At 40.2% G+C, this 67,945-nt stretch overlaps 1 protein-coding gene across 4 annotated transcripts; it reads right to left on the reverse strand.

Annotated features, from left to right (window-relative positions):
• Positions 1-17,599: 17,599 nt before the first annotated feature.
• Positions 17,600-59,969, reverse strand: gabrg2 (gamma-aminobutyric acid type A receptor subunit gamma2). Of its 4 annotated transcripts, none has more exons than XM_086097836.1 (10): positions 59,504-59,969; positions 53,069-53,208; positions 47,077-47,144; positions 42,541-42,761; positions 41,917-41,999; positions 39,560-39,697; positions 28,931-29,083; positions 26,541-26,746; positions 25,443-25,466; positions 17,600-21,168 (listed from the first exon to the last, which is right to left on the reverse strand). In XM_086097836.1, the coding sequence occupies exons 1-10, from the start codon at positions 59,605-59,607 to the stop codon at positions 20,890-20,892; spliced, it is 1,416 nt and encodes a 471-aa protein (XP_085953962.1). In that variant the 5' UTR covers positions 59,608-59,969; the 3' UTR covers positions 17,600-20,889. The 4 variants fall into 4 exon arrangements, with proteins under 4 accessions (XP_085953962.1, XP_085953961.1, XP_085953965.1 ...); XM_086097835.1 differs by having other exon boundaries at positions 17,600-21,171; XM_086097839.1 differs by lacking the exon at positions 25,443-25,466.
• Between the last annotated feature and the right edge of the window lie 7,976 nt (positions 59,970-67,945).

The following is a 67,945-nucleotide window of genomic DNA, read 5'->3' on the forward strand; positions in this document are numbered from 1 at the left end:
CATGTGTCACTGTGATATAATAGCTTTGGACATTACAAGGGAGGATCTGACGCTTTAAAAAAATGTCCACATTTCACCTTCGCTACGTGCAGTTTGGGCCTTGGAAGTGAAGATAATAAGGCTGCAGAGGACAGAGAAACATTTTCAATTGAAACCAGTTCATAAAAAGCCTCAAAACTTAGGAAACTTCAAAATATTCTTGTCTATCTTACCTGTGGCTTTCTAGTGCAACAATTACCACACAAAGCCTTTCATGATGCTAAAGCGCTTTCAATAATGAACCCAATTGGGCAAAAGCAAAGCGTGTGCACCTGGGAGACTTCATTTCAAGGAAATACATTACGTCCTGACACTTGGCTACCAGGATATGAGGCGGCTTCTAACGACCGCTGAATGCCTGCGAGATGATGCTGCGAACCGTGCGGCATCATCAGCACGATGAGCCAATTACAAGAAGGCAATGAACAAACTGCTAGCGTACAGATATTTCCCCAACATAAGCACCATGCCACTTATTCTTTTATAGTACCTTTTATGAGGGAATAAACACAATTTACTCACACAATGACACAAAGCTCAATCGTCTCATTACTTTTCAAAGGAGATGTATTAAAGGAGACATGCATTTTTGTATATTTTTTCTGCTTTTAGTCGTGGGTAGTCACGAGCTACATTGTCACTCTGAAGGTACTCTCCGCCGCTACTCGTGTTTTTACCTTATTTATTCTTACTCTCACAATCTATTTTGGTTTCTTGTTCCACATGATTAATGCCAATTAATTGTGAGTGAATCCATTTCACCAATCAAATGGAGCCAGGCAGTCACATGACCGCAACACAATTTCCACAGCAAAGTTTTCAAAGTGAAACATGATTATTACATGAAGTTACAACATTTAAATGGTGGAAAGGTTTCACTCCGTATATATGACAGTTGGGTAAAAAATAGTGCTGTCAAAATTAAAGCGTTACCTAATTAATTACTCACAAAAAATGATCGCATTAATCATGTATTAACACAAATTGTTTCCGCTATTAATTTTTACTGCACATGATCCTTTAGCTGACAGCGGATGGTTACGTTAAAGGTAGCACAGGTTGCGTTTAAGCAATTAACATTACTACATGCATTAAAGTAAAGCATTTAATAAATGTTTGCATATGACATTCAGAATATTTGTTCATGTCAAAATATTGGGGTCATTTATTTTTCATTTTAAATTATGCAAATAGTTAACTGATTAGAAAAAGAGGAGCATGAGCGTGTGCAGTGGATCAAAAATGTTGAAGACGTCCTCATAACATTAAATGTCGAAAAAAATAACACATAACAGGTGCTCTTTAAATTTGGCGGGCAAAAAAATGTTGATTAAAAATGCCTTTTTTAATTAAGCGATTAATCGAGATTAATCAAAATTCTAAAATGTGATTAATCTGATTAAATTTTCATTTGACAGCTCTAGTAAAAATAAACCAAATTGGGTCAAAAAGGGGTGAAACAACTTTTTGGGTTATTCAAATAACCCACAAAACAGCCCAAAAATGTGGCTGCTTTGTGGGTTATTCAATAAACTTGACACAACTTTATGGGTTCAACAACTCAAAAGGAAAAACTCAATTAAATTGGGTATAAAGCAAATAAAATGAAGCGACACAACTTTTTTTAAATTGCTTAACCCAAAAAGTAGAGTTGGTTCATTTTTTCCAAATTCAATTGTTGATATTCCATTAACCCAAAATGTTGGGTCAACTGAATAACCCGCAAAACAACCCCAGAATTGGGTTGCATTGTGGGTTATTCATTTAATCTGACCCAATTTTTTGGGTCGGTCCATCTTTGGCCCAATTTGGGTTATTTTTGGAGTGCGCCTTCGTTCAAAGCAGGTATTCACACAGTGTAGTGCAGAAAATCAAAATAAGCAGTAAGCGACTATTCCCAGATGTGTAATGCAGGTGAGCCAGTAGGTGAAGAGGTAGCTAACTCGGGCCAAGTTCTCATTCCGCTAAACAATCATTAAGCTGACACGCAGTGACGGAGACAAACATGTTGCTTTGCTGCAGCTTTGGCCTTCATTATTTAGACTTTCCATGTTGCCGTGCTCATTGAAGCTCGGGGATCTCTGCGAAGATTGATTGTGCTGGACCGCAGATCGGGGACGAGACCTCCCCCACACGCTGCCTCTGCTCCAAACCCAATACTGCTTTGCTCGAGAGGAGCTTAGGGATCCACAGTCTACACAGAGGCAATATCACCTGATAAATTGCCTTCTCTGGCAGGATTACACACCGGGCGGTTCCCAGTGGTCTTCCCCATGAGCTTTAGGGTTTCAGCAGAGCGAGAAGATATCACAAGTGGGGCAATTTGTTATTGAAATGGACAAGCAATGATGGGCTTCAATCATGTAGTATAAAGCGCATTCCATCACATTGAGCTATTAAAACAATCATTCTAGTTTTAACACCCAAAAGCAACGGAATCCATGGAGAGTTGTCGTCTTCTCAGGCCGGGCAAGTGATTTGCAGTGGAAGATAATCTCATCCAGTGAATACTTCGCCTTTAGGACATTCCTTATGACGCCGACTTGTCATTGCCTCTAAACACCTTTTTTCATCATGTTAAATTGTTTACTTTCTCATTATTACCCGAAGCCTCATCCCAAATCCAAATGAGTACTTTGTCCTGAGACATCTGGTGACAAAATGTTGTAACTAGTGCTGTCAGGCGATTAAAATATTTAATCTAATTAATTACAGGATTTTTTATCAATTAATCAAATTCATCTATTTTAATCTCATATCTGATAAATCTCCCCAAGTAAATAATTTTGAATTCTAGGACTATTACAAAATTGTGGCGCATGACTAATCTATTAATACACAGAGAAGAGATTATTTGAAATCTACATTTTTATTGTTTAAGTGTGCTTCATAAATACAATTAAAATAATAAGTATGAGCAAATCAACAAACCAATTAGGCCAGGCATTATTTAAAAAAATAATATAAACTTAAATTTTGTAAAATAAATAAATACATTTTTACAAAATTGAATCTAACCATCCACAAACTGAGGTTCAGTGTATGGATGGCAGGAGATGAACTGATAATGGCTGTGGTGGTTTTTGAGCTAAACTAACAAACTGGTAATCGGTCAAATTTAAGGTTAGAAGGAGAGGTTAACAAAAATCTAAAGGCACAATACCTGAGTCATAACAACTCAAACCCAAAAACTGGGGCTACAGTACCGATTTCTCAAATTAAAAACCCACCCCAAGCGAGGTTACAGGATCTGACAACAGACAACGTTGTTCTTTTTATATATAAACTTGCCATTTAACGACTAGCACTACCAGAATTTTAAAACAACTAGATCGCTCAGAGCCGTCATTTTGAGCCTAATATGGTTATTATTACTGTAATTTGCACGTAATTAATTCATCTAGATTAACGCGTTAAACCGACAGCCAACATTTAATTGAAAATCCCAAGAAGCTAATGTTGCTGATTAGAATGATAACGCCTTTCTTAATATCATTTGTGAAATCACCCCAGATAGGTACAAACAAACCATGGTTGTTTTTTTGTGCTATTATTACATGAGTTAATTCAAGAACGATTGGTAAGCATTTTTTTCCCTTTAGTTTAATTAACTGCACCCCTTGCCACCATTTGTGTAACGACGGAATTATCTTATCTGCTTACCGCAATGAGTTTCTTGTCTTTTGGAAGTAGAACGTACATTCTTTGTAGGATTAAAATTTGGAACTATTGCTCCCTCTTCAATCAATCATTGTATTTGACAAGTTAGCGCCTCACTTCCTTTCTGTTCCTCGCATTGGGCTATCTTCAAATAAACGCACTGTTGCATGTCTCTTCCTTCATGGCTCAAAAGTCGCGGGCATCAGCCCGACCATCGGTAAGAGGTGACATTGCTCGACACAAACGATTCTGACAGATACCCGACACAAAAAGTAAGGGGAAAGTCCAAGGACCATGAAAAATGATAGGGGCAAATGGGGACGATGTGGCGGGAGGTTAATGTGAGAACAAGTTGAACACAAACTTGATGAAACATCCATCATCACTGGTGACTGTTTTTTTTGAAGCAATTATCAGGTGCACATCGAAAACCGTCAACACGCAAATCATTTTTCTGCAAGTTACTTTCATTGCCACAAGAACAAAACTGAAAGTACTCAAATTGAATAATGAAGTTGTCCCTCCTGGCTATAGCAAACAAGCGCCTAGAGTACAAACATCTCCCATACTTCATCCTAACAAAGGGATCCAAGGGAATTATTACAATTATTATTATTATTATTACTACAATCAGTCAAAATAAATGGGCCTGTACAAAGGTAGCAACTGGGAAGGCATACTGTAGCTAGTAGCCTCATTGCCTTAAGTGGCTAAACTTGCTAATGTTACAGACGCCTAAGAGTGTAAACAAAAGCTTGCCGTACCATTATTTTAAGGTTTAATTTTGGGAGCTCAGAAATTTCCAGTTGATTGAAGGTCGGCGTGTGAACATCCAGTTTTTTTTGTTTAATGAATAGTACAAGTGCATTGATTACCTTGCAGCAGATAACGGACAGACCACTACATAGCTTTATCTGAAGCATGCATGTGTTAAGTTTTGTGGGTTTTACAATTCAGGAAAATGTCTTCAAGTTGACTGTAACTCGGTTCCAAATATGTTTTCATTCCTCACTCCTCCATTCCAAATTGGAATGAATCAAAAAGCATTTCTTACATTTACAACAGCTTAGCATTCCTTTATGTATAGCTTTTATCCAGCCTTTAATTGGGTTAGTGTTGGGTTTTGGAAAGATAATAATAATAATTAACTGTATCATTGAATTGCAGCATCAGGACGCTACCGTTGGACTTCATCTTGTTCATGTTTCAATCATTCTCTTCTTTGTCCATAACCGGCCAATCCCGTCTTTCTGTCAGGACTGGTTTCTTCTCAAGGGCTTGGCACGAAAGCCTACAGTCGATCCCCTCGGATTTCCCAAGGTGTCAAAGCCGACGCTCCGTCTGAAATAATTTGAACTTTCATTAGCATTGAAGAGCACGACCCTATTCGTTACCTGCTTAGGGCCTCTGTAATTGGCGGCAGCGCTGTCACAGGCTCGTGTCCCCTGACACCAGTCACAGTGATGTCCGGGATATCAGGCGGCTTTGTCGATCCAGCGTTTCAACGTTTCGTCTCCTCCTCTCACTGCAGTCACTGAGAATTAAAGCCTAGTGATACAGTACATCGGTCACGGGTTCCATCCGTCATACTCTCAAGACATTGACAAATCAAAGAAGAACTCTGCCAGAGAACAACTTTTTGGAAACTTTTCGCAGGTGTCGAAAATAGCACCTGCTCCATAAAACCGTGTTTTTTGGGGGTTTTTTTTGCAAGTAGCTCATTGTTGAGCTCAATTAACACTTGGGTTTGCTGAAAATAGTGACGTTTTGGGTGTTTTCATGTTGACGGTATTTTTAGATTAATTGGGAGAATATTTACACTGCAGCTAGCCAGATGCACTTTGGGTATGATCAAATTAAATGCAAGAGACAATGTTTGGGAAAATTCAAAGTCACTTCCACATGTTTAATAGTGCAAACTAATTAGTTAAAGAAAGCTGTTGGCCGACGAGACTGAAAATATATGCGCACTGCCTGGCCACAGCTCAGTCACTCATTATTCAATAGAATAGAAGTCATTTGATATGTGTCGGTAAGAATGTCTGTTATTTCTTTTATTTTTTTTGTAAACGGGATGAGTCTGCTTGGCCAAGATAAGAGGAGGTCACGCCTGCCAATCCTTAGCAGCAAAGGATCAATAGGGATGTAGGATGCTTTGAGTTGTTCCGCTCTCTAATAAAGGAGCTTTTAATTGGGATTTGTTCCCTGCGGCACTTCGAGCCACTAAAAAGACTTTTTGACAGACAATGTAATCACTTACCTTCTGGAAATGGATCAAAGAAGCCACAACCCCATACGTCAATTAACCTTTATGGCGTTTTTAGTTTTTTTTGTGCATTTACATTTGTTCCTTTTCATGCGCTATCAATATCAAATTGTATTTCTTCTTGCATTGACAATGGCCCTTGAAGGACTTTAGAAAAACTGAAACTGCCCCAGACCAGGAAACGGTTCCCCACCTCACATCTATGAGGAGCCCCAACCTTGTAGATTCTGTTTTGAAGAAATAAAGAACTGAATAAAATGCTTCATTACCCCAAGACATTCTCGTGTCTTAGGGGAGTTCTTATGTTCCTCTGGACTCTGTCAACCGTAACTTGCCCTGCATACTCGCCCATTCCTTTCCATGTAAGCTAGCATGTTTCTAGTTGAAAGCGGTGAGTCTGAAGACGAGCGCAGATTTGCTTGAAAAATGAAAAAAAATCTCTGGGGCAATGGCTTTTGGTCTTGTCAATAATTCAGTATTAGGTTTTGACAAGAAGTACAATCAATGAGCATTTATGGTGTGTTACATTGAAAAGCCTTCTGCAGTCTGCCCGCCTTGTGATATGGCTTTGGGGAACAGTGCAACGCAAACTTGCATGTAGCTTCTCCAAGTGATGTGGAGGGAACAAAATGTCTCCAGTGGTAAGACAAGGCTCAACATAACATACGACTTAGCTAACACCCGTAATGGCACTCCATTTACTTCGACTTAAAATTGAAAATTCAGCCACACTGTTTGAACTATGATTCGGTTGACTTTTAAAACATTTCTAACAACATTGACTATTATTTGTTACAAATTTTAATGTACCGGTACTACAGCTACATCATCGCCGCAAATAGCTTTTGATGTATCTTACAGTAGAGGCAGTGGCTACTTGCTCCACTGTGGTAAAAGCTAGCCATAGATTGAGTTGCTGTTGGTTAACGTACGACTATCGGATCCTTTTCTGCGCTTTGATAAGAACGAAAAGGACGAAAGAGAGAAAATGTCGCATGGGGAAAATAGGAGTTCGATAAGAAAGTGCAGTTGATGAGGTGAAGGTGTCAGATGGACGGATAAAACGTGGCAAACACACCATGTGCCAAGACAGACCTTGTTGTCTGACTGTTGACTTGACACAATCAGCATCGAGTCGTCAAGTTAGTTTTTTCTTTGGCTCTTACTTTCCTGCTGCAAATTACAAATGAAACCCACGCACGCACACACACACACACTTTTTCCACATCTGCTGGATGGAGCGAAGTGAATGACAGCTCAGTGAACAGCAGCACTCCATGCTCGTTGCTTGAGGCTATGGCAGGTGTTGTGCAATTGTGTGTGTTTATACGCAAGTTAACGAGGTTCGCACACTTATTCCTCTGTGCAAACTTTGAAGGCTATGACATAATGATGAATAATTCCTGTTAGGTTGGGGCCGTAAAGTCAATAATAGTATCGCACCTGTCAGCGCCAAATTAATCTTTGTCCACTTTGAAGGTTTCAGTGTGAGGAAATGTTGAGAAGTGCCGTAAAATACGTCCACGCAAAACTTTTGCCTTATTGTCCTGCAAATGACTTTGCCAGCAGGGATAACTCGGCTTATAATAGGAGCAAAGAACTGCAATCTCAAGGCTCATTTATGCTCCCTGGACGCAAAAAAAAACAAATAAAGCATAAGTTGGTTCTCATCAAAACAACATTTCCCATTGAGATCAATTACATTTGGAATAACTATTGTAGTTAGTTAGTTAGTTCGTTAGTAGTCATCTGGTGGTTTGTGTATGTCAAGCAAGTGATGGGCAACCAATCCAGACAGTACACTGCCTCGCACACAAAGTCAACCAGGGTAGGCTCGCTGTGTAGAACAGATGGTTCCGGAGTCCACACTGTCAAACTAGCTAGCCGCTAGCATGAGATGCTAACATAGGAGCAACTCTTCCACTCGTTGCTCCTTTTGTCTCTGCGTATAGTGTAAGCATTATCTGCTTACAAATTGTAATTAGGTCTGTTACATTTGAACCTGATTGGTTGGTTTGCAAGTTGGGGCGGGGCAAGATCTGACTGCTTTAGCACCACATTGCAATAGAGCGCAATTGGAACTGCACAGACTGATTGACTTCTTGTCAGCCTTGCATTTTGGCCCCATCGAAAACCGAGAAACCCTGGTAGTTTATTATTTTTGTTTAAATGTTCAAATTTAGTGGTTCAGTGAAACTCGTAGTGAAATTTAATCGGGGTAAGACTCACAGAGAGAGAAGTTAGGCACATATGAGAATACATTATTCTGCCGAACATTAAAATGTAGCAATGTCAGGCTATACCTGAGGGTCCAACGACGCCCTCACCCCCCAAACATTAAAATGTAGCAAGTGTGAGGCTATACCGGAGGGTCCAACCCCCTCCCATTGATGAAACATCCCTGGGGAGGGGAAAAAAAAGCCACAGGGATGAAAGGCATGTAAGTTGTGCAGTTACTGATACATGATTGTATGCAAAATTAGAAATTGTCATGAAAAGCAAGCAAGCACACGCGCTCGGCCAACATCCTCCGTCTATCAGCGGGATTATGCCACATCCCCTCTTACATAATGTTGGATGTAATATTCATTTGGCTGGTTTCAAGCAGTGCAAATAGGAGCTGAAGTCTAATGCTTTTTCACTTTGTGCATGACAAAACATGCTTTAACAGCTGGCTCCTTCCATTTTCATCAAACTTATTTTTGGCTTAGTTGTCAAACCAACACCCCCCCCCCCCCCATCCCCTATTTTTTTCCCCCTCTCTTGCATTGTCATGCTCATGTTCTGGCATTGTTGACTAATCACCCTTGTTTATGGAAAGGATAGTATTTTATTTAAAATTGTTTTCTCTCTACTCACATCAGTTTACGCTTGAGCGCTCTAGATAATAATAATAATAATAATAATAATGCATCCGTTTTATATAGCGCACAAGAAATTGATGCCTCCGTTTTCTTCAAATCAATGACTGCGTTTAAATAGGCGTACTTTGGTTTGTGTGGTTGAGGTGAAGATCATGCTCTTTGACATTTTATGGAGGAAGCGAGGGAGAATAATCAAGGAACGGAGACAAGTCTGATTAAAGTCACATTAGCTTTCAAAGAAATGTCATCAATCAATGCCACATCCCTGCGTTTCTCTCAAAGGCCAGCCAAAACTGTGCAGATGTATTTTAGAGCACATGTGATGATACAAAAAACAAACTAACTCAGAGCTTTTGTCAATACCTACGATTCATCGTTTGACTTGTCATTTGAAGGCAATGACCGCAGCCTCGACAATTGATTTTTATCAATGACTTTTATCAGACAGCCGTCAACTGCTTTTCAGTCATGACCGTCATGGTTTAAAACATTATTTTAACCTTGGCTTTTCTGCAGTTAACTTACTTTTGGGCCAATTTCATTGTTCATTCTCCTTGGAAAAGGTACAAAGGGTTGCCAGGGAAAAAGCGAGGCTCAAGCAAGCATGAAGCTGATTAGAGATGCTGCTCTGTTGCACTGAATGGGAGCGACCGGGTGTTGAGAGATGTGAGCCGGCTGCATCGTGAACGTTTTGCCTTAGGAGCTGCTTTAAGATCATACAACTGAGAAGGAACCTCACGGCAGAGTTTACTCTAAGTCACCTCGCAGGAAACAAATGGATGCATTAATGAAGTCCTTAGAGGAAGTCGATCCCCATCATGACTACAAACGGTGGACAAGGTTGGAGTATCTACTTGGATTACACCATATCATTCAGTCCACCATAATGCCACCATATTTTTTTGATATGTTACTGAAATAGAAATAGAAGCAGCTTTTCAAATTACAGAACACTTTGAAAGACGCCCACATTTGAGGGTTGCACAAATCTGGCATGTAGGTACGTAAATGAGACATACGTCGACGGGAGAATCATCAAAGCACGCAGCTGTTTGCCTTTTCCCTCGGCCTATATGTGCTATATATTCTGTCTCTGCGAGTTATTCAGCTGTGTGTCTGGGTGAGTCATTCCGACCTGAGGGTAGCGGACATTCAAGGCAACAACTCATGCAAGCGTTGGCCCTTCAGCCCCCGGTGGGAAGCCAGGATCCACTTTTCCAACGAGACATGTCTGCTGCTGCTGGAGTCACCTCAGGGAGACCGGGCAGAGGCGCTCATGTGGAAAGAGTGAGAGAGCAAGTGTCAAGGGAAATGTGCTGAAGTGTGAGCTAAAAGTAGCCCCCCACACTAACACCCCTCTAGTGTTAACACGTAGATGGATACACCACGGGTGAGACAAAATATCAATACAAATCATGTCTTGTGACAAATGATCAATAACAGAAAAAAAAGATCGGTTTCGAGTTTTACTCCATCAGAACATTTGTCTCTTTGGTTATTAGTTGCATAGCGGCCCAGCAGGAAGCAGCGTGGCGTTTTTTCCCGCTCAAAGGTTTATTGCTGTTAGCACTCTGAAATCACTCCGCCGGCACTTCTCTGATTACAACTTCACTTCAAATCCACTCTCGGGTAGGACATTTTTCTATTTCAGAGTTACTTATCCCTGCTCCATCCACCGAGTTTTTGTTGAAGATTTCAAACATTGCGAAAATAAACCTAAATGCCAGAAATTATTATAATAATAAAAAATACCAATAATATGCCCAAACTAATGTTTTTAGACATGAAAGGGTTGGATTTGTCAGCGTATCGATAAAAGGAAAATGCACATTTTGGCAATGGGAACCTGTTTTACGGATAAACAATGACAGGACTGGATACCTCGCTGGATATCAGACACCAGACGTAGCCTACATATTGTAGTCAGCACGACTCTGAAACGGAGAAGATGAAGGAGAGGTCAGATGACGACTACAACAAGCTGCTCGTCTCCAACTCGGACTACGAAAATATCACGAGTCTGTTGACAAAAACGCAAAAGCGGATGTAGGCGGTGGACGGTGGCGGCAATTTGGCCCTCATCAGCTCGGGGGGGAAATCACCCGGCATAGTGCTCTAGTTAAACGATACAAAATAAAAATAAAAATTGTATAGTTTGGATGGAAACCACATTACAAACAACAAATACATTTGTCCAAGGCCTTAACATTATTTAAAAACATTTTTTTTTTGCTTTTCAAAATGTCTTAAGTCTTGAGAGACTTATTAGGTGAAGTGTTTGAATGAGCGGCTAAAGTGTTGAAAGATCTCTGGAGGAACGTCAAGTCCCAGCTATTAGATTGATGAGTGTCTCCATTGTGCCGGAAGCAATGAGGCGAGTGACTCACGTTCAAGTTTATGTCCATCAAATATCATCATCATAAATGTAGCACTTAGCACACCCATGATGCTTCACGGTCTCAATGGTGGATAAACATAGCCTCAATAACTCAGAGCCTCCATTATCACAAACGATGGCTCTTAAATGCCTTTTTTAAACATCAGATGCAAAGTAGCTTGGAAATAAGTAATGCTGCGACAGTTTTCAAGCTTGGCTTATCAACATCTGTGACTTTTATCTGTGGAATTAGCCAAAGCATGCTCTAATTTCACCGTGAAGAAGCAAATCTGTGACAGATTAAAATCTTTTTTCTTCTTCTTTTAAATACACCTACAGCCGTCTCTCGCATGCTAATAGTCATTGCAGCCGATGCACAGTCGCCATCCGCGCTTCCCTGAAGGGTCGTAACAAACTTTTTTCCTACCCCCCCCCCCCCCCCCCCATGTCCTGCCTCACGGCTACCAATCTTTCCAAAGTGATCATTGTAGCAAAACGCAAATGACATCTGACAGGTCCGCTATCGGCCATAAAGACCACTATATTTTATTTGAATATCTTTTTTTTACTGAGTTTTAACGATGTCGATTCTTCAGCAATGTCAGGCGTTATCTCCTATGAAAAACTGCAGCAGATGATTTAGTGCCCTTTTGTAAAAACATGTTTATAAAATGTTGATGATACCAGAATGAATGCCTGGTTGTTCTTGCATATTGGTCATATTAAGTAGGTTAGAAAAATTGTTGTGATTTAGTCAACTGTGTGTTCAAAGCAACCTGCACCTGTGACACGCATGCATAAATACCCGAAAGCCTTTTTGAAATGAGTCCAAGCCAGCCAGCAAGCCAACCATTCATCTGTGATATACTATATACACGTATAACGTTGACATATTTTGAAGAAGAAAAAAAAGGCATATTTTTGTTCCCTAGAGTTTTTATTTTCCTGTGTAACACCGCAGGCTCCTTTGAAAGCAACGGAACATAAAGGTACCTTTTTTTCTGTAGACGGCAGATGATAAATAATTGATTTAAAAGTCGGGTAACAAGCACAACATTTGACCATGTGGTGCTGGAAACAAGGTCAACTGTATCAGCAAAAAAGTAACAGAAATGTATTTGAATATTGATGCGCTATGGCAAGTTCTGGGTTCTTTACTTTAGAATATGAACATTTCGGAGCTTGTGTTTATGCGATCCATGACAAGTTTGACAAAACAGGATCTGTTCTTGACAAAACACGAAGTGGAAGTATTTATTTTCCTTGAGGAGCAAGGCCGTCGCTGCTGAGCAATTTCTGGCTTGATGATGAAAAGACGCAGCCATGTTGTTTGGAAAAAGATTTGATTCTGGACAAGGGCTAATGCCAAAGTACTGCAGTCTCCCAAAACCGTGCCCTTCCCTTCTTATTAGGGACAGGCCACATACGCTAAGTTAACCATGACCAAGCGCTTTGTTCTGGACCAGGGTACCGAAGTAGTGCACAGACAGCCTTAGTTAACGTTGGTTCATGACAAGCGATCCATTGGTAACCAACAATTTTCCTCAAAGACTTGCTAGCCTGCTTTTCACCTAAGATCACTGGTAAGTGGCCGTAAAGCATAACTACAAACAGAATTCCTCTGAGGTGATTGCGTTTTCTTTTTTTTGTCACCTTTTCATTATCGCGACTGTTGCCACCACACATGCATCGGTTTCATGATGAAAGCCAGGAAAGGATGAAGCCATCCACAGGCTTTATATATAATACATGCTAGGCCTACTGGGGATAATTTCCAATTGCTAATGAAAGGATGTGCTTTGAAGGCACACATATTGTGTACCAATCACACGACTTTGTTGGCAGCTGCCCTGCTACCCACTTGGGGGAGGAGCTCATCAGCCAGAAGGGTCACCATTGTATTGTTTACACTTGCCATCCTTTTACATAAACAGTGGTACATTAACAATAATTTCCGGGTTATGAGTCTTTGCTTTGTGTTGTGAGCTTCAAATACGTTGCGCTAGATGGCGGCAGATGACGCCATAATATCCGCCCAGCGTTAGACGTCTCACTCACAATTTCGGAGACAAGTAAATTGAGTTGCAAGGTCAGAAAGATACTGACATGCCAGCTGTAACTTGTAATTGGATTCAATCAATTCAATTTGCCGCCATATCTCAGTTCAACTACAACTTTGGAACGAAAAGATTGAGGACCCAATGAGCACATTTACACAGCAAGCACACGGAAGTCCTGAAATTGAGAGAGCCAGATTGCAACAACTCAGTATAAACAGAATGTAAAGGTGGAGCCAATGTATCCTTGATTTTCTTATTTCAAAAATCAACGGAAAACACAGCGGAACCTGGGGCCTATTGCTTTGCATATTATTGATGACTACTATCATTTCTGATATGGCCAATGATGAATTAAGAGTGACAGCATCCTCAAATGCAATAACCGAGTTGGTCATTTTGAAAACTAATCAAAGCCCAAGAGAGAGCACAGAGCTGAACTCCTGAATCTTAGAGCCAAGGTTTTTTTCTTTGTGTATATAAAGACAGTTGACTATTTTGTCCTGGTATTGGCACTGATATGGCATTCATTTGTTTTCACTGTGTTGAACGACAACAGAGTTCCGGATGATACAAATTGGCAAATAATGTGAAACTGAAAATGACTCACCTGCTCATTGAGCTGAGCTACGGATGGTACAGCTACAATGTTCATGCAGTGTGTTTAAAGTGTGTGGGAGGAGTAAACATGGGTTAAGATTGAATTTCTTTGATAAATTAGCCCGCTTTAAATTTGAGCGCTTCGTTGTATCATGCAAAATTCTACGGAACTCTCAGGTGAACATTTGACGAGGATAAATATAGGCCCTCGTCAATGTTCCTCATTGATTCTTAAAGCGAGGACATGTTGAGGATTATGATGATGCGAGTAGTGCTTAAGGTTTGTGCGAGTCTCCAGGGATGGCCGCTAATGTAACGCGCTTTGCAGTGTGTTTATGTACAAGCCCAGCGGTCCCAGTGCAATAAGCAACCTATTCATCATCTGCCTGCGGCCATTGCGGATTGGTGCGTGTTGACGGTTAAGCCGCGATAATTAATCCGTGTTTATGTCGTGTCTTTGGCAAAGGGAAGTGAAACTTGGGCAACCTAGACCTTCTCAGTGCTACGGAGCCACAGCGGATTACCTTGGAATAAGATAGAGAGCAAAAAAAAATGTCATTCGTTATAAACATCACATGCACCGGCCTTCATGACCCGCGAGGAAGGTCAAATTATCATACGCTTGACATTTGAACACGTGCATTATAAAGTCAGCAGTTCAACAGTTAATAAATGTCAACTCTAATGAAACGTGTTATATATCGATGGAAGTGTGTGCTATCTTCTGTACGTTTATTAAAAAAATCATCGTATGAGTTATGGTTGATATTAAGAAAAAAATATCCCCTTGCTGCCAAGAAAAACACGTCATGACGCTTGCACGTGGCCAACACTAGCTAGTTTAAGTCTCACTTGTGTAAAGGAAAAGTCCATTCTGAATGTACGTATGTCTTCAGAGTTGTTAGCTACGCCAATAACGAAAAGGCATATTGAGTCAATCCATGTTACTCACGTTATCATGACATTCATTTCAACCATTTCACCTGCGTTCATCTAAGGGACAGCTTGCGTAACATGAGATGTTACGCGCTACACCAAAATTCAGCCGACTCATATTGAGATATGTGTTGATGAAAGCGTGAGAACAAAGCCCAACGAGATGATTAATGCGCATTATTAGGGCGCATTATTAATAATACGCTCGCAATGTCTGGACTCGGCTGCTCGCTGAACTTGAGTCCACGAAAGAGAGCTGCGATGCCATGCGGCCGCTCCGGTGGCCGTCCTGTGCAGCTGCCACCCTGCCTAGCCGAGCCACAAGTGGCTGCTCCAGTTTGCGTTTGCTTTCCTGGATAGAACTGACTGAAACAGGACGGAATGACAAAGAGTGTTTTTTTTTTTTTTTTTTTTTTTGCCAGATCCACCACACCAGCATCTATCGAAATTCAAACACAATCTGCTTCTTCCTCTGGTCGTTGAATCGGTGGAGGCTGATGTCTGTGGATCACACTCTGCTTCATCTATCCTTCCTTCCTTTCCTCAGTCTCTCCTTTGGTCTCTTGAGGTCTCCCTAATTTGTTGGAATTTAGATGTTTCTGGGTTTGGTGAAGGACTCTGGTTGGTAACCCGGTGGGTAGTAGGCAATGTCTGGTCGGTGCTGGATTTCACTTTCCTTTCTTTTCTTTGATCCTTCCTCGGGTCTCCCGACAACCTCACAACTCTAGCTGGATTCTGAAGTATTCGGTTTAGGTGAACGGTATGGGATTTTTAATAGGTTTTAGGTGAACTAATGAGTACACACTCACACACATGCACACACACACACATACACACGCAGATGCACATACTCACCCACATACAAAATAAAATACATTTAAAAAAAGAGAGAGAGCAATGATGATGAAATGTCAAATCGGTAAAATTACCAAATGAACAATACTGAGCTCTTAAGAAAAAAAAAAAGGAAATAACTGGCAATACCAAGATTCAAACATCAAACCTTAGAACTGAAAGGCAGTTGTGCTAACCACTAGGCCAATGTACAGCTTTGGTTACAATGAGCATAAGTTAGTATGTCATGTCATGAGAACAGCCAAATCTGATTGTATTGATTGTCAAGGGTTATCAGTGACTTCCCAATCATTATTTGCCTTTTCCTTGTTTTGCATTTTGTCACCCTTTTAAAATCTTTTAAAAAGTCTTTTTTTTTTGTGCAAAAAATATTTTTGTGCCTAAATCATCTCCTCATGAGGCAAATGGTTCAATTTTTTGTGCTTCCTGAAAAATCTGAAAAAATGACTTAGGCAATTATTTTGAAGATTTCATAGTGTGAAAATGCATTTTAGTGGGGTTTCTAGCAATAATATGCATCCCCAGCCTGTCTACAATCCAACCAGGTATGAAAAAAGTCAGTTTTTCTTTAGTGTTCTCCTCCTTTCTAGAATGTGTGCTTCAAACGGGCAGATTATACTTATGTGACTTGGTGACATCAACAAGACACGAAAGTGCACTTAACCCCGCCCCCTCAGGTTGTGGCAACGCCTCTGGTAAAGGTTTGTCACACCCACAGATATTCGATTTTCCTGCTCGCATACTTCGTGGACACGAATGGGGAAACAACGATCGTGAAGAAAGGGTTGCTCTGTCTTTGAGAAGACAGTGGATTCATTTTATTTTTTAAGGATGTACACCCAACAGCATTTCTTGAAGGACTGTTTTGTTAATGAAAGTTTTTTCAGAGCTAAATTTGCAATGACTGCAAACATGAAAGATGTAATTTTACCATTTTATTTTGATTTAGCCTTATCATACCTTCTACCATATTACCGGTGTATTTTCAGTACCTAAAGTGGGAGCTATATTTGTCATGTGGAGGTTGTTTGGTTACAAGAGGTCAGATATGATAAAGTAGACGGTGGTTAGATAATACTGAAGCGGTCGCGTATTGTTTTGCCAAAATACAATCCGCGGTGGTTATTTTGCTGTGACTGGCAACTCGCCACCAAGTTGACGTGACTTTGTGATAGTAACCGGCCGCTAAGTGGTCTTGATGAGACGGCTTGCATGTTGCGACAGCACAGTGGCTTAAACGTCTACAAGAATTCACGGCAAATCAGAGACATTCACGGCAAAATAACACTCGCAGGAGATTTGCCGGTTGCGGCAAAATCACCACTGCCTAAACAATCGCAAACTAACGCTGCAACATAGTCTCTGTTGTAACGTTTTGCTACTTTTTCTTACGCTAAAACGTTCTGCCACTTATCCACATATTAAAATAGTCAAATGTGTAAAAGACATCTGTCTGGCTCAAATTGGTACGGTTGTACCACACTGCTTCTGCTCCAATGGCAAGTCGTTTTCGATTAATTACATTAGCACATAGCTACCTAGCCGAAATCACAGCCCTTCGAGAGAGAAGGGCGTGGGCTGGTGCAGACATTTACATAAAAGTGACACGCCCCTAAAACTTGCTGTTTTGAACGGAGCGTTTTTGTTGTTGCTGATTTAGGGATGGCTTTTTCAGTCTTGTGGCGCCACTTTTTTCATTTTCTTGACAAGCGCCTGAGAATTCGTATTCATCTGAATAAGGAAAACTTTATTTATTTTTCTCTCTCTCTTTCCCCCCATTGATGCTGATACGTAGTTCTTAATTTTACACCAGAGTGGGTAAGAAAATGCAATTATTTTACTTATTCACTGCATAATCGCCCACTTTCATTATTTGAAGCACTATTTCTACACAGCATGCAGCTAAATATATCCCCATTAGAATAACTTCAAACACACACAAATATATAAATGCACCAATTTTATTGTAAAATTTCACAGCTATGTGCAGTTCCCTTATGAAAAGTAAGTTTGGATACTATGCAGATGCTGTGCCCCCTTTTTGTACACACAACTCAAGAATTCCAAATAGCAAGTAACTGATGTAAGCAGGAGAATTTGATCCATTTTGTTCTGTCACTCCTAATTTTATTTGATATATCTAATTTTTTCAACATAGGCAGCAGTAGAAAACGTTTTGTCTGTGCTCCTGAAATAACAATCACAAAATAAGTACAGTGGAGATAGAAAACCAAATTGATTTAGTTGGATTTCATGAATTTAGTGAAACTAAACATTCAACATGCACACACTTGATTGCAATCCCCACTACTTCAGTTTACTTTGGACACATGATGAATAAGCTGCAACTAATGTTTTGAACATTTTACCAATGTATTTTTTTTGTTATCCGTAACATTGTACGTTTTCAGATTCCGGATATAAGAATAATGATACGTTTGTGGCCTGAATACACAAATAGACAAGTTGCAGTGCAAGGTCACATCATCGTCTTCATTGACATTTGAGCCAACTCCACAAATAAAAATGATATGTAGTTCATTTTCCTCTGTTGCAATGTCTCAGTTTGGCATTTAAGTCTGTCAGGATGAAACACAAGATGACGAGCAGTTGTGTAAAGATGACACTCAAGAGGTTTAGAGTTGACAACTACGAAGCGTGGCAGTTTAGGAATATAAGAGGACCAACGTTCAATTCAAAAGAGGAAAACATGAAGGATGGCCTACAAGCTAACATTTTCTTCTGAAGAAGTTTCTAGAACAGGCAAGGAAAGAGTTTTTGATCCATAAAGAAATAACAAATAGTCATGATATATAATCATAAATAAACATGATGTGTTTTTTCCTCAGAAATTCAGTTGTGGCCTTTAAAAAAAATGGAAGTGGCTGCTGCGAGAAAAACGGTTTCCCGGCCCTCGTTCCTGATGTTGACAAATGCTTGAAATAAATAAATCTAATTAAAAAAATAATAATAATTCAATGAAACAATGTCCCTGGAAACTTGGATTTTTTTTCTTCCAGTGAAGCTGAAGAAGTCACATTTGAACAAACAGGAACAGACCTTGTGAGAACATCCAGCACAACATTGAAAGAACACAACAGAAGTTCCATTGACATATTGACCCCCCCAAAAAATAAAGCACCCTTGATATGAATGCGATTTTTTTTAAGAACATACGGACATAAAGTATTTCCATGAAATCAATAAATACCATAAATAAATAACAAACACCCCCACCCTTGGATTATTCTATGCCATTAAATAAGTCTAATATAGTGTAATTTCATAGAATGCGACAAAATGAGATTACAAAATATATATATTTATATAGACCCTTTTCTTTCTTTCTTTCTTTTTTTTTTTTTTAGAAAATCCAAAGGGTTTTCTTCTTTTTATAATTTATATACTGTACATCAAAATGTGATTTACACACACTCTTTAGTGAGATTATTGATGTCATCTATCAAAAATGCTCGTTTTATTTTTTTTCCTACACTGCGTTATATATATTACACGACATTGTACACGACATTTACACCGCTTTCATTGTGTCTTCGAAGCACAACACCATTCAAAGCAGAAGGATCAGAAGAAATTAGCATTCTGGACTTTTGCCGCAAACAAACATGAAGTGAGACGCTTGGTAATAAGGCTTGTTTAAAACAAAAACAAACAAAAATATGCGTAAGCTTTGTGTTTTGTGAGCTGCACAAATGATCTTTCGGTATCTGCACTGACATCCGCTTTGGAATGTTGACGACGAGGTCTTCTTTGTGATAGCTTCAGTGAAGGGCAAGCATACGTACTGTCGATGCAGTTTCCTTTGTTTGGGTGTCAGATAACGCATTATGGACATTTTAACAATAAACGTTTGTTTTGTTGAAAGCTGTGAGGAACATAAAAATTCAAGACAACCCGAATGTAAAGATATTTCAAGATTGTTTTCACTGTCTGGAATTAACCTTGAATGAAACCCAGCAGTAGCCGACAAAAGAAATGCATGTAGTGTATTTTTTCTGGCCTTGAAAGGTGCATGCAATAAATATATAAACACACTATGCCGTAGTCAAATATTTACAGTATTTGTACAATAGTCCGTAAACGGCGTTGACGTCTACACACGTAAAAATGGCGGACGATTCGTTGTGCTGTCACATCAGCCACATTAAAAGTCATTTCAATTAGAGATGGGCATCGTAATCGATCAATTGCTCGTTGTTTTTGAAAGTGATGGTGACGAATCAGTGAAGCAATCACATCTTGATTGATTTTCCCTCCAGCAATTTCTAAAAGGATCACGTTAACTATGGAAAGTTGATCAGAACCAACCACGCCTCAGGGACCGCCGTGCAACTCTACGCAGTGCACCACTGGCAATGAAACTGGAGTTCAGAACATTCCAAGAGACATTCTTCATTGAAAATGTTTACATGCAGTCAAAAACCCTTTGAAACTTTTTGTCCGTTATGCTCTTATTTGAGATTTGATCTGGGTTCGCCCTTTTTCTAACCCAAATAGTTGGCCATATAAACGCCATTGGGGTATTTCCTTAGAAGTAAACTTTGGTTTGTGTTCTGGGCATGCTCTATTCACAAGAAACTTGGTCTTCAAGAAACTACTTGTAAGTGCGCCGGCACTTATGATGCCACTCACTAAGCGAGCCTCACTTGAATACATTGATATATCTGCTGCGTTATCTTGTCTCTATGGTGGGGACGCCACCGTGTGTATACAGTATATCCCCGCATACAATATATAAGCGCCTGGTGCAAAACCTACCGCAACCACACAAGCAGAGGTAAACAAAAATGGCGAACATAGAGCAGAATGCGAGATAAAAAACGACGACTTTATTAGTGTGCTGAGTGACACTAAATGCCCATCCCCAATTGTCGCTCTTTTAAAGTGCATGACACTTTGCAGCACAGTGGTACCTTGATATAATTCTTTCCATTTCAGCACTTCATTTCCATTTGTCCACGAAAAAAGTAAAAACAAACCAAATGAGGCGTTGGCACAGTGAACAGAAGATTATCACACACAGGAATAATTCTAATCAGCGTTTATCGATCTTTTCATGCCGCTTGAAGTAATGCTACAGGATTTGCCATGTCTAAACTGAAGAATCCGATCCAATGAAGAGGTTAGGTACGGGAAGTGCGCAAATCGAAAACGGCGGCGTCTCCCCTCCTGAAAAAATGTCCAGAGCGCGGTGATAAGGCTGGACATGCGCTCTTAAAGATAGAGATAGGAGACCCAGTAGACCAGGTTGAAGAGACCAAACGCGGTGGGGAAGAAGATGCGCGCATACGAGTCAATCTTGGCGATGCGGATGTGCAAGCGGCCGTGCCGCCACGCCCCTGAGCGGCAGTCCTCGAAGCAGCAGAAGAAGCTGGTGCAGTCCTTCCCGTCCAGGCACTCGTAGCCGTACTCCTCGTCGCGCTCCTGCATGTGAGTGGCGTTGTTCATCTGGATGGCCGTGGCCGAGCGTGGGCGGATGTCCACCGTGGGCGTCTGCTTTTGAACAGGAAGCCAACAGTTAGCACGTACCACGCCGTGCCGCTTCACATTCCACGTACCTTCTGATCCAAATTCTAAATCCTTCAACCCTACTCGTGAGAACGGATAAGGTGGCGGAGTCTCATTTGCGCCGCCACTTTGTTTTGGTGCTGTTAGCCAGCAACATTGAATTAAATATATATATATTTATATTCATAATCAAGCCTTTTAAAGTCAAGAAAACACAAATAGAATCATAACTACCCCCCGTGGTAATAATAAGCTGGCTCTATAGTGACAGTGGGTCAGTCTGTGGAGGACCCAATGCAAATGACTTTTTATGGGCCGCTCAATGAGGCAGTGATAATATTTTTCATCACAAGATTAGCTTCAATTAACGTCTATGTAAAACCAAGTTGATGAATTATCAATTGGCGATGTGTAGGACCAGGACACATTTTAGAAAATGTGCTCACCACTAGAGGGCTCATGCCTTGAATTTATGAAGGTTCTGAAATAATTCCGTATTTCCTCAAAAAGTGACCTTGAATCACAAATGGCACAGTGACTGTTCTAAAAAATAATTACTCAGTGGCTCCTTTCCTCAAAACAAAAGAAAAAAAAATTTGTGGCTGAAATTATTTTAGTTTAGATGTTTAGTAATTTGAGCTCCCTTGCAAAAAAAAAAACCCTCAATTGCACCTAGTGAGGTACGCACTCTTAACAAAACACAGGATGACAAATGAGGTTTACGAAAAATGTGCATTGATTGCTCAATGGCTGAAGAATGCATCATCAATCGCGTCAATGAATTTTGAGCGTCCGTAATAATTATTAGTCGGGACACCCTTCCGTCATCGTCAATCCGTCAATATTTCAAGCCAAACTGCCAATCTGAAATTCAATCTGTCCAGCAAAATGGGACGGATTGCCAAATTCATTGACGGATGGACGATTACATTGACAGAGAAAAAAATCAATGCTTAGTTTGTCGATTTTGCAAAGTTTCCCGTCAAATGTCAACAAAATGGGTGTCCGTCATTGATGAACTGACTGATGCCCACCTCTCAAGAATTTCATTTGTTTTTGTGTATTATTAAACATGTTTTCAGAACGATATTTGCTGCAATTATTAGCTATAACTACACCAATTTGTGTTTAACTCCAGGTACATCACAGCCATAGAAAGCGACCCGCCTTGTAAAGCAAGAAACCCCTGTGACAGTGTTTCAAGCTTTTCATGCCTAACCCCCTCTACTCGATCGGTGGTCCTCTCAAAGTAAAATCAACAAACCTTTGCCACTATGTGAGGAAATACGGTAGGACAAAAATGTCACTCTGTCATTCTAAAGGAAGACAATGAGTATTCAAATATACCATTTTCATACACTTTTTATCTTAAAAGTCACGCCACTTTCTGTTGCATAAATTGGGATTCCAGCCGTTGGGCAGATTAAATGCTTGGGCAGCATTGCGAGGATCGTCGACCTTGCTGATAAACGGATGTGTCAAACCCGTCTCCTAGAAAGACTCTGCGTGTCGAGCATCCCAAAGAGCTTAACAAGAATTTCACCTCACGACTTCCTATCAAAAAAGTGCCACTTTTTTTCTTTGTTCTCTTGTGATAAAACTAGTAAAACATGAAGAAAATAGTCCCTGCATAAGATTCCAGGATCATTTTAAAAATGATTATTGGGCCATGGTGACAGCAACATGGGAAAAATATCATAATGCTGCTAGCATGCGTCCTTAAATAAGCTTCGGACACTCAAGTTGACTTCACATATCATTCCCTACAGTCTCATTTAGTCTAGCACTTGTGCACAAACTCGTTGTCCCTTTTGAAAACGACACATAATCCCACATGAAAATCAACATATGGGTTGCTTTGAGCACTTAGTAATTTTTTGGGGGGTCCAAATGAACGGACTGCATGTTGAGTTAATGAAGGGATTAAAGCGAGCAGGTTATGACTCAGTTCTCAAAGGGGATCGGTTCTTAACTGGAGGCGGCGCAATGAGTGGCAGCTCAAGCAGAAGGAGCATTAGCATTAGCGACGTACCGCTCACGTCGGGCTGTGCTGGGTTGTGTCAGCAAACAAACAAAAACAACCCAAAACAAAGGAACAACACAGTTGGCAACTTTAACTGACTGAACAGTAGACAACCTCTCAGAAAACAAATTCTTTGTTATGTATGTCACCCTTTTGATAACAAATCACTCAAGCTAGATTTAAGTTGTTCCATGCCAAACCACCCCCCAAAAATCTGTAAAAGTTAACCAAGCAGATTTTGATTCGAAGGAAACTTGTGTACTTGTCAATAGCCATGGGACAACACTAAATTTCAAATTTTACGTCAATCGGAACAGGGGTTTGGGAGCTGCGACCCGCCCAATTTGGACATGTTTGGATAAAGGGGTATATGGTGAACCCTTTCATCTCTGGAACTACTTACTGGGTTAATCTTTACAAATCAGCGTTTGTTCCAAAGGGAATTCAACAAAGATTACAAACCTGTAATCACTTAGGAGGATTGGGGCAGATTTTAGTAATTTTTTGACCTTTTGTTTTATTGACCCTGAAATTGACCTTGTGGATCATGTGAACTTTTCATGTATCGTCATCTCTCACATGTTCACAGAAAAGTTTCAGAGATGTCATTTTTGTTGTGTCCATACACTCATGCTTTTAATATGCAAGATTGAGTCAGTAGTTCCTGAGATATAAGAGTTCAAAGGAGGGCGGCCACTCCAACTTTTTGCCAAAAATGTCCAAATGTGGTGGGCTGTAGATCGGAATGCCCTTCTCCGATTGGCCTAAAATTTGAGATTTTATGTTGTTCACTATCAGAAAGTACACCAAGTTTCATTCAAATCCAAATCTGCTTGGTTACAATTTTCAGATTTTTTGATGGCTGTTTGGCATCGTACAACTCATTTCCACTTGTCTTGACTGAAATGAAGGTCTGAAACAAATGAATGGTGCAAACCTCCACTAAAAATAGCAGCTTTGTACACTATATGGACACAGGTGTTGGCACACGGGGAAACGGCTTTTTATGACATTCAACAAGATTTTTGGAGTGTCTGTGGTCATTTTCAAATCATCCAGCAAGAACAGAATGTGAGGTCATCTTGGGGAAAAAAAAGACCTGTTCCTCAGTTTTCCCACAAAGTGCACAGCATGGAATTCTCCCTAATGACTTGTTAAAATCAAAAAATAATTCAAGATCAAGGGGAACTTGAAAGCTTCACAACTGAGCAAAGCTTTAGGATTCAGAACATGCGCTTCTGAATCTGAGGTGGGAAAAGGGTGAATTGTGCCATTCGGGTTGGGAGCGAAGTCTTGCCTCAGGCGTAGGAGTTGGAGTTCAAGTATCACGGGCGGGGGGAGATTGTTGAGGGAAACATGGATCTGTGCCATGCCTGCAGCCTTGCACTGTCCAAGTGATGAGAGCCAAAAGGAAAAGCTCTCAATTAAGTGGTCGATCTACATTCTTACCCCAACAAGCTTCTGGTTGTGAAAGGACTATCTGGACTCACCCTTAAAGACACAGTAGGGTGTTGAAATCAGTCATGACATGACCAGAAGCCAGTTAAGCAGCTAAGTACTTGGTATGGCCACCGCCAAACGCCTCCCCTGGTGAAGTGTTGCGGACGTGTCCAACCTGAGCTAACTGGAAACTGAAGAGACCACTGTCCATATAGTGCAAGTGTAAATTTGGATTGTTGCTTGCTCACTTCCACCTTTCTTCGGTCTTACCTGACAGCTAAAAGCACCTCGAATTAGACTCAACACATTGTGGGGGTTGTCTGTTTCAGTCTGTTAAGGCTCTGCTGACTCTGTAGGAAGTGTCAGGTTGAGAAGCCCAACAAACACAGAGGTAAAAGTTTCACTGGCAGGACGAGAGGTGAGTGGGGGTGGGGAGAGGTAGCTTTTGCAGCCGCGCGCCGTGGTTAAGACGACAAGAGTGAAACAGGACAGAGGGAGCCAGAAGCGGTCCAAGCTGAGCCTGGACTTAATGTTCCATTGGGATCAGTGGGATGCTCATTTGAATTGTTAAAAAAAAGTGCTTGAGTCTGGCTGGCTGGCTGCCTCCGCACTGTGCACAGCGGAGAGCACCAATAATGTCATTTTTCTGAAAGCTGTTCATCAAATGAGGAGGTGTATCATAAAAATGCAGGTAAGATCAAGTGGGAAGTGATTTTGCTGTAGAACAGACAGAAAAGCCGTGTGGTGCTAGCTTGAAAATGCAGCAGAGGCATGCAGTTAGACACAGGCAATATACCTTGGAGGAAAAGAGCCGCAGGAGCTTTTGTCCAGACAGGAAACAAAGAATGTGAGGAATTGAATAAGAGAATCAACAACAACAACAGACAGAAAAGCAGACATCAATAACCACTATTCAAAAGAAAACACAAGATAATGCATGGAAAGAAAAAATTGAGAGGCGAGAGGAGATATTGTATCGAGACATACGTAGCATGACGGCACATGGGGGAATGCATGGTAGAATATACCTTTCAAGTACTCTCTTGTATTACGCTTTTCCATTGCACAGTAGTGGCTCTTCAAAATAGTACATTTGGGGGAGTTAATCCGCGCAGTATAGTAATGCTAACGAACAAAAACAACGGAGAAGAACGAGGCTCTCGTTTATTGAAGGCTTGGATGTTGGCCATGGTAAGGCGGCAAATCGAGTGGCGAGTCTTGAGGAAGGACAAACGAGAGATCAGTGGCCGTATCAGCTTGGCATTCCTAGGAACCAACCCAGCAACTGAGCAGGTACTGTGCAATGGCAAAGGGCCATTGGCATTCAGGGCAATATCCAAATCATCAATTGCAAGATCTGTAGAACGCGTGCGACGTCACCTTGATGGGAGGAAAAACGCTGACTCAGATTTCCTGTGTTGAGAATGGACAACTATTTGGTGTGAGAGGTCGGCCGAGCCACATGATCTGTTGATGGATTGAAGCCAGCGCCCTGACATGTGACATGGGTCGAAATTACAACGGTAACAGATGTGCGGTGGATTAGGCGACCAAACGTTTGAGCTTAAGGCCTCGCTCGCTCGGTAAGTCGAGGTGACAGTGATCGCCAAGATGCTCCCTTAGGGATACTAAGCTTCCCTCGCCTTCCCTGAGGATTAACATGAGTGTAATACTTTGGGGGAGGGACAATGAACTTTAATCTACAGAGGTTATAAAACGTCTATACGAGTCTGTTGCAATGTCAGCTTCTTGTGATGTCAAGACCAATTTTCAATATGAACACAATTGGGAAAATGTTTCTTACTGAAGGGGGACGTAAACATAAACAAGTGAAAATAAATAGCCTGTTTGGATCCAGACCAATCGGAAATTGGAAATGAAAGCTGACACTCACCGGGTTTCTCTTCTTCCTGTCCTTTTTGGCGCTGGGCTTCCTGTTGCTGACAAAGTAGTGCAACGTGCCGTACTCTATTAGTGCAGCAAAGACGAAGATGAAGCAGACGGACACAAACAGGTCCATGGCCGTCACGTAGGAGACTTTTGGAAGAGACTTCCTGGCTATGGTACTCAAGGTGGTCATGGTCAGCACGGTGGTGATGCCTGGCAAGGATAGAATAGACCATGATTGGATACCAACTTTGCAACTCATGCAATCATGATGATAATGATGGCAAGGATCCGAATCTAAAAAAGATGCCACCCTTTTCCAATCAGAAAAAAAGATGGGAGTTAACTGTCATTACATGAACTCATACGTGCTATTGTTTACACTGTGGTGCCCATTTCAAGTCGGTTGCTAATCAAATAAGCAACATCTAGCCAAGCATGTCAATTAATTTAATTAGATATATTTAGTGTGTGTTGGAAATTGCACAGTATTATGTTGAGATTCGCTACACATTATGTTTATTTATATGGTATTTTGAGGAGCATTCGTCATTTGTTCTTTTTTGCTTTGGTTCAGCTGCATTTCTACAGTGTTATATTTGTGTAGTTTTGTACACCAGTTTCACTTCATAAATTTTTTATTTGAGATTGTTCAATGTTAATCACAAAATAAATAGACTTTGATTGGTTAGAGGTGGAAAATTCCAAATTCCTGTCACACAGCATTAGTGCAATGAGTTTTGAGGACATGACTAGTGATGTTTGATAGCAGTTTTTTCTGTATGAGTCTGGGCTCTTTGCACAACTACACTACTTCCTGAATTTAATACCACTCCTCTGTCTTTCATGAGTGGACAAACTGGTTAATCCAGGTGTGCCTGACCTCATTAACTATGACGACAATGGCCAGACACACCTGGATTAACCAGTTTGTCCACTCATGAAAGACAGAGGAGTGGTATTAAATTCAGGAAGTAGTCGAGCTGTGCAAAGAGCCAATTCACTCTGAGTATTCACCGAAAACAAGTATTTATACCTCTAGTACATTTAAATAGCGAGAACTTTTAATTGAACACAATGACAAAATATTGTATATCATGTTTTAGTCCTTGCACATATCCTTCAAAATGGGATCTGTGAGAGCAAAAACTTGAACCATGACTAATAATACGCATTCTTTTCAAATCTGTGAGAGTACAAATGAAAACAAGTTTTGTAGCAGGCTCGAAGTCAAGCAAAATGTTGTGTAAATAATAAATTGATGGAAAAAGAGGCTTAACGGTGGCTGTTAAGAGTCGGATCTGACGGAGAGATGCCTAAGCATCTGTTTTGCATTCCCTGTGATCCATATGCTCGATGGTTCATCTGCCATTGACCACCAACACTCACACTACATTGCCACAAACACCATCTGGTGATGCTTCTCCCTGTATGGTTGCTTGTCTTGCCCCGGCTCTAACGATGATGTGGAACAAGGCGGGGTTATGGCACATGGGAAAGGTTTGTTGATGTGATTGCTGAGATGACAGATTAGCACTAGCATGAGCATCAGAATGCCTCCACGATACAAATGAAACCTTCCCTTTCACTGCTTTGCGTTGGCCTGCTGTGGGAGTCTACCAAAAGACACGTGTCTGTCTCGAGATGAATATTTGGCCATTGTGAGGGAATTGGTTTATTTCTGGGTGGCATTGAAGGATTACGAATGATGTCATCTGCATTAATCCACTCCCCAACCACCTGGCTGCTTCTACTGCATGCCCGAACCGAATAGTCTTTCAAAGAGAAAATGTGGATCTTCCTTTCTTGGTATAATTTTAGCCAGGATTTGACGGTGTTAGCATTTCCGTGGCAAAACATGTTGGAATCCGCCAACGCTCAAGTACACATTCTATTTTTAGAGATTGACAAAGTCATGACGACAGCGAGGTCGGAGGAAGCTTTCTTCCCTGGCGGATTCTTCTCTTATGCCAGATAATGATAACATCACATGGATTCCAGGTCAAGCTTTTCAGATGACGAGGAGAACGAAAAACGCGTTCACACCCCTGCAGGTGAAGGAAGTTCAAAGACGGGACATGTTTTGTTGATATTTCAACTTTTGCTCTCGTTCCGCGTCCTTTTGCAGCCGCTGTTTTTATGATTGTGCTGAGGCTGCATCCCGCCATCTTTGCTGCTGTGCTGCATAATGAATGTCTCATTAAGGCATGTGTGCAAACATGTGCCGGGATTGGATCTTCTAATCAAGATGGACTAGATTCCTGAGCAGCGTGCCGGTCTCAGAGGAGGCAGAGGAAGAAAGGGAAGGGGAGGTTAAGTTTCAGCAGCACGGTGCTCTTCCATGTGCAGTTCCACAATTTGGACCGCCAGCATCTCAAACGTAAAGCACAAGCTCACCTAACGACGTCCTGGCCGGCACGGCATCCTTGTTGATCCAGAATGAGACCCACGAGAGGACGACGATGAGAGTGCATGGGATGTAAGTTTGGATGGTGAAGTAGCCCATTCTCCTGCTCAGATCAAAGAAGACCGTCAGCACCACATAGTCGCCTAAAACAGAGGAAAAGACCACAAGATTATTCCATCATTGGAAGATCCAGACACTTTTGTTCAGTCTACCTGTCGGTATGTGTTGGCTTGTTCTCGTTACTTGGCAGCTCAGTGTGGCTCGCACATCTGCTAATTGATTAACATCAAACTGTTAGCAGTGTGGGAAACCTCCGCTGGCCTATCATGATGACTTGTAACCTACGGGCACATGCCTCCTCTCTCAGTCATTCGTTTGTGTGTGTGTGTGAGAAAGTTCGATGGATGCCGGCGCGTCGCAATAGTCGGGCTGCAGCTGGGGTACGAACAGCTGGCTAATAATTTCCCCATGAGAAAGGGCGCAGCGCAGTTTATTGCCAAACAGCCGACATCTGTGTGTTTTCGCGCTGACGCTAATGAGCGACACAGACAGAAAGACGCGAGACTGTTCCTGTTTATTATTTTGCCGCCATCAGCGCCAGCCAGTCCTTGTAGCATCTGGATGGGGACCAAGTCCGAACGATCTGTCCAAGCATGCACCGCTCTTCACCAAGCCATTCATATCACCATATGTAGTTTTTGCTGATGCAGGTTGGTGATTTGTAGGTGACACGAGCCTTGAGGGTTCGACTGAGCGCACTGTTTGGACTTGATTAGCAATAGCCCCTGTAGCAGCTGGTTAATATACATATATCCAGTCTTTGTCAGCAGCACAAAGCCTCCTTCACATTTCCACACCTTTAATAAAAATGTCCTTTCCAAAATGGCTGAAATTGGAACGCAAATTGCCAAACGCTCGCCCTCATCCATTCACCGGTTTCATTACAGGCCGCAGCACTTGCCAAAAGAACATTTTGTGGCAGCCTCCACTGTGGCAAGCTGATGTATCAGAATCAGTCAGCCTGCCATTACAGCAAAACATTCGTTTGTTCATCACGTTCTGATTGCACTTTTAAAAAATTGGCTTTACAAGCATCTAAACACGACATTCTGATTCAATTTGCATTTGTGGTATTTGACTTAAGAAGGAGAATCCACCAATTTTATCCAGTCATTTTGTCTTATACACCCGTTTGCTGTCGACTGAAAATTACATCACAGTGTCTAAGCGCTCAAGTACCAATCGCAGCTCACGTGTTTTCTGGGTTTGGTTATGTGACGTTCGCAAATCGCTGAGTGTTTTTTTAAAAAACGTTTTTGGTTTATGTTCGATCTTTTGCGAGTTCTTGTAAAATAATTCATTTATTTATATACAGTAACATATATGTCTTCTCTACTCCACTCCATGGGTGTCCAACATATGGCCCGTGAGCCATAACCGGTTCATCAGGAGGTCCAAACTGGCCTTTGAGAACAGAACACAAACTGCAGTTTTTTACTCCAATAAACTGTTGTTGCTAATTTTGTCCACTTAAATAACATTTTGAAATGGGGCTGTAAGTCAGGATTTGATGCATACTGGTCCGACCCACTTGAAATCAAACTTGGGTGAAAGTGGCCCCTGATTTAAAATGTGTTTGACACCCCTACCTCACTTTTACCATAACACCATAATATTGATCACATCAAGGGCATTTTGTATCCCCTTAGTACACATAGAAATATAATGACAATTGCATCTAAATTCAGAAATGAAATGTTTGCTATGTGTGAAATATTCATACAGGTCGTACTGTAATGTATGTTGGCATGGTTGAATTTTGTTTTCAGTGACTCTGAAACCCTGGTGTAGCGTAAAGCTCTCACGATCTAACCTTTTCTTTTATTCATGACCATCACCAGCGAGAGGTCCAATTTCCAGCCAGCAGAGCAGCAGTGAATGTAATGAAGCAGCTTTATATGTGATGCTGTGATCTCCCAGCCTTTCACGTGTATCCAACACCGCCCACATCTTCCCTATCCCACGAACAATCATCTCATCCCAAGAGCTAATTTCTCCTGGAGCAAGAACACAAAAGATTACAGATGAGCTCTCTGCTCACCGCTAATAAAATCAACTTATCATCCATCGCTGTAATTTCGATGCTTTTAAGTCAATCAGTTGCGATTTTTGCTGACCCAACCCATGCAAAAATACTGACAGCAGCACAAAACTGCCATGGAGTTTTTCTTTCTTTTCTTTTTTTTTCTTATTGAAGATCCCACATTTACTTCAAGCTAATGTAATGTACGAAAAGCAATAAAAAAGTTGGCAGGCTTGATCATTCATCAGAAATCAGCTCTTTATTGTTCCAGGCATCAGAGGAAACACGTTTAACAGAATGAGAGCCGGAGCGATGGGAAGGAACAAGCATTCTTTCAGCCTTAGTGTGATCATATATATTCAAAAAAAGATGTTTGATTATTATATTGGAAGAAAAATTATTGTCCACGTTAGATAGCGGAGATTAGAACATGCGGAACAGCCACTGGCGGCAAGGTAGGAATGAAACCTGGCATGCCAATGTGGATTGCTGACCAGATGAGAATCTCATATCATCATTTTGCTAGCAGACAGATTGTAAATTGGTGGAGCTATGGACAGGCAGCAGAGAGCCGAGGTACACGCTGGCCGTAACAAGCTGCTGACAGGCCGTCCTGTCAACGCTCGCGGATATGAGAGGTGACAGCGTATGGAAATGTGCGGCTTCGACTGAAAGACAGGAAGCTTACTAATGATCGAGGTTGTGCCTTGGCTCCTTGCCAGGGTCAACACTACTTAGCCAGAATGCTAGCTCATCATTTTGTGGTGACATGACGAACGGCACATGATGAACAAGTTGCCATGTTGCTTGATTGTAGCCCTGCAGGCGGTTGTGGCTATTTTTAGATGATTATAATGTATCGTCTTTTTTTTTTTTTTTATCCATGTAGGAGCACCGCCGTAGAATATAAACGTACACGCCGGTTTGAAGTTTATTTTTCCTTAATTGTGCCATATGTAACACTATGGTAACTGTTGTATATTAAACCATAAGTAAATGATGTCGACTTGTGGTCTATTGAGTAGCCATACACATATGTCACAATAAGTTCCACTTAGGATTCTGTGGTCAACATACTTTTTCTCTTTTGGCCAAGGACATTGATGATTTGTCCCTGGCAAAGACAATATTGCAAAGCTCCACCATGGAATGTATCCAATGGTTCCATTTTCCCCTCTGAGTTTGTTTCTGTGTTTACTTACACCCCACCCCACCTTGTCTAAAAATGGCTCCATTATTTCTTTTTCACACACTGAGCAGAAACGTGTTCTTGAATTTAACGCTCAGCCTGCTTCCCTTGACATCGTCTGTCTCCTTTCCACTAATACAACATGCTATATGACCTCTTATATCTCACAATGACACGATAGATTGCTCTTTACAATAGCTATCGGGTTTTAGAGATGTTTGGATAGAGAGGTAAAATTTATAAGCCTAAAAGTCACTTCAATGTTTTTGTCTTGAAATGGGTCACGGTTTATCATCTTTGCAACCACATGAGTCGTATTTCCCTTACACGACCGTCATGTCTTCTCTTTTTTATCCGAGTAGTGGAAGTTTACTTCTGATGAGATAATGCCTTTGAAGACTAGTCGTCTTTCTTGCTAGTAAGCGCAGCGGCTGTTACAGTAACAATTTAGTAACCAAAGCGTTTGTGAACAAGGTATATTAAAATGAAATGCAGGTCTCATTTTATAAGTATGCCCTTAGTCCAACTCTTCCAGTGGAATATGAACAAAATATTGCCTCTCAGAAATTGAGACGGCTGTACTGATTCCAAATTTGCATAAAGGCTGGTTAATCCTCTTAGTAAACACAGTCCGAGCTTCTATGACTTCAAACTGAATTTCACTATAGCCTTTACAAAAGTGAATGCTAATAAATCCCTTACGGTATCTGTGCCACTCATTAGCATAGTAGACCGAGATAAAACATGCCACTTGCCATCTAAAGCTTTGTAAAGGTAATAAAACACCTGCCAGGCAATGTGATTGTGAACGTTGGTTCAGTGAACATTTATTGGATTCTATAAACCTGTAACAATCCATAAGTGTTAAATTAAGGGATGGGACAGCAGGTAAATACACTCAAGCAGAGAATCGAATAGGTCACACATTTTTTTATATTGTCAAAACGTTGACAAGGCCAGCGACTTTCCGTGCAAGTCCACATGAAAGGCAAACATTTCCATAAGCAACATCTCTGACATTGTTGGCCTGCTTTTTTTTTTGTATTTGGCTCACGAAGCACCCCCCCCCCCCTCTTTTTTTTTTTTTAATAGCCTTGCTTCCCTCTCCTCCATGACCTCCATGCATGCCTACCAGCATCTCCACTAAAAAACAACCTCAATACGAGATCATTTTCATTTGGGAGGCAAATGCATTCGTGTGTCCTAGTTTATCCATCTGAAGCTTCTGCGGCAACTGCTGTCGTGCCAATGAAAAGTGAATACAGGAACAGGAGCACAGGTGTGTAATCTCGTAAATCCATCTTTTCCAGTTTCAAACTGTGCGCTTATGTAAAAAAAAATAAAAACAAGGCTGTTTGATGAGATGAGGGCGATTGAGGCTTTGAGCACTGGGCGAGATTTAGATTAGGGATTGGAATAATAATCGGTTCATTGTTGAGAATTTACTAGATTGTGTGGACTGTTGATTAACCATGTCTTTAAACAACTGTCTTAAAAGTGAGTGCACTACTTGATTCAGTTGGCTGCAATACATGTAGGCGACATCAAAACAATAAAGCAAGACAAGTTACATCCACATGAAACGTTACAGGGATGCAGTACTTTTTTTGGGGTGTCTCGGACTCGTTGGCATTTGACTCCGACTCAGCCATTGGACTCACAAAATATTTGTATTGACTCGACCAAGTCCAAGTATATTTTTACTCCTGAAAATGAACGTCCTCCTTCAAAAGAAACTTGAAATCAAGTTTTCCAGCATTGACATTGGCCACCTAGTTACCATGGCTACCGGGCAGCGAGCCATCTGATTAGTTAACCTGACCACGAGTGCCAATGCACACAGTCTTTTTCTTTCAGCCATGCCAGTCAACAGCAGTGTTATAAAATTTGGTTTTATCAACCATTGAAAACTAGCATTAGCTGCAACATCCTCAAAAAACAAACAAACCGTGAAGCAACCTGCAGATTCTGTAAGACAATTTCGGACACATGCAGCACCACGTCCACATTTGTTCGACAAAAAGACATAAGACGCAGCCTGCCTGTATTCTTTCTTTACGAGGAAAGTTACGTGTCTTCACATTTTTGTATTTATATTAGGGAAAGAAAATAACGGTTCCAAGTTTCATCATGAAATTTCTCGAATTTTGTTGTCGTGAAATTTTAGTCTTAAAGTTTACTCTTGATCTCATCTGGATCTGGACCTTCGTCGACACAAACGTTGACTTGGACTCGATAGCGGGCTATAACAACTGCTTCTGGTGGCAGGAGTACAGAACATTTCATCCATTATTTACAATCCCCATCGTTGAGCAAGATGATTTATATTTTTTTTTAACAAATGGCCATCAGTTGTTTTGAAGTGGAGAAAGCAAAACTTCAAGCATAGAAATAACAGTGGGCCTTAAGGACATTTTACCACGCTAATAATTCTATTGAAACAGGACAAAATGTCTTCATGATAAAAGAGTGTCACTCCATTTGCTCGAAAATGTGTTGAAACGAGACAAATTTAACTATTGCATCAGGGACAAAATATCCATCAAGTATTGTTACCATTGGCCCATACGGACTGGTTCGACAAACCATGTACTCTATATGTCAAGAAAGATGATTTGTGTATTGCCATCAAAAGAATTGCTGGTTGTAAATCAGATGAATACTGCACAGGTAGGGGACGAGTACGAGGGGAAGGCGTGCAGCGTAAATTGCGATTTAACTTGACAAAAGGAGGATCCTGAGCGAGTCGCGACATTTATCCTGCCCATCATTGCAAGTGTCACCATCAGAGAGAGGGCGAGGAGCGGATGAGTGGAGGAAGAGATTAAGAGCGAGTAGCTCCAACGTCGGACAGTGGCTAATGGATTGTTTGGGCTTTTGGCTTCAAAAAAACACTCTGTGACGGTCATTTGATGAAAGAGCTGCATGCAGCGTATTGTCACAGTCGCTCATTTACGAGACGAGATATTTAGGAGTCACTTTTTGATTGACTTCTCACAGTGATGTGCTTGTCTCCTCTTCTGCTACTTTATGGCAAGCTTTTATATCCAATCGGGACTCTCAGTAACAATAAAGCAAACTATTGATGTCCGTTTTATTGTGCTTCCTTTTCCTCACCACTTTTCTTGATTAAACTGAGAAACCATCCTTTGACAAGCGACCTTGCCTCCCTCCGCAGTTCGATTTTTCCTCACGTATGCGATAAACTTTTACGCGTCAGTAACTCTGCTCATATGTGCTTAACTTATCACTGTGTCTAAAAAGCCAATCGAGAAATGGATTGCTCATCAGTCAAAGCAAAACCTTTTGATTTGGAATGCGATTCGCAGGTAACAAAATATCCTTCATCGATTAACTGCTGTTTTTCAAATATTAGCTGAAGTTGGGAGAAACTCTTTGTATGTTAGGAACTTCTAAATTATTGAGGTGAGTGTGCGTAAATATAAAGCTTATCTGACTCATTTTGTTCGACCGCACTTTTATTCAGACCGATAAGAGTAGGCTACTCAACTCTTGAGTAGCCACCGATACCACTGATTTCCTGTTACGTTTCATTTGCTACAAATGTATGAAAACTTCATTTGACTGTGATAAATGACGTTTTAAGCATAACAAACACGTCATGGCTATTCAAATGTAAACATTGCCACATTTTGGTTTCCTGCGCTGACGACAGCATTTGGCCTTTGCTTTATGCTTATCTTATTGCAGCAGAAGTGCGCTTGCTTATGAGTGTGTCTGTGCGGTTGAAGGTCTACGTCTCCATTTGCAGCTTCCAACAGCCTAAATATAGAAGGAGGATATGCTTGGTCATGCTTTAAGAGGGAACACATTTGTTGTTTGCTTGTTCCTCTCAAGCGCAATGCATGCGGATTTGCCCCATCAACAAATCATCTGTAAACTGTGGAGCTCCGTAATGGGGACACGGCCACTGATGTGTCTCGGGGCTTTCTCCGCTCAAGCTGAATCACACAGGCGGACGCACACAGACAACAGGGCGCATGCACGGCACGGCACGGCTTTTGGAAGGTCAAACTAAGAATAACTTTTGGTACATCACAAGCAGACACAAATACGCTTGTGATTGTATCTTGAAACACGTTCGCATAGATACGTATAGCTGCAAATACGTACAGTGCGCTGGAGGTGTTCAATGAAAACGCTCCATGACTCACTGCGACGAGCAGACAATCAGTTGGGAAATTACACGGTTAGCCTTTATGCTTGAACATGCGGGAAAGCCTTCAGGGCATCCATCTAAGATGTTTTTTTTAGCTAATTTGTACTGCAACTATGACTCACAGACATGGTGAGATCTCTCTGTGGAGCTGAGTAACATGAATGCACTAGAAATAACGCGCCACCATTTTTATAAGGCGTCATTTAATGCGGTGTGTATGAACACACTAACAATCTATAAGGTGAACTGCTTTAGTTTGAACACATTTTTTTTGGACTGCTCTGCTACACATGTATTTAGCTTGATAGACTTCAACTAGTAACGCTAACATTAGCTTGTTCTAAAAAAGTTCAAATGTATACTGTCAAATCCCAACAATAACACTCGTTTTCTTGCAAAAAAATATAAAATAAATATTGGCAATATTTGGGTTTGGGAAGGCCATGTAAACACGCACATAACCCGAATATGGTCTTATTTGAGTTTTTAAAAATTCAATTCTCACCATAACCCAAATATTGACTGCATGTAAAAGTAGTCGCGGAGTTAAATATATTTAAAAGCAAAGTGATGAAATAAAAAAAATAAACTTACTAAAATGACTAAAAAGAGTGTGTGGTGCAACAAGATTTTTGAAAATACTTTGAAAGATCATCATACGTGTGGAAAAAGAGCAACATTTTGAACCTGGATTTAAAATAATTGACACTTTATTGACATGTTTTGAATCATTATTCACTGTGATAAAGGATTCTACCAAATCCAGGGACGGCATTATACAGAAGTACGGAGAAAAGCATAGATTTTTCAAGAGGGGTTTTATACAGGTAGTAATAATTTTTGTAAATACAACAACAGCTGACTTTTCACTTCACCAGACCAAGCTATTCCTCGTGACAGTAAATGATCCATGGATTTGAGGGTTGTTTTAATAATTTGTCTCCTCGTTCTTTCTGCATTCCGTATCAATTTTCATCTTGTTTCCCATGCAAGCCTGAAAGCGCGTGTTGATACATGCAGGTATAGGCTTGCAGGCAGTCTTGATGCGAAGTGACATGTTGAGCGAGCACGCCATTGGACACAAGTCGCAAACCAAATGTAAGCAGGCGCTACCTTTATTAAAAGGTGCATCAAGAGCAGCAGATTGCATATCAACAACCAGCAACGATTTCATCGTAAAATCTCTTTTTTTTCTTTTTTTTTTAAGCATGCCTCATTCTTCTCCCTTTTTTTGAGAACTAATGTGATGGCAGTCAGTAGAAGAACCTCCTCTGGCTAAAGCCGCTTCACCTGCCTGCTTGTCGGCTCGGATTAAGGTTATTTCCACTTGCCTTACCTGACCCCTTCCAACACAGCAAACTTTTAACTTGTCCTTCAATACCCCACAGAAAATAACAAGAAATAAATCTGCTACTTGGATCACATTTTGCATTGTGTCCATAAACAACACATTTGATTATCATTTGTGCATCTTTGCATAGGCTGCTCTCTCTCTCTCTCTCGCTCTCTCTTTGCGGCCAGACTGCTCGTTGAGGCAGATGTTGCGTCTGCCCGACTGGCAGCAGGTCAGACACCCAAAGTGACTGCAAAATGAGACAAGGGGTCTCTCAACCGCAGTCAAGGTTCTCCGCGCTGACAAGCGAGCAGATGGCGCTTTGGCGCAAATAACAAACCAGATCAGGGAGACATGCTACCAAATCTTCACCGCATTTAAACCGCCAATGCGCATGGCCTTTTCCGCGTGTCACCTGCAAACAACAAGTTTGACCTTGATGCGAAAATGTATCGTATTGGAAGTGGATGATGGTCTTTTTTTACACGCCGTAGCAGCGGACAGTCTGACAGACACTCCAAAAACAGCTGCTCCACGTAAGAGAATGTGCTAGCTGCTAAACTCAACCAGATATGTACATGCTAATGCACCCGCAAACACATTTAAAAAGCTACATTTTGGGGGTGCTTCTTCTCTATTCCATATTCCCAAGCCTGCTAATAATATTCAATCCTAAAATAAAATAGCACCGCTTTGAACTGCAGAGGCTAAAATTAGACTAAAATACATCACACCATTTACAAGAGAAATTTCAACCTACTACTGTATTTTTTTTTTTAATAATTTGTCCACAGGGTTGAAGAAATGTTTGAAAACATCACTTGGATCAAAATGTACCTTTTTGAGAACAAGCGATTGGAAAAAATTTGATTGGAAAAAAAATATTTATCTTTCCGTCATAATTATTTTCAAACGCCCCGTTCCAACTACAGAACCCCTAGGCGGTATTGTGATGGTTCTGACCAAGCCATTTCAAAATAAATATGCACGGGTTAAGTTTAAACAATAAAATGTTGTGATCACACAGTACACAATTTCCTCCCCTTGGTCTCTCAAGAAACAAACAAAAAATACATTTGCTGTGACACTGCCAACTACTGGCCTGGCATGCATATTACTAAATTACTTTTTGGGTGCCTTTTTGTTTAGCGTCTTTGTAAACATGTCAATGTGAAAGCATCTAAATGAGCAGTATCCAAAAGAGCTGTCAAAGGTCAATTTAATTACACATCTAGTTCTTATCAGCTCATGACAAAAACTGTTTTAGGGTTATTATAAAATATTTTCAGCTGCAGCTTCAACAAAAGTCAGAATTAGTTTGGTCCAATTCATCCTTTCAGCACCTGACTTATAATTATCAAGCTCCGTCAAACCTCCAATTGTTACCTCATTGTAACAGCAACAATAGAGTCCTCCCATAGTGTTCATTTGGCAAAAAACGCCTATACCAAAGTGTCGGTGCTGTTTCAGTCCAAAATGAAAAAATCCCGTTTGATTAAATAACAGAATTGGAGGCTTAACATGTACAGCCGATTGTAATAATGTATTTAAAATGTTCATATCAGATAGTACACAAAAGGATGATGATCACATCAGATTAAATGTCATGTCCGTCAATGTTGGCATGCAAAATCCAATCCGGACCTTCACATGTTCTAGAAATAACCACACTCACACACATACACTCTAACAGAGTGCAGGGATGCTCACTCTAACATTTTACTTGTGGGGCCCACAATATGGGAAATGGAGGATTGCGCCAGTTTCTTCTTTAAGAATGAAACATTTCCTACGAAAATAATCCAAGCAAGGTCTTGCTGAGAAGTGGTCTTACCTGAGACAGTCCTGACAATCTCGGAGGTGTTTCTCAGGCCCACAAAAGAGAACTGGTAAAGCCTCCAGGAGCGGATGTCTCCCACCTCCACTGAGCTCCTCTTCCACTTGTACACAATCTCCTCCCTGGGGTAGCCATCTGCACCAGGACGACAAGCGCAGGGGGGGATTAGTATTTCATCCCTTACAGGAGTTCCTTCTATTGAGTTGCTCCCTCTTCCCATTCAATATCAAGCCAAAGTGCTCGTGCACAATACAATCTATTGAAGTCTTACAAAACGAAATCAAAAGGAATCTTAAATAACTTAGTCCTGCACGTCATGTTTTTTTTTCTCCCCATGATCGGAGGCTGCTGATGGCTTCCGTGGTGTACAGCACATGGAGTCAACTTGCTTGATGAGTTGGCTTCTTTCAGGCATGTGCCGTTGTGCCCGCTTGCCACATTCAAGCCAGCCCAGCCAATGATGACAGATTCACTGTTGTCTTACAAACTGGGAACTTACCTGACTGTTGTCAAATATGGCATAAGTCAGGTGTGTGTGTGTGTGTGTGTGTCTATGGCAGTGGCGGGCTGCGCATTTGCTACCTCTTTCACTTGAGAATTACTTGAATTAATTCACCTCTTACCACTGTCACAGTTATCAAAACCATCGTTAGTATATAAAATTACAACCTAGCAGCACAAAAGTTGCATCGCATGGAACAGTTCGAATTTGAAATCGGATGATCTTGGCATGGCAGCACAAAGAGGCTGAAATCTGATTGGACCAAATATCCAACCTTCACATTGAAGTACCGGAAGCAGTGCAACCAAGACTCAACCATAGACTGTTGGGACTAAATGGATACAATTTCATGCAGTAAATATTTAGGTTGCAAATGTAGGTCAGCGTTTTTGATGGTGCATCGGCCAGCACCGGAGGACTCGTTGGCCATGAACAGTGCACTGGAGCCAAAAGATGAGTTTGAAAGATGCCTAGGTTTCATCCAATTGAAATGAAGGACACTCTGGCTCCATATATAAGCACAGATCAGTTTTTCTTTTCTTCCCATGGTGCTTCTCTCCGTATAGACCTCATTAGCATAACTTTAGTCCTCTCCTACTCGTCCTCCCATGTGGCCAGTAAACTATTGAAATTTTCCTCAGCAAAGTAATGTTAGGGAAATTGAGTCAATCGTTGACTTTTTGAAAATGATTTATTCAATGTTTACTGTTTACTATGAAAAGCCATGACCTTCATGTTTTGTCCGAATGTCTGCCAATGGTCATTTCCTGAGGAAATAATAGCAATTTTGAAAAAGCACAGTCCACATACACTTCTATGAACTAGAAGGATGGGTACTATAAATGAATAACTGATTGTAACATTTGATAAATTGCTCCGCCGCCGCTAAATCAAATCCTCCAGGCAATATATTATGTGATTAAAGATGACTCTGGCAGCAAAACATGAGTCCAGCAATTCATTGCTTTGTTTTGCCACAGTAAATCACAGAAATGTTGTCGCGTCTTAAATTTTATGATGAAATCTTTATTTTAACAACTGGATGTACGTATTGGCACTGTTGCAAGTCTTAGATTATTATGGTTTGATCGTTGTTAGGTAGGTTTGTTTATTCAAAATGCATGGAGGTATGTATGGCTCATGGGAAAAGAAAGAAGACTTTCCTTGTACAAATTATTATATTACTAAGATTGTGATTTTTTTTTAGACAGGGGTTTTTTTCAGTGCCGATTTCAATACTGATTATTAGTAGCTCAAGGAGGCCGATAACCGATATTTGGAGCCAAAACTAATTCTACTGAAAGGGGAAATATTTCATTGTGTCAAAAATGTATCTTAGCCAAAATACGTCTTTGTTTTAAAATTCTAGTGAATGGCTCCTTACTGTTTTCTTCAATAAATAAACGTAAATTTTTTACTTATCTTAATTTCAATTTTAAACAGAAGTTGAGTTCACAGGGTCGGCAGCATTTTTAGAAAGTTAACTGAAAACGTAAAGCAACGGAACCCTGACTTTAACACAGTTTTAAATCCATCTATTGTTATAGATTATTATTATTATTAGCTGTATGGTTCTTCAAAAAGGCAGATATTTGTCAAAATGCTGAATATCGGTGCAGATAATTGAGTGGGCTGGCCGATAGCTGGTCTATCCCTAATTTATTGCCATCTGCTTGATTATCTATGGTATGAATTGTGCAGTCTAAATCAGATTCAAAATGGCCGTCCATACCTGATGACGTCATCCATAAAGCAGGAATTAACCTGCTAACTATCCAGCATTGTGCACTCCTTGATTTTCTATTGCTGATGTAACTGAAATGTGGTCGTTAATGCAGCGGTCCACACTTACAGCTTGAAAACTCCAGTGGACACGAGTGCTCATCCATCGGGAAGTTGTTCAGTTTCAGCTGGCATTCCGCATCGATGGTCAACCTGCGGGGGACACAGCACTAAAAACTAAAAAAAACACCCTCCTGACAGCAGTAGGAACGTTACAGCTGCTGTTTATCAAAACAAATTGATTTTCCGCATACCTGTCTTGTCACCACTTTTCACACTTGAGAGACCTCGAAGTCATTAAAGTCATTAAACTCGGCGTTAATAAGGGAATGACCTCAAGTGACTTTGACGCTATCGTCATGTATCATTGTCGTGCTTGGCACAGCGGTCGGTCATCCTAATTAACTAGCGCTCGCATTACCAGTTACTCCAAATAAATGAAGTGGCGAGTCGGTGTTGTGCATAGAAAACATCCATCAGGATTTGATTGAATCCGATGGACTTTCTTTCGTATTATCTCTCAAGATGTATGGTGGTGTCTGTCCAAAGCATCTGCTGCATTGAGGACAATCCGAAAAGACACAATAACATCCTTTTCCCCCCACAGCAATGTTCTCATTGTATCCGTTAGTTACCGTACAGAAGAAAATACTTTTGTTTCGGGTTATCATTTTTGACAACCCCGCCTCCCTACCGGAGCGTGTAGAGGATCCGCCCATCGTTCCAGATCCGAAGCATGCGATTGGGTGTTGTGATCCAGTGGGCGTCGGCCTTCTTGGAGTTGCGGAAAAAGGTGTCAGGAATCCAGATCTTCCCCACCATGTTGCTGTTGAGACGCAGAACCTTCATCGTGCTGTTGAATTTGAGCCTTCGGTCGTACCAGGTCTGAGCAAAAAAGATGTCGATGGTGTATTCCTGGCAACAAAAAAAACAAAATCACAAGAGCTTGACTAATTACAGTACATTATTACTTTTGTCTGAAGTTATCACTTGGTCATTTTCCTTCAACTCCATAATAAATGTGCTCAATTCAAAGAATCTTTCTTATGTATTTATTTTTTTATCCCCAGTAGTGAAGAGGAACATTTTGAGTGGCTCAACCTTAAAAGCAACGGGCCAATGATCAACTACTGCCTCTCATTTTTTGGCTCAAGTATTTTCAGACCTCATTAACAGCTAGACCAAAATCTACTGTCGTCTTTTCAGCCCCTTTGAGAGCAGCAAGGACTAGAAAAAGGAAGTCAGACGAATAAAAAGCCAAATGACAGAAGCCCGGCTGGCCGTAATAAAAGTGGGGAGAGCTATTGAGACGGAACCATCCGTCTTTTCTTACTTATTTAGTCACTTGAGGTTTCAAGTAAAGTACAGCAGGGGAGAACTAAACGGGTCACTTGTGTGCAAGAGGCCATAAAGGCATTAACTTAGTGACTAAGCTGAAGCCAACAATCACGTCCAAACCCATTCAAAGACTTTCAAAGCGGAGCTAAAAAACAACTAAAACCTGCTTTTTCGTCAAGTAGACTCTTGTCTCACTTTTCAGCTCCCTGCAATACCCAACGTCAAGTTTAATTACCTATGCCAAGTGCCAAGCTCGTGGTTTCACTTTTTGATATCAACCTGGATCAAATGCAGCTCTACAAAACAAGTAATCCTTTCTTACTATGTCGAGCAAAAAAACAAATATATAACGGAACATATGGTGTTCCACAGAGTTCAATTCTGGGGCCTCTGCTGTTTCATTGGGGTTCATCTTAAGAAAAAAAGCGGTGGTTGTTTTATAGTGTTCTCTAAATAAAAATTTAGTTGAGTCGAGTGATGGGAGTCAGCGTCCTAACTGCATAATTTGCAATGGAAAGTTGAGCAATTATAGTCCAGCACAATGAGTTATCTACAGTAACAACACTTTTAAGATACATGGAGACGGGAAATAAAAGAACACAACAAGATTCTATGGAAAATCTCTTCTCCCTCCCTCTTCAATTCATTTTGTTCACCAGTAAAGCCGACACGGATGTCTTGAATATAAAAAAACATCATTGGGTTGGGTGAACGCGCCTAGGAAACTGGTGGGCTTCAGTACCTCCACCAAGGTTAAGAACCACTGCTTCCAACCTTCCCTTCCTTTCCCTTGGTCATACTCAGATAGCATGTGTCTTCTTTGCCATATTTTCTACATTGCATAATTAAGAATACGAAATCACGCAGGTGCTTTGATGCGTACCCGCGCGCCATCTGTCTATTCGCCGCACTTCATCCCTACACAGCGCCCACATTGGTCATGTTACAGTGTGAACAAAAGAGCCCGTGGCTGATTACATATGAATATGAGGCAATCCGTCAACCCTTCATGTCAGCGCAGCGCCTTCGCACGCATACGCACAGATTCCCCGATGCCAGCACAAACAGTAAGTTCTAACACAGCCCCCCCCCCCCCCCCCAATTCAATACCTCACCGTCAACGCTATCCACAATATCACATAATAAACAGCAGAAAAGAAATAACAACATACCGTATTTTCCGGACTATAGGTCGCACTAGACCAAAAATGCATAATTAGGTAGAAAACAACATACATAAGTCGCACTGGAGTATAAGTCGCATTTTTTTGCGGGTACTTTACTACTACTTGAGCAAAAACAGATATTACGTCATCTTGGAAGGTAAGTTATAACATTAATAAAAGAGTAGAGAACAGGCTGAATAGGTGTCAGATTTGCTAACACAATGAATGTTCACTACTTGCAGCTTGTAGTCTGTAGAATAAGATTTTCTTTTAGGGGCATTTGTGTTCAGTGGTTCTCAGTTGTCTTTGTAAGCTAACGTTTTCTGTTTCAATATTTCATTGTTAAGGAGTATGAGATATCGGTGCGTAAGAGTGCCCTCTTGTTGCTGTCGGTGAAATGATTTACCCCCGGTATATTTCTTCATGCATAAGTCGCTTCGGAGTGTAAGTCGCAGGAACAGCCAACCTTTAAAAAAAAGTGCCAGGTCCGGAAAATGCGATATATGTGCTCTGTGTGGGGGTTTACAGCATGGCAAAACAATGGGATTGAAATGCAGAGGTGGGCATAGTCATTGACTGGAATTGATGATTGATGGAAGTGCCCACCTTTTAAAGTGTGCTTCAGCACTTTCAAGCAAATACTTGGTAATGCGAAACCTTGAAAAAATGCAGACTGAGCACCGAGTGAAGCAAGATTACTTCTGTCGATCGCGGTGAGAACACATGGTCCTTCTCAATCCGTGTATTTTCGTATTATATCATCAATTCCAGTCAATGACGATGCCCAACTCTGGTGAAATGTTGGAAAACAGTTTGAAATGTGTATCTAGATTGAGGCACTTCCCGTGAACCTTTGCTTGAGCTTTTCAAAATAGAGTTTGTACCAGTGCTTGCCTTTTCTCTAGATTCTAAAGTTCTTCCTGATTATCTACTTAGTAGGATAAGGCAAAAAACTAATTAGAATCTACCAGCTTTGTCAAAAACAAATGTACTTCCATTAGTTTGTCCTTAAAACCTTGAAAAAATGCACAGGCTGTAATTTGATGTGCAAATTAAATGTAAATTGTCTCAATGATTGTCCGAAAGGAAAAATGAACAAATAAAAACAAACACAAATTTTCATCCATTTTGTCAGGTTTGAATTCTGAATTTAAATAATGTGCAAAAGACGTTATTAATCGCTGTTGGAATCCAAGATTGTAAACAGTTGACTTATCTTAATTCTGATTGTTCAGCCTTGATCGTTCAACTTTCAACAAAAACTAGATATCCTTGTTGAGCATGTTGAGTAACGTTCAAACTGTCCACCCATCGCAAAATCAAAAACGATTCCCACATCCTTCAACCAACCCAAATAGTTGGGGTTAATCCAGCACAATACCGCATGTGCGTGTTTCATGGGTTTTACTGGCCGGGCCGTTATTCTGCACTGATTTTCACTATTTCGACAAATATCGGCTTAACTTTAGGGAACTATTTATTGAAATTCTCAATTAACTTTATAATAGATGCTGGTGACATGAGGAACTCCCTGCACCTTTTTTTTTTTACCTTTGAAAATTAAAAGAAAAAAACAAGTGAAACTTTAAAGCAATACTAAGGAACTTTAAAGTTATGTTGATTATGGCGGCGCCTTAGGACAAAAGCAATAATCTTATGCCTGAAGGAAGATCACATTTCCCATGAGGACAAGCACATTGCCTCGTTGTTTTTAGCTCAAATTGGCTTCTGTCTTTGTAATGAATGGGGAAAGTGACGTATGCCATAAAGTAGTCAGCACATTTGTAGTTTTTTGTGTGACTGTGTTCCTACCATCCTCCTCAAAGTTGCTCAGTGCCAGTAAAAATGATACAGACCCACTCACGCCATGGCAAAGGTGCCATTCAACTAGTTTTAAGTTGATGTTTCCTCAGAAGAGTTATGAAAATATCTTATTACGGTTAAAACGTTCCTTAGTGCTACTTTAACATTTCACTTATTTTGAAAGTTTAGAAAACGCTACGGGAGCTATTTACTTAAGTTTTCATTTAACTTTGATTTAACTTGAAGGCATGCTGATGTTAGAATAAAAAAAAAAAACATGTCTATTGCATTAAGATCCACATTTTGCAAATCAGAAAAGTTGGTCAATAAATATTATCTGAAAAGCATTTCGACAAAGTTAATTGTTGGAGTTTTTATTTGTTAATAATCACGCCAGTATCTCCTCTTACAAAAAATGAATATCGGCTCCAAATATCGATTATCGATTATCCTTGACTACTAATAATTGGTAACGTATCAGTTATGGGGGAAAAAACAACAATATGTCGTTCTATCCCTGGTTTTCATTTCAAAATTCAGACGTCTTTTTGAAAGTATAGATTGGAAGTATTGATAATTTACCAGACAATACAAGAGCGGCTATTCTAATATCTGAAATCTGCTCCATCATAATCGGCAACAGCTCTGTATGAATGAGGTGTTATAAGCTGTGTGCAGTGCAGCTGTTCCAGCCGCTGATGGACAGCAAAGCAGCATAAAGATTAGAATAACAGCCACGAGCGGCGGCAGCAGCTGCGACGCTGAGGTGTGCTGGAGCAACACGTTGACTGCCCATCATGACGCTCTCCACTCCCCGGGGTGGCGAACACGCATTTAGTCATTGATATTGCTCCTAAACGGCAGCAGATTAGACGCTTCAATCACGGCATTGAGACATTAAGAGCAAATTGCGGGTTGCTTACCATATTGATGGCGTTGACTGGGCCGATGCTGTTGACAAACATGTCTGTGTGGATCACTGTGGGTTTCACTGCAAGAAAAAGCACAAGAGTATTGGCGCACTAGGCTTGCATTTATTTGACCACATTGAGACCACCCTTTAAGAGTCTTTTGGCAATGTTAGAGAACAGCAGAGTTTAATAAATGCTCAACTCCTGACTTGCCCTGTGCAACATGAACTCGATTCCTCTTTCACGTGCTGCCACGCATGATAGGGAGCAGTGCAAAGGTGCAATTTTAGGGCCAGCGTGCTTCATAAATATTTGGCGTGATGATATACTGTAGCACATCGGGCATAATAGAAACTACGGCGAGTTACTGTACTGAGGAATCGCGTGAACACATTCATGCATTTTTGACTGACAAATTAAGAAAAGCGTTGGGGGAAAAAAAAATCCCATTTTGCTAACCCCACCCATCCATAAAGTTAAAGTATGCTTTGCTGATTGTGTGAAAAGTGAGGAAAAGAGTTACCAATATATTGTGTCTATCTGAAACAAGAATATGTTGCATCTGCTCAGTGTGGTGAGACACACAGACGCAAGCAGCTATGTAATGCTGTCAAAATTGATCGATTAATCAACAAGTAATTGATTATCAAATTACAACTACTTTAATAATCGGTTAATCGTTTAGAAGCATTTTTTAATTAAAAAAATTCAAATCCTCTGATTTATGCATATCAACACTAATTGTTCGCTGATTTCTGTTGGGGCCCGACCGATATGCATTTTTATGCCGATACCGATTTTTGGCGGAAAAAAATACAGAATGCCGATTAATCTGCAGATTATTTAAAAATACATATTTAATGCAGACAATAAAATTTATTTAATGGTGTACACACTTAAAGTTATTACAGAAAAACGTTGCGATTTAATTTTAGTAAAATAACTCGTTTTTCACGCATTGTGCCTTTACGTAGTGTTATCTCACCTGTGGGTATGTGTTCCCACAGCATTTGTGTGTAAATAGTCGTTACTTGAAGGAAAAACACTCCCAAAGTCTATGCTAACATCCTGTTAGCATTTGAATGGGATCCTCCCTTTGCTTTTAGCATTAGCGCTAGGCTAGCTATGTTTTTAAAACAAAGAATGTTTTGTATTTAAATATACATTGGATGTAATTCTTAGCGTCGTGTGTTTAGTTTTACAGTTAATTCCAACTGGGCTGTCATTAAACATTTTAAAGGACGCTTAGGGACAGAATAACATACGCTAGAAACTTGGTAGTTGCTAATGCTACGCAAACAAAATGGTGCATTCAGAGATTCATTTCTAAGAAGAAAACGTTAAGGGGAAAATAAAATGATTTGGTCGATGTTTGAAGGGCAATTATCGGCGGTCGATTAATCGGTCGGGCCCTAATTTCTGTAGTCCTTCATGAAAAAAGACTCATTATCTTATGTGTTAAATCAAATTAAATCAGTTTTTACTTAGTAACACAGTACAACATCAACACCCCCCCCCCACCCTTTTTTAATCAATATACAAATAAGAAGTACGAAATAAACATCAATTACTGGTTAATAAACAGTAATCATGGAAAAAAAATCTTATGTAATAAACTTTAATGCAAATTTCAAATGAATCTGATGAGCCGATTAATCGATTCTAAAAAAATATTCGATAGTGACAGCACTACAGACATGTTAGCGTCCATATAGCTTGAGCTGATGAGTCAAAGCGGGAACGGCTGACCAAAGGTGACGTCCAAGAGTGTTCAGGTGAAGATATGGGCTGCCGACATTATTGAGTGTTGCCATTCATTTTTCATGTCACTCTGTGGAACATCATGCATGATCACACAACAGCTTGTGTGACAACCTCACATATTGTGTCACATGTCAGTAGTGACTGTTGACATGACGTTCTCTATTCCGTAAGCATGGAAGAGCCGCCAAAATATTGACCAGACTGGATTCCACACATAAGGCTACAAATCCATGAAAGGTGTTAAGTGTGTATTTCTGATGTAATTTGAAAGCAAATATTTGTCATATAAGCACAGATGGCAAGAAACCTTGATTGCAAGTTATGCCAAAAGAGGCCCAGCAGAATTGTAGACAGATAAAGTAGAAGGCTGAGTTCCACAAACAGTTGGGTCAAAAGAGACCCAGTTATGGATCCAAAATGGACCGATCCACTTTATGGGTCAATTTGACCAAACTTTGAGTCAAGAAATTGGTCTTTTAGTGTAAAACAAGTCATACATTTTGGTCAGATCCTTTACTTGGCTCAAAAAATTGGGTCATTTTGTATAAAACAACCCAGAAAGTTGGGTCAAATTGACCCATAATGACCCCTAAATTACCGAATTTTTGGACCCAAGTAAAGGATCTGACCAATATTTATGAGTTGTTTTACACTAAAAGACCCATTTCTTGACTCAAAGTTGGGTCAAAATCGACCCAAGTCGAAGATCCGTCCATTTTTGACCCAACTATTTTTAGATGAATGGCTGAATCCGAAACTCAGTGGCTACATGCTACAAACAATCCAAGTGCGCATGCGCAGCTCGGAACGAGCACGCACAACATCGTTAAAGCAGGTTGATTGACGAGATTGAAAACCAAACAAACAGCAACAGAAATCCGTCGGGACCATATCTTTAACAAAGCGAAAGCTGACACAACACCGGGAGTATTTGATGCCCGCTAAAGTCCTCCCTAAATGCTTCCGTAGACCCGCTGAGGCTAAAACACTTGAAAGGAAGACTGTGGGCGCAATTAGGGATTAAATGCAATCCCACATCACTCTTCAAATGCTTGGAAGAGAGAGCAAATGTTTTTGCTGAGTGCGGTATAGCTGCTTTCTTGATTGGCGGTTGAGATGACAGTATAGCCGGCTAATTATAAGCCTCCAGTATCTGTGCAATTTTGACAGCAGATGTTGGAATAGCGAAACGTGTGAGAGGGAGGGTCAGAGCCAATTTGAAGATCACGCTCCTCGGTTAGGGTGGCGGCGGTCCGGCCGCAAAGAGACTTTATGTGTTGCTGTGGGCTTGATGCAGCCCCGCTCAAAGCAGATCTGACAACAAAAAAATCTGTCAGGGAAGTGTGTAAATAAAATCAGCCAGGTGCACTTTCTGTATGAGCACGTCACGCAAAGATGCTGACAGTTTGCAAAAATATTTTGTCCATTTCAAGGATGAACACAAGATGATGGCGGCACTTGTTTCAAGGAAAGCCAAAGCTAAAATACAGTCGCTCACTTCGTAAGAGGATTGGGGAGGCGCTTTCAAATCCCGCAACCAACAAAAAAATATTACAATTGAGGACTGCGGTGCAGGAACGGAACATTCTCATTACCGCTGCATGTCCGCCCGATTCTCCAAACATTTGCACATTGCAGCAGGGTAGGAAGAAAAACGACATTGACGTTTACCAAAGTATCACTGAGAAGTTTTGGTCAGCCAAAGGACTGAAGACACTCGAGATGGACCGACTGGTCTGGCCGATTATCGATGCCGATATTGAGCATTTTGACAAATATCGGTATCTGCCTTTTTCTTTTTCTTTTTAAAATCTGATGGCCGATATAATGTCAATCTAAAACCATTTTAATCTCAGGGAGCTATTTATTAAATGTTTTCAGTTAACTTTATAAGTGATGCTATTGACCACTTGTTTTTGTTCGACATTAAAACAAAGAAATGTAAAAGTTTAAGATTTCAGGTATTTTTAAATTTGGGGAAAAAAACATTTACTATAGAAAACTATCAAAAGCTATGGTATTTAGTTGTTATTTTACTTTTTAAGATGCGGAAGCTCCCTGAATGTTTTTAGAAATGTAGATGTCAATTATCTAAGATTAAAAAAATATATACATTTTGAAAAGTCAGAAAATGTGATCAATAAACATGCTTTAAGACATTACAGCAGAGTCAAAATTAGCATTTGTATTTTACAAAAATGTTCCCTCATATTTTTTTCACCCCTTTTTACTAAAAATTAATATCAGCTTCAAACATCGGTTATCACCTCCTTGACTACTATATAATTGGCATCTGTATTGGCCCTAGAAGCCACGTAGACTGATAGGTTGTGTTCGTCATTTTAATTTCAAACAACATAGCAAATTAGCCATGTTAGTCTATAGGATAAACCACAGATAAACAAAAGGCAACAAATTGTACAAACAAGCCACCCCGGATTCCTAAAGTCGACACACAACAAGTCGCTGCTTACTTTGGCATCATGAATAAAAGGAGGCAGCATGGATTGCTTGTTTATCAAAGATGATTTCTTATACTTTCATATGCATTGGGATTCACAAGCTGTGGTATGTTTTTTTCTCCCCCTCGCCAGCCCGTAGTAGCTTATTAGCATTCATTTACAACAGCCCGTATTTGGACAGCTTGTGGAGAATGACAAATAGCATCATATTCCTGCCATGTCATTGCGACGGAAGATTTATTCGGCAGGTCTGCATGTTAATAGCTCAAAGTAGCAAGAACGCCCAACGGGAAAAGTGTTCATCTTCGGCAAGATCATGTAGGAGCGATCCATTCATTTCTCTGGGAAGACACTTGTGTTATGTAGCAGCTATTACAAGGAAATGATTAAGTTGTGGATGCGGCCCAGCAACAATACAGACGAGCGCACAGCTTCTAGAAGCGGATGTGATTTCCCCGGGATATTGTACGTGGCCCCATCAATCATGTGTTGGAGGATACGTAAGGAGGACCAAAACTGTAAAAATTCCAAGACTAAGTAAATAAATAAATGACTAAAAGTGAAAATAAAAACAGATATAAAAAATATATTATTTGAAAATTAAATTTAAAAAAAATATATATAAATGGAAATAAAAAACTATATATATTTGTATTAAATTTTTGAATTATGTTTTTTATATCAGTTTTTAATTTCACCTTTAGTCATTTATTTATTTAGTCAATATATTTTTAATTTTGGCAGTTTTGGTCTATAATGCCAGGGCAAAATGTTATTCAAATGAGGGGGCGGTCCTAAGCGTGTCTTGGGTTGGACTCTATCGCTGCAAACTGCCTTCCATTTGTCTCGCCGACTTGAATAGAGAGCTCCAGCAATGGACAACTATCTTGTCCACTGTCACCTTGACTTGTTGTCGAGCAACTCCAGTCGCAAGTTGTGGTGAAAGTGAACAAGATAGTCGTCCATTGCTGGAGTTCTCCAATGCAAGCCGGCGAGACTTCCTCATCGCCGGCCCGCTCACTCGACCATTGAAAGGCAGTTTGCAACGGTGGAGACACGCTTAGGACCGCCCCCTCATTGGAATAACATTTCATCCTGGCAGTATGGACCAAAACTGCCAAAATTAAAAATAAATAAATGACTACAAAATAAATAAATGACTAAATAAATAAATGAGTACAATTAAAAATAAAAAGGAATCTAAAAAACATAATTAAAAAATTTAATAAAAAATAAATGTATTTATGTATGTATATATATATATATATATATATATATATATATAGTTTTTATTTGCATTTATTTATTTTTATTACATTTTCGAATTATAATTTTTTATATCCGTTTGATTTTTACTTTTAGTAATTTATTTATTTATTTAGCCATTTATTTGTTTGTAATTTTGGCAGTTTTGTTCCACCATAGATAAGGAACAACAACGCGTGCTATTCAGATGACGTATGTACGCTTGTGGACTCGAGAGCTCCACCCAACTGTCATTGGAAGGAAGAAAGCTACTTGCCTTACACAAAACATATCAAGGTTTACAAGAACCTGTCAACCACATCACCACCAAATGGTACCAAAGTTGCGATAAAAGCCCAAACGTCTTTTCATTGCATGGCAATGAGATTGTTATGGGAGTCATTTCAGACACTTAATGTGTCGTTTTACACTTAAGAAGTCACATTTGCATGTTTGAACGTGGAAAGATTGTCCCTAAAAGTGGCTGTTTGGTGCTGTGGCTAAAAATTCTTCTGTGAATAATCAGCGCCTACCTCCGATGTCGGGCCTCAGTTTGTTGTCGTAACCGTCTAGTAGGCCGTTGAGGATGTGTGTGACGTCACTCTCGTACACCTTTGGGGTCAGCACCCATGTCTTGTTGGCCACCTCGTCGTCATCATCCGTCTGAAAGGAGCTGCAATGAGGAGAACAATGCCTGCACTCAATTTTTGTTTTCAAGAAGAGCTTGATGCTTCTTATGGTTTTCTTGATTAAGCTGAAAGAAAACACGAAACCATTGATGTTACATCCAGCCATTCATTCTCTGAACCGCTTCAGCTTTTGGATCTGGTGAACGGAATTAAATACACAGTAGAGTAAATGTTTTCAACTTACAATACATACAATTTTCTCAACTACGTTTCTTTATCTTGCCCAATGGAACAGTTAATAACATCTCAAATGCCCTTAACTTATTCACTGTAATTGGCGGCTATAGATGTCAAAAATTAATTTTAACTATTTCAATTAGTTTAACATTTTTTCCCACTTTTGTTAACAAGAGTATGAAAACCTAGGAAAAAATTTGATTGTACATTTATAACAGATATACAATTTTTTATTAATCGTGAGTTAACTATTGAAGTCATGCGATTAATTACAATTAAAACACCTGACGTGATTTAAAAAAAAGATTATTAAAAATTAGGGGTGTCAGTCGATTACAATTTTTAATCATAATTAATCGCATAGATTCACTAGTTAACTCACGATTAATCGCACATTTTATATCTGTTCTAAATGTACAAAACAAAAATTATAGGTTTTCATACCCTTGTTAATAAAAGTGGAAAAAAATTTAAACTAATAGAAATAGTTAAAATGAATTTTTGACGTCTATAGCCGTCAATGGCAGTGAATGAGTTAACAATGAATGTCACCAAGGAAAAGAAAAATGAAAACACAAAAATGCCTTGCCCTTTCACGGACAGGCATGACGTGGTTCGATTGCATGTCTACAACAACGAGTTTTTGTTGTTGTTGATGTTGTCAAAGTTTTTTTGCTGTTTATAATCACATTTTTGGAAAGGAAATTATGATGAGTGCCGCAGTCAGGAATCATTAGTGTTGAGTTGCAAAGTATGATTGTGTGCATCAATAACTGAAGCCTTGTGGTTGTGTAGTTGAGGTAGATTTAATACCTGTGATTACTGTAAAACGTTCCGTACTTATTTTATATTGTGGTATTTAGGGAATGCAAGGTCTGATCTAAGTGCTCACTAATTTGGTTTACTCAAACACCTGAGCGTCTTACTTGACATTTTATTTTTCTACCAATTCATGTATCATGTGCACAAATAATATAAGTTCAAGTCAGACTCATGATCACATTTGTGAATGTGAACAGCTATCTGAGAAATAAAAATGTGGGCAGATTGACATACACGGAGTTGTCGAAAATAGAATTGTGGTCTCATTCAAAGCTGTTCTACCTCCAGTAAGCATCGGAAGAGATTGGGGATCCTTCAACAAGCTGTGAGCTTTCTTTTAGCGAGGCTTTGTGATTTTGGGGCCCTGAGCGGAAACAAAATAATAAAGTCGGACGAAAAAGGGGAGGCGGGAGTAACAGATCTGATAGCGTTCTCATGTTCCCAGGCCGAGAGCCAGGAATAACACTTTGACCTGCTTGCACTTTTTCTTTCGATTGCCTTAAGAGCCATCATGCGCCATCCATTTCCACTTGGACATCCAGGCCCAAACATTAAATCTTAACTGGATTACTCGGGTGGCCCCTTTGCAAAATGTCTAGCAGCCTATGTTTGGATTTGTAGTCCAAAAATACGTTATTAAAATAAGGATTTCACTCAAAATGTGGTTGCCACAGTTAGCCACTTGCTAAAAGGCATGCTCATATTTTTAGATCTTGTTACGCAAGGAATCTATCTTTTATCTTAAATTTTGTGTATCTTTTCAATTATTGTTGGTTCAATTCTGAATTGTACGACCGCAGCAGTGTAGAAAAAAGCACAGAGGAGTTTGTTTTTGGCGCTTCCTTCACTGTATGTGTGCATTCATGGAAAAGCTCCAAATGTAAGTAGATCAAACGGAAGAGCCAGCACAAGCAGATCTGTGCTCTTGCCTGCTAATTGAGTACCTGAAGGTCCGCTGAGACGCCCGAGCCAAACTTTGTTTTTCATGCATATGCATGCGCACGCATGAGTGCGGCTTAACGAGAGAGATGTCTCCTTCAAAGGCGTCCATACTTCTCGTGGCATATCAAGAGGAAACTGAATTTTGCTCTGCATGCCGCACTTAAAACCGCAAACGGCTAATCTCAACCAAAGCGAGGACCGTGTTTACCGCCAGTAAAACATTAAGACCATCGATAAAGATGGTCACCATCCATCTCATTAGCGTCTTCCAAGGAAAGCCCCGAGTGAGAGAATGCAAGCATGCGTTTGCATGTTTCACTGGCAGCGTGGCTAATAAACGTACCGAACTCAAATGAACCTTTGTGCTTATCAGCGCTCAACATGAAATGAGTTCTACGTACGCCCGTGCAGCAAAACAACAGCCCCCGCTTTGGATGTCACATTGTGACCACGGTCCTCCTACACCACGCCATGAGTCACTTTTTAGTGAGGAACACAAAGCCAATTCCATCCAAGCCAAACATCATGCACAAGTTGAGGAGAAGATCGCTTCAAGTGGGTCAGCCGTTATATTCTTAACTGACCTCTGGCAGGGAAAGCCGGGCTATTTATGGCTTCAACTGAAACCAGATCACGGCACACTACAACATCATGAGATCCAAAATAAGAGCATTATTGAACAAACGATACATTCATCTGTATTGCAAGATACAATATCAGATTCACTATACATAAATATTTTGCTTTCATAGTTTCGACCTGCGCTAAAACTAAGGCAACCCAAGTGTGACAATAAATCAAACAAATCTGTGGCTTTACCACTTGAATTTGACCTCTTTCAAATTATTAACAATGATATGTAAACAATCATGTGAACGAAACTTTGGAAGCACTGAACGTATGTAAGACGGCGCTATTTATTTTTATTTGCGCTAAATTCACGACAGAACAAAGAGGGTCCGAGACGGCAGTGACTGAGACGAGCGAGAAAACAAAAAACACGTGACCATCATTGCTGCGGCCACGTCCGACCCTCCAGTCCGAAATGAGTTTGACCTCAATACCTTGCTGAGGAATACGACAGACTCTTCGACTTGGAAGCAAAGTGGCATTTTCATCCCCATTTTTCTTTTGTCCTGTTGAACGCTCAACACTGAAAAGGGGAAACGCCAAAATCGACATTTACATAATGAGTAGGGATGTCCGATACGATACTCAAATCTTCAGTACTCACCGATACAAGTACAATTAGAACTTATGATACATAAAATTTCCAAAACCAATGACAGATGATTTAAAAAAAAAAAATACATGTACTGTATATCCTGATTATATCAAATTTCCTTAAAATTGCTTGAAATGAATATCAATTATATATTTTTTCAATTTGCTCATAAAAGTGCATTTGCATAGAGCACACAATAAAAATTAATTTCAAAAAACAGATAAATAAAATTAAACTAATAATCCAGTGGCCAGGGGGAAAAAAGTGCCAATTAAAATAGGTGGCTGTACAACTTATTTTTAAGGAATACAGTGAAGTGCAAAGAATTAAATTAAATTCAATAGTGCTTCAAGTAATTTAGTAATATCTACCATGTTAAGAATTCCTCAAGCTGTTTAGTTATATCTTGTTTTGAAATCCATGCTTTTAATTTGGAAGGTATTTCCGTTTCCTGTTTCACGTTCTCCGTTTGTCATTCATCTCACAGCAATGCAGTCGTCAATGACGATATACAATATAATGTACAAACATCTGTCTGCACTTCAGAGCTAATTAAATTGTTGAGTACAACTGAAGAATAATGAGCATTGAATCATGCAAATCACCATCATAGAGTTTCAAAATGATGCGTCTTCATTTTCCCCTTTTTCCAACAGGGCCAACTTTGCATGTCCAAATGGCCTCGTGTCTTTCAAAGTTGGGACACTTTGTGTAGTTTGATGCTGCATAATGCAATCCCGCAACGCAACATTGAATCACAAAGTAGCATCTTACTGAAAGCGGGGCTTTGACAAAGACGTCTTATGTAAGTGTCTCATCACAGATTCAAATTTGCCATGTTGCTATTGAAGGAAACACATATGTTGTTTGATTAGATGACAAAGGTTAATCGCTGGGATGGTTTAGAACGGCAAAACGTATTCAAACCATAACAACAGCAAGGCCATTGCTGATTCACGCCCACTGGCCACAGCTAAAACTACGTCCAATCAAACTCTACCATTATGAAAACATTTTTGGAATAACTCTTTCAGACCTGTAAAATGAAAATATGCTTCCTCGACAAAGTATTTTTCGTACAAATATTATAGCATAGCTGCTGCATTAGCTAGGTGGACAACACACCCAGCATTTAATGGGCTCTTCTATTTAGAAGTGTCCCGATACAACATTTTCACTTGCGATACGATACTGATATTGCACCCTAGCGATACATGCTTTGACTTTTGTTTCCCTCTTTGAAATGTTAACCCTAACCCAACTATTCAAATGAGGAACAACAGTCAGCAACAGTAGGTATGTCTTATTTATTCCAAACATTATAAATTCAATCTCAAACATGAGATTGTACTGCACTTGATAATGGGCCTTATACAGTAATGCGATATCGTAGGTTTTTTGGGGACTGATACCGATCCAAATATCAGATCTCAATATTAGATGGGGACGCCCCTATTTCTATGACAGCAGAGGCCACGAAATGATACAATACATTTATTATGATGTTAGCATAGCTTAGTGATGACTGTGCATTCCGACTTTCAAATATTGCTGCCGTAGGAATGGAACTCCATCGTAAACAGAGTATTTACAATTGTGTTGATTTTGTAATGTGAAGTCAGCTGTAGCTCAATATGATAACCGAGAGCCTTCAGTATGATGCATGGCAGGTTTATGCCACAGCAAAGAACAATGTGAAATACCTCCCTTGATAGAAATGCTTGTTGGAATTGTTGCTTATATCATACAGGCAATTAGATGAAGTTCATGACAGACTTCTGATGCATCAGAAATGTGTACTTAAATTGTAATGAATCCTTCATTAACCTATGCTAACACAGTAGGAAAGTAACTAAATATTTGAATGGAAAACGTGTAGACCATAAATACAAACTGATCCTAAAAAAACACTGAGGTGGCACATCTGCGCCGTTCAAACTTATTGCTTATTTCTTTAAATGGCCAACACACCCATCAAGAATCATGAGCGGATGTTATAAGAGATGTCTGATACATGTATGATGCAGACCAGGGCTGGACTGGCATTTTGACTTATGCCCAAAGGCCTGGCCCGACTCCTGACCATACCTGTCTAACACATTGTTAGATATTTTGACTGATGTTGGTTCAGTACTTTATTTTGCTGTCTATATTCAAAATGGATTTATGGATTAGTCCCTCTAAATTGTGGGCCAGTCTCTTGGGGTAAAATGGAGGGAAATAATAACTAAAAAGCACTGCATCTGCCCCAAAAGACGACGACCAACCGGGCATCTAACCTGTATGCCACATGGGCAGACCAGCCCTTGCTGACCAATCAAAAACTCTCTTTATGAAGTCCCAATCTTTAATACAGTACTGAATGTATCAAGCCTGAGTACCTAATAAAGTGACCTGTGAGTGTATATGCCTCCATTTTTTCCCACCTCTCTATCTCGTAACAGACGACAAACCATCCATTCTCTCCTTCTCCATCTTAACTCTAACCATAAATAATGTTCCAACAGCAAGAGAAAGACACGCAGTGCATCCCTGGTTCAGCTGCACGGACCATGTCTGTTGTGTGCTGTGCTTCCATACTTGTCGATGTAACCGTCTGCCATTTTGAAATGAAGACAAGGAAGGGAAAAAAAAACACTTATTTGAACGAGCGTCCACAATGTGCTCTCTCTTCTTGTGTAGCCGACCGTCATCTCACACACACACACACACAGTCGCATGTACGTATAGAGCCGTTTGGCTTTTGGACTTAAATACACTTGATCCTTCCAAACGGCTTAGCTGTAGCATCACTTGAGCTGTAGCTCGCCTGTGCTATTTGAACAGCAGCCAGCGATCATGCAAAGCATTCCTTAAATATGAATTATGACGCTCGATGTGCGCCCCAAATGAATTCCTCGCTACTTCAAATTCACATTCATGCACATGAAACACGTTTATCAGACAGTGCGTTACGAGTGACGTGAAACACACGAAGAGGACACGAGTACGACGACGTGATATTTGGCGAAATTTGGTGCTTAGCATCGTCGGCTAGGCAAAGGAAGGCTAACGCTAGCTGACATTAGCAAGCATGCAGCCTGGCAAGAATAATGAGCAAGTGGCTTGTTTACCTGCTGGGGAGGTTGACGGCGATCAAGAGCCAGACGAAGAGCTTGGCCATGGCCGTCGAGCACTTGCAGACTGCATTTGGTGAATCCGTCGTCATTCTCACCATCTTTTGGCGCAGATGCCCGTCCACTTGTTCAGTGCTTTCCCAGCCCACGATGCATCACGCAGCCGCTTTTCTTTTTTTTCCCTTTCTGCTTCTTCACGCGAGGAGCGCAGCTAGGCTCGTCATCGAGAAAATAAAGCGAGTCCAAAAACACTCAGACAGATAAATAAATAACAGAAGTCGTCCCTGTGCTGCGTTCTGGTCGTAAGGGGCCGTGGAATGACACACCTAACGGGATGTGGAATTTGCCTGGCTTGTCGGCGTGAATGCAGATTGGGAAGCAGGCTGCGGGGCTGGCAAGAGACCCCGATCGAGGCACGTTGCTGCAGCGCGGATCAACACACGCCCGGTTTCACCACGCACACACAGACGCACACGCGCTCCCTCCACAGCATCTTTAGCCGCGTGCTAAAGCAATTATTTATACTGACATTTCGGACATTTTTGCAAAGAAAATCCAAATCAAACAAGTTATCAAGGGCCGAACTCATGACTCCCAAAACATTCAATGGAAAAGTCCTCAAAAAGTTCTGCACATTTTCATACACTGGTCCTAATAAGTTGATGGTTTGATCTGTTTTATTGTATGATTGCCACCCGATGCTGGTGTTGATGTCACCTGTCAAACGGTGTTTGTGTTTGTGTGAAACGGATTAGTTTGTTGACTGCATACGGTTAGCACCGCGGACAGCTCCCATGAGCGCCTCATCAGCACCGAGGACAGTTCCTTTGAGTTTTTTTCCCCTTTTGTTTTTTGACGCTCGCTCAAATCTCAATCAAGCCTTGGCGGTGTTTGCAAAGTTTATTTGGATCTCGACAAGTCTCGCCATTTGGGTCTCGACAAGTCTAAATTCTTATATGCTTTTGAGCTATGTTTGAATTTGAACCTTCCACCTGCTGGTCGGTTGTGACAAATGCAGTGACGGAGAGAGAGAGCAAGAGAGAAGAAGGGGGTAGACGGGGGACAGACAGACAGACAGACAGAGAACCAAAGACAGACTTTCTCTTGGTCATTGTGGATCTTGAACACTCTGGATGCATTCATGCAGCCCAATGAACTCCTCATGCGGTGCAGTCAAGTTTGTATCTCGCTTAATCACTTCAAACCCATCGATGGTTGCAGTGGACATGACATAGTCGCGTGTCCAAACCAATAAAACGCATAATTTGGATGATGTCAACACTTCCGGTTCATGATTGGATCTTAACTAACCAATCACAATCGCAAGTTGATTTGCATGATGTTCATGTTAAAAATGTTGCATATAAGCTTGATAAATTTATAACACGTTACAGCCATATTATCCTGACGTCTAATATAACAACTAAAACATGAGATAACCCCTCCCCACCACAAAAAAAATCCATGTTATTCTTATGTGGGAAAAGAGTCAAAATTATCACACACACAAAAAGAAAACAATTTTGCCTGAAGGGGCAACAGTCAACTGCGATCGGCTCCAGCTTACCCTTCAAGATAATAAGTGAAGGATGGATAGTCAAATATGTACCAAACTCTCTGTTCTCTATAGTGTGCAGCCTGGTAGACATATCTTCTTTTAATGATGTTGACTTCTTATCACTCTCGCCATGTTGTGCTGAGCAGCCAGGACACAGACATTTCGTACAGTACGTGTTGCCAAGCATCTTTTGCAGAATGTTTCAAATTCTCTGGTCATCATCACATTTTTTTTCCATTACCATTGCTCATGCGAAAAAAACATAAAATGATTATATGTACAATAAATAAGAATATGCACATAATAAATAACATGCACAATAAAATGAGATCACATTTGAGATTATGAAATTGTTCCTATTTGATCATAATGTATTACAAGCAGCTGGATGTTTGTAATGTCAGGTCTAGTTAATACTCATCCATTTTATAACTGTCATGTGAATAAAAAAAATTAAGAAATCAGTGTTCATATACTGGATTTAAAACTCATTCTTAAATCTCTCCAGAATTTTTTTTTCATAAGCGAATCAGTACCGTTGATGTGGATATAAATAAAATCATGAATACACTTTCAACATACTGTGAAAAATGATTGCAGGCTTTGCAACACACGCTCGCCCCATTAGTGTAAAATATGTTAATGTGGTGACTCATTGAAGTGGCTGGGGGGAACATATACTTGGATATAAATTAAAAATGAGTATGCAACATTTACATGTGGGTCATAGATGATGTATAGAATTTCAAATGGTGAGTAGAGAGATAAATAAGGAAATGAATAGCGCATAGCAAACCCGTGCAAAGGCTCTCCGAAAGAGAATACATTTAGCAGAAGAGGAAAAACCTGAAAGCCGCAAGCCAAAAAAGAAGAAGAAACCAAGCAGAATGAGAGAGGCAGGTGCATGCTGAAAAAGCAGGTGTTGGCGTATCCGTCCCAGTCTGATGCGTTAAGCCCAATTTGCCACTTGGAACATGCAGTTCACGTGACATACGCCTGACTTTCTTGTGGGCCGCTGCTACACTAAGTCTCTTCCATAAGCCAAGTAAGTCAAAACTCATTCATTTGGTACATTTTTGAAAGTGGCCAACGACAGCAGAATAATGTTCCAGCATGAGGTTGTGCTTGATGAGGTTCGAAAAGCACCGTGCACGTGCATGTGCGTTTATTGCTTGCAAAAGAGGTGAGGTCCACTCCATCATCTTCATGAAACCCTGGGTGGTGTTGTGAACCGTTTTGGGCTTTTTGATGGTTCTGACCAGGCTATTTCAAAATAACATATCACTCGGAATTCAACATACGTTTTATGAATAACATAATTGAGTGATTTTATTTTGACAGTAATGAACACGCATTGTGAACAAAAGGAGGTTCATATCATTGCAGCAGTCTGTTGCTTGCTTGATTTTTGTCACCCCCCCCCCCCCACACACACACACACGTACACACACGCAGTCAGCAAGAGAGAGAGTGAGGTCAAATGTAATTTCCTTGCTTCAATTGTCACAGGCCACATTTGCGCCAAATTGGCGCTTCCCCACCTGTGGTCTCATGCACTCGCTTACCTCCGCAAAGCTTTTATTTTTCATTTGTGTGGGTTTAAGACTCTGAAGAACAACATTGGTACTTTTTCTCAATTCCACAAGGATTTGTGGTTGCCCAACGTGATGAATATTTGTGTAGTAAACAAAAGAATCTGGCTTGGGTGCGTATATAAATAGAAATGATGCAAATCATTCTTGAATCAAAGCCATTAGATGCCTTGTGGGTAGTGACAGATCCGCAATTACCATGCCTCATATTCTGGCTTGTCTGCCCCAAAAAAAACTCCCAATTTTAATGGTTCACCAAGCGTATTGTTTAGAATAACACATGCGCACGCGTGTCTTGGCTGGGATGATGCGATGTGTCATTTTTTGGATAAAAAACAGTGAGTGTTGTTTTTTTTATTTTTTTGCATGAAATTTTGATGATGTAGGTTAATGTGGCTGATCACACAGATGCCCGGCTCCACTTTGCAGCCCGCACATATGCCGTCACATCCCTACTTGCTTAACGTCAAGCTGTGGGAGCACAAGCATCTACTGTTGGACGCCAGAAGCAGCCTGGCATCGGACGCCGCATGATGTAACCTCCGCAGCTCAAACATAACAACAATATCGCAGGGGAAAACAAGACATGGCTTTTGTAGCCATTTTTCTCCACTTTAGAAAACATCTAAAGAGTAACTTGAAAAATCCACACTGTAAAAAAAATTAAATAAAAATAAAAACTGTAATATAACAGAATTGTACCTTTTATTTTACTTTTTTTTCTGTATTTCAAAAATATAATTTAATTTAGAAAAATAAGCTCTGATTTTACATGTCAAGTGTAAAACAACATGAAATCACTGTAACTATAAAAACACACAATATTTCTGTTATTTTGTATTTAAAAAAAAAAACTCCATTAGAAATGCTATATTGTTTGTTAAAATACTTTCACAAATGTATCGTAATTTCATAAATATGTGTCTGTTATAGGAATAAAAGGCAAAAAAATAAACTTTAAAACCCCCAAAAAAGCCATTTATATTTACTGAGAAATTAACAATACAAATTTGCAATTTTACCATAATTTCTTGAAATGAAATGAACGTTTTTTAAAGTGAAAATAACTACAATTTCTGTAATGTCTTAGATGGTAGCATTTCATTGTATTAACATTTATTTTGAAAGGACGTCTAATGAGATATAGGTAAAGGCGAAAGCTTGAGAGGCTGAATATGCAAAGCAAAGAATTGGCATCAACACTACCAAGTATACATTTCATGAGATCTAAACTTATAAACAACAGTGGCAGCGTGGATCAGTGGTAGAGTGGTTTTCTGGCATCCCTGATGTTTTGGGTTCGATTCCCTAGGTAAACATGTTGAAGAATTGTTGAGCAAAATACTGAACTTCTATTGCTATCATCATAAGATGAATGACTAGTCAAAATGTAAAAAAGTTTGAGAGACTTGTAAGGGTGAAATAATGCTATATAAATGAATTACCCTAACAGTAAACTGTTGCAATTTTAAACACAATAGCTAGTTTTTCAACAGTTATTGGCCATGCTTTGAATGGTCAATCACATTCTTTTTTGGTCATATACTGTTATATTACATACAGTTTTGTTAAAATTACAGTTAAAAACTGTACTTTAATTATGTTGAAAAAAGTGTTTTTACAAACAAGTAATTTCCTGTTATTTCACAGTATTTTTATTTTTTATTTTTATTTTTTATTACTGTTTTTTTAAAATACTTTTATTATTATTATTTTTTTTTTTACAGTGCATTTGATAATTAATGGGTTTTCAATGCTTGTGGAAATTGCTCAGTGGACAATGCGAAGATACACAAGAAAGATGAATTGAGAACGAAAAACAGCCATCCTGATTTGAACCCTCTGGAGGCTTTAGACGTTTGTGATTCCATGCCATGGCATAGTTTTCTCACGCCCGGCTTGTGTTTTATCAATCACAAATACAATTTGACTTTGATCATGTTGAAACGCTACATAAAAGTGTAACACAATTGCACAGAAAACATAACATTTATAAAGTATTTCGATTATTTCATTACATGGTAAAGTCTCATTTTAGGAGTGGTGACAGGCAACAAATGCATTTTTTTTCTTTTGTTGAAGGTGGTTTAAAGTTATCTTTTAAATTTGTATTTATCAAATAAGCAATGGGATCAATTTGAAGGACACTTTTCAGAGTGAAAAAATAATAATTTAGAGTTAAAAGCAGAAGTCAACCCCCAAATTTTCTTGACAATAATGTGCGCCCCACTAGTCTAAACACAGCATTCTGGTGAATATTGTGTTTGTGGAATAAGAATTGAGCTGCGAAACGCAGCCGTTTTTCATCCATCTCAGGGGGCGGCCATTTTGACACTTGCTCTTGACTGAAAATGACATGACAACCAATCACAGTTCAGCTTGTGAACATCACGTGACCAAACGAAGAAAACAGGTCAGCCGTGATCGGATGCTACCTGAAAAACTGTGATGTAATTTTCATTCGACATCAAGAAGCAAAATGGCCGCCCTTGCAGATGCATAAAATCGGTTGGATTTTGCTGCTTAATTGAACTCTTATTCCACAAACGCAAGATTTGTGTCCAGACTCGTGGAGCTGCAATTAATTAGACAATTAATTAATTAGACAATTAATTGTAGGGTTCCTGACACTGATTCGGTGGGCTATACTATACATCCAGTATAATGCATTATTATTATTATTATTACTAGTATTGTAATTATGATAACTGTCATCATCACCACGCGTTATGACTGTAGTTGTTATATTCTGTCCATAGTCTCACTCATTTTTGCTTATTTGAATGTAATTGTTTTTATTTGTCATATTTAGTGAGATCAATTTATTTGTTTCCTGTCTAAAAAGAATATGCAGCGTGTTGAAGGGATTCTCGAGCGAGCTGATGGTTCTCTTTTCCTACTTAATTTTTTTCCCCTCCTTTCTTAAATTCGATTTTGCGGGATAGAATTCTGTATTTTTTCCAGTTGACTGTGGTTTGATGCGCGTGGTGTGGTGGTCAGAGCAGAACACCCTTGCTTTCTAAGTGAAATCGGTTGACATGTAGGTCACCAACAACTCTTATGTCAACTTGAAGGGACACAAGTGAATCAACCAGTTTTTGGGCCCTACTGTGACCCACTTTGATTATTTGACAGTATATTTAATATTCAAATTCACAGCAATTTTATTGTGCTTGCTAACCATTTTGCAGCTTGATATTGTTTCTCAGTTGTAGCTACTTGGCTAAAGTGTTTCCTCGCACCAAATGATGTTTAAAGACATTTTTTGACAAATACTCCCAGTCAAGCCGATTCTCTGCACTTGTGCTCCCAAAACGAATCTCTGTGAAGTGGTTGCCAGCATCCGCTGATTTTCCTTTCCAGCCGAAATGTAGACGACCGCTTTCATAGCGTCTTTATGTTGAATTTGCTCTGCTTGAAGTGAAGCACGTATAATCTCCCCTCCCAAAGGTAGATTACAGCCAGTTTGGCTTTTATTTTCTATTGTTGCCATGCTCCTCAGCGTCACGGCTTTATTGAAAATAAACCGCAAACTGAGGCCAAAGTCACTCATGCACATACTATGGATTACATATGAATGGCAAATAACAATAGTTGCACAATTAGCGGCCAAGCTAGGTAGACATTCATACGGGATAATGGATGCAACAGGGGCAGACTATTCAAGCAATTATTACTTACTTAGTGTATATTGTATAAATAACAAATATAAACCAAACAGATTATAACATATAGATATATATATATATATAGTTATTGGTTTCCTTGGACAAGGACTGCGCTATGCAGGCGCAATTATCTTAGTGCAGATAAAAGCTTTGTAGCCAAACCATTGCATCCGAAGCAAAATGGAGGCCTATGATAAGGGGCAATCTTCAAACAACATTTTACTGATTATCAGCTCTTGTTGCCGAGATTGAAAGCCTTTTAAAGCACAGCCAAGAAGAAGAAGGAGCCATTTAATTTATTTCCCGGCTGCCATCAGGACGCCATTCAAGAGCAGAAGCGCGTCATTCCGGGTCATTAAGAAAATACTTTTTTGAGAATGAGAAGTTGTTCATGGCCAAGCAGAATGCTGTGACTCACATCGCTGCCGACGACGAAGCTTCAATGTATCTTGATGTTATTTTTAGAAAGGCGTCGCTGTCATTGTGTGAGAATCCTGCAGAAAATACATTTCATACACAAATGAGGACATCACATCCAAATACAACATTTCTGTAAATGTCCTACACAAATGAATACATAAAGGTTTGCAAATGACACATTTTCTTTCTGCTTGAGGCTGCTTATGAAACTTGAGAGCTCTCCACACATTTTGGCTGCATGCACAATTTGCTGTTATTACTCAGCTTCTGTTGTTGGATGGATTCCACGCTGACGTATGCCGATTTCCAGTGCAGTCATTTACATTTTCCAAACAGAAAAAAAAGACTTTTTTTCTATCACCCGTACACAAACCCATTCCATCGCAAAGCTTCAAATACATCAAAGCAACAGTAAATGTACACTGTGTAGATTCCTGTTAGAGTGCGTAATACAAGTAATACTGCAATTCTCCAAATATGGACTTGACTGGTGTCAACTGTTGCTGCTCTGGAAGTTGATTTCTTTGGCTTGACATCCTGACTGGCCTTTTTCTCCACTGCCAACCGACTGAAAATGACAAATGAGCAGTAGGAGGTCGATGGTAATGTGCTGGGGATAAAGATGAAGACGCGATGTAATGCGAGCTGGATGCACGATTTGATGTATCACGTTTTCCAGGTGTCAGCTTCCCGCGGAGCACATAAGAGCTTTTTTTTTTTGCTTGCTAACTCTTGATGCGTTTTCTGGCCGGCGTTCAAATCTTCATCGGATTTTTCCATCCGTCTTGTCTTGTTCGGCTGCCCGGATCTCTTCCTGCGTATCTCTCTGCCCGCTCTCGCTCCCTAACCGTCGCATGTGAAGTTCACCTGCCCGCAGCGGATGCCGTGAAGCGGGTTCGGGCTACGGAGGAGTCACTGGAGAGGTAGAGTGAGAAGGGCAAAGGCAAGATAGCGCTGGTCCGCATGTGCCCCGGCGGGGCCGTATCTGATGGCCTGCCAATCACACGCGAACCCGGCGTGGCCTTGTACTTGAGGCTCGGTGCATGCTTTGTTTTCACAATCCTTCTTGTCTCAAGCTTACTTCATTTTCACCCGCCATGGCAACTAATATCAAATCCCTACTACAGTGCAGTGGAAGCTTTTAAACAAAACAGAGTCAGTTTTTTTAATTGAAATCTGCATCTGCCTGACAAAATCCGTA

Source organism: Leptonotus elevatus, chromosome 16 (assembly GCF_054856555.1).
Source record: "Leptonotus elevatus isolate MCC_2025b chromosome 16, RoL_Lele_1.0, whole genome shotgun sequence".
In the NCBI taxonomy this organism is placed as follows: Eukaryota; Metazoa; Chordata; class Actinopteri; order Syngnathiformes; family Syngnathidae; genus Leptonotus; species Leptonotus elevatus.

Bases quoted from the DNA above. Each gene is read 5' to 3' on its own strand.
- gabrg2 (XM_086097835.1), bottom strand. From the start codon at position 59,607: ATGGTGAGAATGACGACGGATTCACCAAATGCAGTCTGCAAGTGCTCG. The intron at 29,084-39,559 runs GTAAGACCACTT...CCTCTGTTTTAG, and splicing joins GATTGTCAGGACTGTCTCAG to GCGACTATGTGGTGCTGACG. The intron at 26,747-28,930 runs GTGAGCTTGTGC...TATCCTTGCCAG, and splicing joins GCCGGCCAGGACGTCGTTAG to GCATCACCACCGTGCTGACC.